The sequence below is a fragment of the Salvelinus namaycush genome, chromosome 40 (genome assembly GCF_016432855.1).
Source record: "Salvelinus namaycush isolate Seneca chromosome 40, SaNama_1.0, whole genome shotgun sequence".
Taxonomy (NCBI): Eukaryota; Metazoa; Chordata; class Actinopteri; order Salmoniformes; family Salmonidae; genus Salvelinus; species Salvelinus namaycush.
Window position 1 is genome coordinate 18995470 of NC_052346.1, and position 71561 is coordinate 19067030.

At 45.1% G+C, this 71561-nt stretch overlaps 2 protein-coding genes across 2 annotated transcripts; both read left to right on the plus strand.

The window, feature by feature from the left end:
• Positions 1–210: 210 nt before the first annotated feature.
• LOC120033705 (tetraspanin-7-like) lies at positions 211–30781 on the plus strand. Its single transcript, XM_038980137.1, has 8 exons — positions 211–291; positions 25200–25388; positions 26776–26850; positions 27100–27195; positions 27388–27543; positions 27620–27703; positions 28821–28902; positions 30489–30781. The coding sequence occupies exons 1-7, from the start codon at positions 211–213 to the stop codon at positions 28887–28889; spliced, it is 750 nt and encodes a 249-aa protein (XP_038836065.1). The 3' UTR covers positions 28890–28902; positions 30489–30781.
• A 2653-nt stretch (positions 30782–33434) lies between these two features.
• Positions 33435–35222, plus strand: LOC120033450 (mid1-interacting protein 1-B-like). Its single transcript, XM_038979810.1, has 2 exons — positions 33435–33613; positions 33817–35222. The coding sequence occupies exon 2, from the start codon at positions 34152–34154 to the stop codon at positions 34623–34625; it is 474 nt and encodes a 157-aa protein (XP_038835738.1). The 5' UTR covers positions 33435–33613; positions 33817–34151; the 3' UTR covers positions 34626–35222.
• Positions 35223–71561: the final 36339 nt, after the last annotated feature.

Consider the following 71561-nt stretch of genomic DNA (forward strand, 5'->3'; position numbering starts at 1 on the left):
TTTTCACAGTAACCCGTGAACCCCACCAGACGGCGCATGGAGAGGTCTGAGGCCTGTAGAACCACCTGCAGCTCATTCATTTACGGCCAGTGAGGAGAGAGCGACTGCGCTGTGAAAGACTGCGGGTGGATCAACTGAACCAACGAAGCCCAGTGGAGAATCACAGCAACGCAGCCCCGCTGAAAACCCAGAGCCCCATTTTACTGTAGAATGGCATCAAGAAGAATGGAGACCAAACCAGTGATAACCTGCCTCAAAACGCTCCTTGTCGTCTATTCCTTCGTGTTTTGGGTAAGCAGACATGACAAAGCGATAGTTTATTGTCGTCCTAAATGTCATATGTAGGTAATAATCTAGTTTGTAAACGGTATAATTGAATAGTTTACGTTGATAAAAACGGATGTTGTGCCGTGCGCACAGGCTGCTGCCTTGGAACAAGTGCATGTTTATTAGTGGGCGCGCTGTGTGGACCGTTATCTTTATTATAGGATATCATTATTATAACGTTTGAGGGTATTTTTTCTTCTATAGGCTAGGAAAAATATTTGTATCAAGTAGGCTATAAATATTGAAACAAATGTTGATTATGTGAAATGTCGTTAATATTTTTTCGCTAATGCTGACGAAGCCTTCATTTATTTTTTTATTTTTTTACATTTCATTTTCCTGTGATTTTGTAAGTGGACACTAACATTCGCATGCTATTGTAAGAATGTTAAGAATAGTCCAACAGGTAACCTAATCAACATCTGGTCACACTTTATTTGGATAGTCCGGATTTTCAGTCTGTAGATGCTCTACAGATGGTCATGCTATCAACAAACTATATGTTAAGCAACTGCTTCATAAGGTTACAGTTATGGTTATGTTTAGAATAAGGGTTAGGGGTTAGGCTTAGAATAAGGGTTAGGGGTTAGGCTTAGAATAGGGTTAGGGTTAGGATAAGGGTTAGGGCTAGGGCTAAGGTTAGGGTTAGTAGATAGTTAGTTGAAATGTTACTGATCGCCTGTAGATAATCTGTAGAGCATCTACAGATGGACTATCCAAATAATGTGATACCCAACATCCTTGCATCAAATGGTGGCAGGTTCTCAAAGTACCATGATGGACACTGTGCACATTAAAGCAAATGCGCAAACTCTCCTGTAGCACCACCCCAATTGGTTGAATTATGTGTGTGAGACAGAGTACTGTTTGGGTGTTATGCCTGTTATTTATTGAGATAGCCTATAATTGTCTCACTGTATTGGATGAATGATCTTATTGCTTTTCAGGAAGGAAAGGGGTAAGTAAGTTACCCAGGTTGTAATCAAAGGCCAGTAGTCTACAGCTATTTTAGCACAGGGCTGGGCATCCCCTCTCTCTGCATTTACATACATGGGTCCATATGGAATATATGCTTGTGACAGATGAGAGTAGGCGTGGCTCAGTCAGTCCCATAGGTTAGTGGGGCTGGAGTCCCTTACACAAGGCATAGCAGCAGTGGTGGAAAAAGTACGCAATTGTCATACTTGAGTAAAAGTAAAGATACCCTAATAGAGAATGTCTCAAGTAAAGTGAAAGTCACTCAGTAAAAATATACTTTAGTATTAAAAGTAAATGGAATTGCTCAAACTTAAGTATCAAAAGTAAAAGTATAAACCATTTCAAATTCCTTATTTTAAGTAAACCAGACTGATAGCCAGGGGCACACTCCAGCACTCAGACATAATCTACAAATTAGGCATTTGTGTTTAGTGAGTCCACCAGATCAGAGGCGGTAGGGATGACCAGGGATGTTCTCTTGATAAGTGTGTGAATTGGAGCATTTTCCTGTCAAAAGAAGTTATTTTGGGTGTCGGAAAATGTATGGAGTAAAAAGTACATTATTTTCTTTAGGAATGTAGTGAAGTAAAAGTAAAAGTTGGCAAAAATATAAATAGTAAAGTAAAGTACAGATACCCCAAAAAACGACTTAAGTAGTACTTTAAAGTATTTTTACTTAAGTACTTTACACCACTGCATAGCAGGGATGAGCTACCTCAACGAGCTCCTGAGTGGCGCAGCGGTCTTATGCACTGCATCTCAGTGCTAGAGGCGTCACTACAAACCAGGGTTTGATCCCAGGTTATATTACAACCGGCCGTGATCGGGAGTCCCACAGGGCGGCGCACAAATTTGCCCAGCATCGTCAGGGTTAGGGGAGGGTTTGGCCGGGGGGGGGCTTTACAAGTAGGCCGTTATTGTAAATAATATATATTTTTTAACTGACTTGCCTAGTTAAATAAATTCCTAGTTAAATAATGGTTAAATTTAAAAAAGGTGCTACCGTACTTATTGGAGCATCAGTAAGGCAATTAGGCAGAACCCACACCTCCCATCAGCAAACACATATTTCCAGCTCTAATCTCATCCATCCATCCATCCATCCATCCCATCTATTATGTCTGTGACCCACATACAATGTCTACACTGTATTTCTGATCAATTTTATGTTATTTTAATGGACAAAAAATGTGCTTTTATTTCAAAACAAGGACATTTCTAAGTGACCCCAAACTTTTGAACGGAAGTGAATATTCATACTTGGGTTATCACTTTTCAACAGAAAAAGATAAAAAATCACTGGAGGATGTCTTTAAGGAGTACATCGACTACAGGGCATTACCACTTAGACTGTGATTGAACAGAAAGACCCACTCCAATGAGATAAATTGCTCAGATTATATGTAGTGGACCGGTATTGTGTTCACTCTGGGATGCAACATTACAATACAAGAATGTGGAGGGAGTCGGATACAAATAAAATTGGCTCGTTCATCATGACACAATAGGACCAGTAATCGTAGTTCTGATCACATTTTCTCCCCATTCAATTTTGACATGTTATTCTCTGTGTTTATTGGCTTCTTGAAGTTGGTTTGGGCTTTGGAGGGATGTTTGATGTTATAGGTCCTATGCACAGCGCAACAGCAACAACCTACGTTTCTTATTGAATATTATAAACCGGGTGGTTTGAGCCCTGAATGCTGATTGTCTGAAAGACTGTAAACCACGGGTATGACAAAAAAGTAAATTTTACTGTTCTAAATAACTTGGTAACCAGTTTATAATAGCAATAAGGCACCTCTGGGGTTTGTGGTATATGGCCAATATACCACGGCTAACGGCTGTATCCAGAACAGCCCTTACCCGTGGTATAATAGCCATATAACACACCCCGTTGTGCCTTATTGCTTAAACAGCCAAACCAGACCCACCGACCTTGACCCATCCACCCAGCCAGCCACCCTGACTCATCCGCCCTGACCCATCCACCCTGACCCACCCACCCACCCACCTTGACCCACCCTGACCCACCCGCCCTGACCGATCCGCCCTGACCCACCTGCCCTGATCCATCCGCCCTGACCCATTCGCCCTGATCCACCCACCCTGACCCATCCACCCTGGCCCGCCCACCCTGACACGCACCCACTCACCCACCCTGACCCATCCACCCAGCCAGCCAGCCAGCCACCCGCTGCAGCTATACTTGTATTAAAATGGACCCATTCCTTCTCCAACAAGCAGACTCCATTGATGTTGACCAGAGGGCCACTTAGACAAAGAAAGCCATATGGCCTGCTTAACTAAACATATTAGAGGCTGTTTTCCTCCCTAGCCAGACAGACAGATGTACCAGGATGGACTGCAGAGAGAGATAGATAAACAGAGACAGGAGGAGACAGGATGAGACAGAGTGCCACTGCTCTGCTGTCTTACTTGTTTTGAGAGCTTGGCAGGGGGAGGTTGTTTGAGAGCTTGGCAGGGGGAGGTTGTTTGAGAGCTTACCAGGGGGAGGTTGTTTGAGAGCTTGGCAGGGGGAGGTTGTTTGAGAGCTTGGCAGGGGGAGGTTGTTTGAGGCCAGCTCAGCTGTCATTCTGCTCTGGGTGCCTACTCTTTTTGTCTCTAACTTCTATGCCAAGAGCTCCAACCCCAACAATGGCTACACTCTTAGAAAAAAAGTGTTCCAAAGGCGTTATGTGGCTGTCCCCATCTGAGAACCCTTTTTGGTTCCAGGTAGAACCCATTTTGGTTCCAGGTAGAACTATTTTGGGTTCCATGTAGAACCCTCTGTGGAAAGGGTTCTACATGGAAACTACAATTGTTCTACCTGGAACCAAAAGGGGTTCATCAAAAGGTTCTACTATGGGGACAACCGAATAACCTTTTAGGTTATAGATAGCACATTTATTTCTTAGAGTGTACCTAGAGCCTGGCTATCAATCTGTTATTTACTGCTGTTGCCTGGACCAGTACCAGAAAGGTTCTTTGCATGATTACTGTGAGAGTATCTGACAAATTTGGCATAATTACTCAGCACTTCTCACTCCGTTTGTCACATTGTAGTAAACCAAGGGCTTAGCATTGTGTAACGTATATGCCGGGAGTCAGCAAAATAGTGAAGAAGGTGATTTTAATAAAGAACCGAAGCAAATGAACAATCATGACACAATAGGACCAGTAATCGTAGTTCTGATCACATTTTCTCCCCATTCAATTTTGACATGTTATTCTCTGTGTTTATTGGCTTCTTGAAGTACATAACGTGAGAGAAAACAATAACACCTAGTGACTGAAGACAACTGAGGGATAAATAAAGGGGGAGTAATCAAGGAGAAAACTATCAGCAGGTGTGCGCAATGTGGGTTGCCAGGACCGGTGGTTAGTAGACCAGCGACGTCGAGCGCCGGAGGGAGGGCGTGACACATTGTTAGATTTACTACTGTTATTTTGGAGAAATATCGTTTTGGGTACAAGACTGTCAGTGTCAAGACAACAACAAACTTTTATTTTGAAATGCTGTTTTGCATTTCCGTCTAATTAACCTGATAATAACGTGTAACTCTGCTCTCTAACATGGTAGCTGGTAGGGTCAGGCTGTTAAAGGCTTAATTTAGTGTCAGGCTGCCTGTCATTTCCTCAATTAAGATTTCTGCAGGGACTGAAGATTGACCTAGTTGTCGTTAGGTTTGAGTTGTAAATGTACACCGTCACCATTGGCCAGACTTATTTTTATGGGTTGGTTTTCAACTTGTACACTCTTAGAAGTACAAGGTGCTATCTAGAACCAAAATGGGTTCTTCGGCTGTCCCCATAAGAGAACCCTTGGAAGAACTCATTTTGGTTCCAGGTAGAACCCTTTTGGGTTCCATGTAGAACTATTTCCACAGAGGGTTCTACATGGAACCAAAAAGAGTTCTCCCTGGATCCAAAAAGGGTTCTCCTCTGGGGACAGCCGCAAAGCCCGTATGGAACCTTTCTTTCCAAGAGTGTAAGATGGTCTGATTTTATGGATAACATTTACGTTTTCAAGTCCACTCACCCTTTATTTTTATTCATTTTTTTACATTTTCTCCCCTTTTCTCCCCAATTTTCGTGGTATCCAATCGCTAGTAATCACTATCTTGTCTCATCGCTACAACTCCCGTACGGGCTCGGGAGAGACGAAGGTCGAAAGCCATGCGTCCTCCGAAACACAACCCAACCAAGCCGCATTGCTTCTTAACACAGCGCGCCTCCAACCCGGAAGCCAGCCGCACCAATGTGTCGGAGGAAACACCGTGCACCTGGCCCCCTTGGTTAGCGCGCACTGTGCCTGACCCGCCACAGGAGTCGCTGGAGCGCGATGAGACAAGGATATCCCTACCGGCCAAACCCTCCCTAACCCGGACGATGCTAGGCCAATTGTGCGTCGCCCCACGGACTTCCCGGTCGCGGCCGGCTGCGACAGAGCCTGGGCGTGAACCCAGAGACTCTGGTGGCGCAGCTAGCACTGCGATGCAGTGCCCTAGACCACTGCGCCACCCGGGAGGCCCTGGCCATACCCTTTTGCAGAGTTTCTCACCTTCATATACACGTTTTCTATGAACTGTAGTTTGAAGGTAGCTTGAAGACTGTGCGTATATTTGCTGAAACAAGCCTACAGATGCAGTATATTGATAGACAATCCCATAGCCTCTTGGTATTAGGCTTCTCTGTGTAGTAGGAACGGCATCTTGTTCAGTAGGCTAAGAACAGACAGACTCCCTAAGACTTGGCCTAATTCATGCTGTGGAGGCATATTATTAATGCCCAGATGGGAATAAGAAGCATAATGTATTGTGTGTTTTGTGTTCCCTCTGTACCAGGCTTTTGTTGGGGCTTATTCCTCTGAGAATGTGATTGTGCCTCTTATTGTACAGCATTTAAATGGCTGTGCTCAGCTAAAGTTATTTCTACATATTCATAGGAAATTGGCTAGGCTGCCAACTGAGCAAAGACATCAGATCAATATTCAATTTTGGCTCATATATCATTGTCAACAAACGTAAATTAAACTTCAAATAAATACTTTTTTTTTTTTTTTTTTTAAACCTAATGTTGATTCTGTGTTAAAATATGGGTTAAAATGTCATCAAGAGAAGTTGAAATAATAAGGAGTTAAAACCTTTACCCATCTACTTCAGCCAGCTAGAAGGATGGTTAACAGAGACAAACAGTTGTACTGCACCAGCCCAGCACACATCTCCCAGGCAACCATATCAGTAGTCGCCCCCTTGTCCACTCTGTTAGCGCTGTTTATACAGATGTGGGATCTTCATTTGAGCCAGTTTGCTACAGCAGGAAAATAATCCTGCAGCAACAGGAAATGTGAATTATTATGTGGATTATAATTCATGGAAATTCTTGTAGGGGTTAATAAATTTTTTCGTAAGGCAAAAGTGGAAATTACAAACTTCAGAAGCCTTTTTAAACCTGAAATTCACTACAAGAAAGATGTCCTGCAACAGGTTGATCAAATTAAGATCCTACATGTATCTGTTTCTCAGTATTCATTAAAAATCCCCCTCAACACTATCATCATCTCCACCGTCTGGTGGACTCCCTCCTCAGACCGACATTAGCCTAGCTAGCTCACCTCTGTCTGAATCCCATTACTGAAGGCCTCAAGAGGAAGAGGAAGCAACCTCTGGTCTCCAGGCTGAAAGCTAGGCTGTAGAAGCTCCAGCTAAAGCTTACAATGTGTAAGGCTTAGCCGTGGCTGTGTTAGCGAATGGGTAATGCATTTAAATCTGCCTGATAGGAGCTGCCTGGATCTGATCTGGATCTGGCCTGTCACCGCTTAGTTACATTGGTTGCTTGGCGACAGCATTTACACTGGTCCAAAGGTCACTTATTTTCTTCTCAGAAAGGGAAAACAACGTAAATGGGGCAATCTGCAGTTGCAACATTCATTTTTTTAACTCATAAATTAATGATATGTACCCATTGATTCGTGAAGAATATAACTTATAAAAGCCTCATGAGGTTCGTTCAACTGTCGTATCCCATCATAACCCACAATATAACCTTGTTTTACTCCAATGTTTGTAAACAAAGTAAATGTAAACAAACATTGTAAAGCCTCAAAACATGGTTAAAATTATACTTTTGATATGAGTTATTTTGCATACATAGCTCTGTCTATTAATTTGAGAGTGGTTACATTTCTCCAGCACCACCCCCAGCTTTTTACCGAAACAGTGGCGGGGAACACACTTTGTTATTGTTTCAACTGTGGATTGCCCCTTTAAAGGGTAAAACACAAGGAGAGTGAAGGTTACAGGGGAATTGAATGAATAAGACCTCGCCTCCCTTGCAGAAGAGATGATTAATATAAGAACCTAAGGACTACAGTAACACTACACAAGAGACTGAAGAAAGTAAGGGATTTAGAGTGATGAACTTCTGGTCTCGGTGCATATAGATCTCTCCGGGCAGCCGGGAAACTGCCCATCACTGAGGCAGCTAGAAAATATCTCATTAAGAACTTCCCTTCAGACTTCCAACCGAGTGGGGTTCAAAGGTGAAATAGCCACAGAGGTCATCCAGTGCCGGCCATCCAACCAATTAGTCTGTGATTGAGGAATTCCAAGGTGTCTGAAAATTCCAGTAATTGTGTGGTGTGTTAGATTTAGAACCAATAGATGTTGAACAAACAGTGTCTCTCTCTTAGTCAGGGCTTTACATGTTGTCGGTAATGAAATATGGCCTAAAAGTAGCCTGCAGCCAGGGAGGAGGTGCTGAATGCTTTGGATTTACTTTGATCGCTCTCCATAATTCCCTATGTGTGAGTGAACACAGTAGAGTGAGTAGGCAGCTGTTAGCATCTCAGCTATGTTCAGCATGTGGTGATTTGGACGCTCACCCAACAAACGCATTCTCAATGGCTAGGTCATTTGACTCTTTCACAGCACTACCGATTGTCATTATGGGAAATGTACAGTAGTTTAACAGTTCGCTTGTCACAAATCAACACTCTGGATGAGCATTATATTGTAGACTAGTGATCACCTGTATAGATTCAGCTGTAGACTTACTGACAATATGCACTGCAGTGTTGTTATAGCATATGTCCTTCAATGTTGACGATTTAAAGCCATATATCCAAATCTGTATTGCTTTGAAAGCAGACCTTTAAACCTCTTGCACCTGGCATTTAATCCTTTGTTTTGCCTCTTTATCTTATAAAACATGATGTGTTCCTTGTAGTAGATACACTATATTTGCATGAATTTAGATCCATTTCAGAGATTGGGTTGTTTTTTGTCATACTCAACCAACTCCCAGAACTAGCCTCTAAGGCAACCTCAGAAGGCCGTAGCTAGTGTATGGCTGTGTGAGGTTAGGCAAGTGGCCGGCCAGGGGCAAGGCTAGCTATGGCTGGGGGTTGCTTGATCCCCCAATAAGTGATGTGGCATTCATAGGGGATCTTGCTATTCCCTGGTCTAGTAGGAAGGCTATATCCGACAGGAAGACATTAAACATGAGTCATTGTTGACCCGTGGACCAATGACAGTGAGCCGCTGGATCAGGGGGAATATTAAGTGCAGTGATGTCTGTTTGCCTGTCTGATGGCGTGAGAGTGTTACCGTGCTTCACGTCTTTAACATGCATGTAGTGCTCAGCTCACACATTAAGTTTGGCTTTCCTGCAAAGCCATCAGGTGACTGTAATATGTCATATGTAATATACCGTATGACTAATAATAATTGCAACAAATTAATCAATAAAGACTATAAGATGAATCACTATGGTGCCCTTCAAAAGACCTTTAAACAAGACGATATCCTCCTTCAGATAGGCCTACTGTCTTTTCAATGTTCTCGCCCGGTTCCTGAAGGCAAGAACCTCAGAAATGTCCAACATGCTGTTTATAAACTGCTAGTACAAGTCTAGATATTTCACTTCGGTCCCTGAAAGTGAGACCCTCCAAAATGTCCAGTATGTTTGTAAACACATAGGCCTGCAGAACCCAGAATGTGCTTCTGAGACCCTGTGTCAGCAAGGCCATTGTGGTATGGTGTGCCAATAAAATGTCTCAGGGCCAACCATTTGTTTGGGGGTCACACTGACAGCCACCTGACTCAGCAGGTGGAGGGGAACAGGCTCCTCACTGGCTGGCTTGTCACCTGTTGTGAAACATTTGTGTCGTGTTTGTACTAGCTAGCGACTCACAAGGCCTAATGTCACGCTGGACTCCAGGTCAATAAAAACAGGCTTATTTCCAGACACCATACCTCCACTGGAGATATGTAAACAATATGAAGTATATCTTATCTATCCCATACCAGGAAGTCTCACAGGGCACGGGCAGAGGAGAAAATGGATGCTGCTAATCCCTCAGTGGGACTGGAGAGCCAGGCAGTGCAAAACCCAAACAATGCTGCTGCCTGTTATTACACCTATCCAATGACAACACTGCTGCCTACCAGGCTGCCTGTTATTACACCTATCCAATGACAACACTGCTGCCTACCAGGCTGCCTGTTATTACACCTATCCAATGACAACACTGCTGCCTACCAGGCTGCCTGTTATTACACCTATCCAATGACAACACTGCTGCCTGCCAGGCTGCCTGTTATTACACCTATCCAATAACAACACTGCTGCGTGCCAGGCTGCCTGTTATTACACCTATCCAATAACAACACTGCTGCCTGCCAGGCTGCCTGTTGTTACACCTATCCAATAACAACACTGTTGCCTGCCAGGCTGCCTGTTATTACACCTATCCAATAACAACACTGCTGACTACCAGGCTGCCTGTTATTACACCTATCTAATAACAACGCTGTTGCCTGCCAGGCTGCCTGTTATTACACATATCCAATAACAACACTGTTGCCTGCCAGGCTGCCTGTTATTACACCTATCTAATAACAACGCTGTTGCCTGCCTGGCTGCCTGTTATTACACATATCCAATGACAACACTGCTGCCTGCCAGGCTGCCTGTTATTACACCTATCCAATAACAACACTGCTGCCTGCCAGGCTGCCTGTTATTACACATATCCAATAACAACACTGTTGCCTGCCAGGCTGCCTGTTATTACACATATCCAATAACAACACTGTTGCCTGCCAGGCTGCCTGTTGTTACACATATCCATTGACAACACTGCTGCCTGCTAGGCTGCCTGTTATTACACCTATCCATTAACAACACTGCTGCCTGCTAGGCTGCCTGTTATTACACCTATCCAATAACAACACTGCTGCCTGCCAGGCTGCCTGTTGTTTCACCTATCCAATAACAACACTGCTGCCTGCCAGGCTGCCTGTTATTACACCTATCCAATAACAACACTGCTGCCTGCCAGGCTGCCTGTTATTACACCTATCTAATAACAACACTGCTGCCTGCCAGGCTGCCTGTTATTACACCTATCCAATAATAACACTGTTGCCTACCAGGCTGCCTGTTATTACACCTATCCAATAACAACACTGTTGCCTGCCAGGCTGCCTGTTATTACACCTATCCAATAACAACACTGCTGACTACCAGGCTGCCTGTTATTACACCTATCTAATAACAACGCTGTTGCCTGCCAGGCTGCCTGTTATTACACATATCCAATAACAACACTGTTGCCTGCCAGGCTGCCTGTTATTACACCTATCTAATAACAACGCTGTTGCCTGCCTGGCTGCCTGTTATTACACATATCCAATGACAACACTGCTGCCTGCCAGGCTGCCTGTTATTACACCTATCCAATAACAACACTGCTGCCTGCCAGGCTGCCTGTTATTACACATATCCAATAACAACACTGTTGCCTGCCAGGCTGCCTGTTATTACACATATCCAATAACAACACTGTTGCCTGCCAGGCTGCCTGTTGTTACACATATCCATTGACAACACTGCTGCCTGCTAGGCTGCCTGTTATTACACCTATCCATTAACAACACTGCTGCCTGCTAGGCTGCCTGTTATTACACCTATCCAATAACAACACTGCTGCCTGCCAGGCTGCCTGTTGTTTCACCTATCCAATAACAACACTGCTGCCTGCCAGGCTGCCTGTTATTACACCTATCCAATAACAACACTGCTGCCTGCCAGGCTGCCTGTTATTACACCTATCTAATAACAACACTGCTGCCTGCCAGGCTGCCTGTTATTACACCTATCCAATAATAACACTGTTGCCTACCAGGCTGCCTGTTATTACACCTATCTAATAACAACACTGTTGCCTGCCAGGCTGCCTGTTATTACACATATCCAATGACAACACTGCTGCCTGCCAGGCTGCCTGTTATTACACCTATCCAATAACAACACTGCTGCCTACCAGGCTGCCTGTTATTACACCTATCTAATAACAACGCTGTTGCCTGCCAGGCTGCCTGTTATTACACATATCCAATGACAACACTGCTGCCTGCCAGGCTGCCTGTTATTACACCTATCCAATAACAACACTGCTGCCTACCAGGCTGCCTGTTATTACACCTATCTAATAACAACGCTGTTGCCTGCCAGGCTGCCTGTTATTACACATATCCAATAACAACACTGTTGCCTGCCAGGCTGCCTGTTATTACACATATCCAATAATAACACTGTTGCCTACCAGGCTGCCTGTTGTTACACATATCCATTGACAACACTGCTGCCTGCTAGGCTGCCTGTTATTACACCTATCCATTAACAACACTGTTGCCTGCCAGGCTGCCTGTTGTTTCACCTATCCAATAACAACACTGCTGCCTGCCAGGCTGCCTGTTATTACACCTATCCAATAACAACACTGTTGCCTGCCAGGCTGCCTGTTGTTTCACCTATCCAATAACAACACTGCTGCCTGCCAGGCTGCCTGTTATTACACCTATCCAAAAACAACACTGCTGCCTGCCAGGCTGCCTGTTGTTACACCTATCCAATAACAACACTGCTGCCTGCCAGGCTGCCTGTTATTACACCTATCCAATAACAACACTGCGGCCTGCCAGGCTGCCTGTTGTTACACCTATCCAATAACAACACTGTTGCCTGCCAGGCTGCCTGTTGTTACACCTATCCAATAACAACACTGTTGCCTGCCTGGCTGCCTGTTATTACACATATTCAATGACAACACTGTTGCCTGCCAGGCTGCCTGTTATTACACCTATCCATTAACAACACTGCTGCCTACCAGGCTGCCTGTTATTACACCTATCCAATAACAACACTGCTGCATGCCAGGCTGCCTGTTATTACACCTATCTAATAACAACACTGTTGCCTGCCAGGCTGCCTGTTGTTACACCTATCCAATAACAACACTGTTGCCTGCCAGGCTGCCTGTTATTACACCTATCCAATAACAACACTGCTGCCTGCCAGGCTGCCTGTTGTTACACCTATCCAATAACAACACTGCTGCCTGCCAGGCTGCCTGTTATTACACCTATCCAATAACAACACTGTTGCCTGCCAGGCTGCCTGTTGTTACACCTATCCAATAACAACACTGCTGCCTGCCAGGCTGCCTGTTATTACACCTATCCAATAACAACACTGCTGCCTGCCAGGCTGCCTGTTATTACACCTATCCAATAACAACGCTGTTGCCTGCTAGGCTGCCTGTTGTTACACCTATCCAATAACAACACTGTTGCCTCCCAGGCTGCCTGTTGTTACACCTATCCAATAACAACACTGCTGCCTGCCAGGCTGCCTGTTGTTACACCTATCCAATAACAACATGGCGCAGAAGAAAAGTATTGGGTGTGAAAACAGGGACAATGGCAGGTTATAGTGAGACCAACACAGCGCAATAGTAACTCTCATGGCCACGCAGGCGGGCTGCTGAGACTGCTGTTGCCATGGAGATGAACTCCCCCGTTGGTTCTGTGTATTGCCTGGTTCAGTTTGGTGCCTTCACTGTAGAATGGACCCACAGCTTTGCTGAGAGAGCAAGGGATCCTTGTTGAGCTTATAGTTTCATTCCCAAGCATCGTACTTTACTTGGCACCATGTTGAGCCTTTAATGAACTAATGATCAGTCCAACTCAGAAACCCTGCCAGCACCAGTGAATAATGTGAATCCCCCTCTTTCTCTCTATCCCCCTCGTTCTGCCTTCTCCGTTTGTTTCTCTTTCACATTTTCTCTGCCTCTCTTTTTGTCTCTCTCTCTCTCTTTTTCCCTCTTTCTCTCTCTCTCTTTGTCTCTCTCTCCCTCTCTCTTTGTCTCTCTCTCTCTCCTTCCCTGTCATTAATCAAAAGTGAACAGACATTTACATATAAACCATGGTTGAGAGGTACCCTTACCTTCAGTCTCTGCTAGCTGTGTCAGCTACTACTGTATAGCTCAGAGTAGTCAACTCTAATGTACAGTATAAATGCAATCATTTCCATCTTGCTTTTCCACTTCGGAAGCACAGTCAATCCCTCTGGGTTTGAAGAGTAGTGCAGAGAAGGAGGCCTGTGGTGTGCTCAGCCAAGGATGCACAATATGGCTGTCACTTTAAGGACCATTTTAGGATGTCATTATCCACCTTGACGAGCACAACACTTCCCGTCTTGTCTTCTTTGTCTGTGTTCGTTACCTCCAATGGTGTAGAGAATTCTGTCGTTGACCCCCATCAACATGCATTACAGAGTCATCTTGGAGTTCTATCAATGGTGTAGAGAATTCTGTCGTTGACCCCATCAACATGCATTACAGAGTCATCTTGGAGTTCTATCAATGGTGTAGAGAATTCTGTCGTTGACCCCCATCAACATGCATTACAGAGTCATCTTGGAGTTCTATCAATGGTGTAGAGAATTCTGTCGTTGACCCCCATCAACATGCATTACAGAGTCATCTTGGAGTTCTATCAATGATGTAGAGAAATCTGTCGTTGACCCCCATCAACATGCATTACAGAGTCATCTTGGAGTTCTATCAATGGTGTAGAGAATTCTGTCGTTGACCCCCATCAACATGCATTACAGAGTCATCTTGGAGTTCTATCAATGGTGTAGAGAATTCTGTCGTTGACCCCCATCAACATGCATTGCAGAGTCATCTTGGAGTTCTATCATTGTTGTAGTTCCAGTTGGTTACATTAGAAGCACAGATTCACTCTAGAAACACCAAAGTCCTCTGGAGTAGAATGTTTGTATTTCAGAGGTGAATGTTATTGACCACTCACTACACAGACTAAGTGAATTTAATGGTCCGCAACAAAGCAATCATTGTAATACTGTTAGGGCTGCCATCAAGCGAAATCAAACTTTCTGATCCATGCTGTCAAGCACGCACAAATTAATTACTGTAGTGATTTTGCAGACATTACTGTAGTATTTACTATAGTGTTTTTGTAGACATTGCTATAGTGTTTTTGTAGACATTGCTGTAGTATTTGCTATAGTGTTTTTGTAGACATTGCTGTAGTATTTGCTATAGTGTTTTTGTAGACATTGCTGTAGTATTTGCTATAGTGTTTTTGTAGACATTACTGTAGTATTTGCTATAGTGCTTTTGTAGATATTGCTGTAGTATTTACTATAGTGTTTTTGTAGACATTACTGTAGTGTTTTTGTAGACATTGCTGTAGTATTTACTATAGTGTTTTTGTAGACATTACTGTAGTGTTTTTGTAGACATTGCTGTAGTATTTACTATAGTGTTTTTGTAGACATTACTGTAGTGTTTTTGTAGACATTGCTGTAGTATTTACTATAGTGTTTTTGTAGACATTACTGTAGTGTTTTTGTAGACATTGCTGTAGTATTTACTATAGTGTTTTTGTAGACATTACTGTAGTGTTTTTGTAGACATTGCTGTAGTATTTACTATAGTGTTTTTGTAGACATTACTGTAGTGTTTTTGTAGACATTGCTGTAGTATTTACTATAGTGTTTTTGTAGACATTACTGTAGTGTTTTTGTAGACATTGCTGTAGTATTTACTATAGTGTTTTTGTAGACATTACTGTAGTGTTTTTGTAGACATTACTGTAGTGTTTTTGTAGACATTGCTGTAGTATTTACTATAGTGTTTTTGTAGACATTGCTATAGTGTTTTTGTAGACATTGCTGTAGTATTTGCTATAGTGTTTTTGTAGACATTGCTGTAGTATTTGCTATAGTGTTTTTGTAGACATTGCTGTAGTATTTGCTATAGTGTTTTTGTAGACATTACTGTAGTATTTGCTATAGTGCTTTTGTAGATATTGCTGTAGTATTTACTATAGTGTTTTTGTAGACATTACTGTAGTGTTTTTGTAGACATTGCTGTAGTATTTACTATAGTGTTTTTGTAGACATTACTGTAGTGTTTTTGTAGACATTGCTGTAGTATTTACTATAGTGTTTTTGTAGACATTACTGTAGTGTTTTTGTAGACATTGCTGTAGTATTTACTATAGTGTTTTTGTAGACATTACTGTAGTGTTTTTGTAGACATTGCTGTAGTATTTACTATAGTGTTTTTGTAGACATTACTGTAGTGTTTTTGTAGACATTGCTGTAGTATTTACTATAGTGTTTTTGTAGACATTACTGTAGTGTTTTTGTAGACATTGCTGTAGTATTTACTATAGTGTTTTTGTAGACATTACTGTAGTGTTTTTGTAGACATTGCTGTAGTATTTACTATAGTGTTTTTGTAGACATTACTGTAGTGTTTTTGTAGACATTGCTGTAGTATTTACTATAGTGTTTTTGTAGACATTACTGTAGTGTTTTTGTAGACATTACTGTAGTGTTTTTGTAGACATTGCTGTAGTAATTACTATAGTGTTTTTGTAGACATTGCTGTAGTATTTACTATAGTGTTTTTGTAGACATTACTGTAGTATTTACTATAGTGTTTTTGTAGACATTACTGTAGTGTTTTTGTAGACATTACTGTAGTGTTTTTGTAGACATTGCTGTAGTATTTACTATAGTGTTTTTGTAGACATTGCTGTAGTATTTACTATAGTGTTTTTGTAGACATTACTGTAGTATTTACTATAGTGTTTTTGTAGACATTGCTGTAGTATTTGCTATAGTGTTTTTGTAGATATTACTGTAGTATTTGCTGTAGTGTTTTTGCAGACATTACTGTAGTATTTACTATAGTGTTTTTGTAGACATTACTGTAGTGTTTTTGTAGACATTGCTGTAGTATTTACTATAGTGTTTTTGTAGACATTACTGTAGTGTTTTTGTAGACATTGCTGTAGTATTTACTATAGTGTTTTTGTTTTATTATCTTTTATTATCGTACAGGACAAATTGTAAAAGAGCTCATTCTCCATAACCTGTAGGTAGGCAGGACTGGAGTCTGAATGGATAGTTGAGACTTCAGTTCTTCTACAACACAATATGGTCTATACTGTACTTGGCATGTAGGTTTCTCACTTATGGCTGGCACAAATTGGGATATGGGGGAGGGGAATAGGCAGGTTATATGCAAATTAAATACTGTACTGTTACTATAGTTAAAAAACTGTTGTGTTTTTACGGACTGTTGTGATTTTGCTGACATTGTGTTTTTTGAGGGATAATACTGTAGTATTAACTATAGTATTCTACAGTGTGCTACACAATTCTATAGTAAGTACTACACATGATTGAGGGATACTACAGTGTGTAGTATAGTATTATACAGTATACTACAGAATTCTATAGTAAGTATTTCTTCATGTGGGCTGTCAGTTATGCAACATAACATTTCTTGAACACCACATTGGAGTTTCAATAAAACACAGTCAGATGTCAAGATTTCTGTAACAGAATTCAGATTGGGGTTTCGCTTTCACTCTGATTCTAGTCCCCCTTCAACCCCCCCATCCTAAAGTAAACAAATATATAACAAACAAAAAAACATTTTATTTGAACAAGATTCAACTATAAGAGCCTGGCTTTGAGCGCCCATAGAACAACAGTGCCTTTGATCATGTCTCTGCTAAGGGGAGAAGGAGGGGTGCGCTTCCCCTTTGAAATCTAAAGTGCTCTTTTCATTTCTACATCACCCTCCCTGCCAATTCTCCCGCTCTGCCATCCAGTGAGCGACTGTTCTGGGGACACATTGAATCCCTGTATCTCCACAGCTTCTTTTGTCTGTCTGGTTTGATTGTAGCCGTGTTGTTTTTAAAGGAAAAAAGCTGGATGAGGGTGTGAGCCAGATGAGCGGCTTGTTAAAAGGTGTCTGTTCTGTTGCTGTTGGTGGTTTCCTCCAGGCATCATTAACGTGTTTAATCTGTCAGGAAGTGGCTCAGTGTTGTTTAGCTGGCTCCTAGGGGAGGATGGAGTGTGACTGTAGTCCTGCTGTGAGTGGCTGGAATCCTATAGGGAACATAGGGGTGTGGCTCCCCCTGCTTCCCTGCTCCAGGAACATCAGGATCCAAAGAAACAGAGCAGAACCAAACAGAGCAGAGCAGAAAAGAACAGAACAAAGCACAACAGAGCTGAACATAACAGAACAGAACAGGGCTGAACAGAGCAGAACAGAGCAGAACAGAGCAAAACATAACAGAGCAGAACAGGGCTGAACAGATTAGAACAGAGCAAAACAGAACAGAGCAGAACAGAGCGGCCATTCCTGTTGATGCAACACCAAAGCAAACACAAGTGCCTTGCTTGGCTTTCAGATACAGAATAATAATGATCCAAGGGGGTCTCCTACCTAAATGCCTTGCATGTGTGTCTCTTCATCATGTTCCCCTTACTGTATTTCTACCGAAGCTAAAGCTCTATCTCAAAGGCTCTTCCTGCAGCTCACAGTGGCACAGCATAAAGGTGTGATGTCGTCTCATGTTTGCATGAGCGTCAGTGCACCTGCCAGGGCAGATGGTCAGACCATTAGTCAGGCCTCGGCCCCAGCCCTGTCATTTATACATAGAGGCACCTCCAATCACAGTCCCTGCCCAGTGGTGGTGGATGCCGTGTGTTTCCTCTTACACAATGTGAAGCGTCTAGTCTGAGCATCTGGAAAAGCTCTCTAAAGCTAATCAATTATTCATTATTGTTTGGCGACAAATCTCTTTCTGTTAGTGTTTTTCTGTGGATAGTTCCTGGTATCACGGAGCCACTCTTTTGAGGAGAGTCAGGAGAGTGCTAGAAGAGAGCAATAAGTAAGACAATCAAAACAGGTTGAACAGTTGTTGCTGTCGGCCCAATACCTCAGCTGCAGGACAGGATTCTGACACCTCTACGTATCACACTATGAGATGTGAAAGTGAAATCACACTAGAGTACATATAGTGCCACCTCAGTTCTTGGAAGTCTAGTCTTGTCTAGAAAAGTTTGGGGTGAGTTGTGGATCTTTTCAAGCTAGCTCAGCCAAATAGGCCGCTACATTACATTTCATCTACATCAAGTGTCTCTGGATATGAGCAATCCTGACATCAAAAACATTTAGAGCTCAACCGTCAGTGGCAACTCTGCTTGGAACAACGTCATGACATAACAATCCCCAACTGTTCATCCTAATCCTCTGAGTGGTGACAGTGGTGACCCCATGCTGTCCTGGCGTCTGCCTTACTCTGTTGTCACAGAAAACAACATCAATCTACCCATCAGGATTGACCTTTTTCAACGTCTGAGGAGTTGTCATGGTGCTCTTATTTCTAGTTCCTTTATTGTTCTGTATATTAACAGCCACAAATGGTTTGCTATCAACCAGATGTATTGGGACTGCATACGGGTGCTGCTATCAACCAGATGTATTGGGACTGCATACGGGTGCTGCTATCAACCAGATGTATTGGGACTGCATACGGGTGCTGCTATCAACCAGATGTATTGGGACTGCATACGGGTGCTGCTATCAACCAGATGTATTGGGACTGCATACGGGTGCTGCTATCAACCAGATGTATTGGGACTGCATACGGGTGCTGCTATCAACCAGATGTATTGGGACTGCATACGGGTGCTGCTATCAACCAGATGTATTGGGACTGCATACGGGTGCTGCTATCAACCAGATGTATTGGGACTGCATACGGGTGCTGCTATCAACCAGATGTATTGGGACTGCATACGGGTGCTGCTATCAACCAGATGTATTGGGACTGCATACGGGTGCTGCTATCAACCAGATGTATTGGGACTGCATACGGGTGCTGCTATCAACCAGATGTATTGGGACTGCATACGGGTGCTGCTATCAACCAGATGTATTGGGACTGCATACGGGTGCTGCTATCAACCAGATGTATTGGGACTGCATACGGGTGCTGCTATCAACCAGATGTATTGGGACTGCATACGGGTGCTGCTATCAACCAGATGTATTGGGACTGCATACGGGTGCTGCTATCAACCAGATGTATTGGGACTGCATACGGGTTCTGCTATCAACCAGATGTATTGGGACTGCATACGGGTGCTGCTATCAACCAGATGTATTGGGACTGCATACGGGTGCTGCTATCAACCAGATGTATTGGGACTGCATACGGGTGCTGCTATCAACCAGATGTATTGGGACTGCATACGGGTGCTGCTATCAACCAGATGTATTGGGACTGCATACGGGTGCTGCTATCAACCAGATGTATTGGGACTGCATACGGGTGCTGCTATCAACCAGATGTATTGGGACTGCATACGGGTGCTGGTAGCTTGCCAAGAAATATTACCTCGAACCCATCGTCAGTAAGAAACAGCATGTGGTTGTACCACTATCTTCACAAACCTCATTTTGTATTTCTGCGAGGCCTGCAGCTGCAGTGATAGACGGATGAGGGGAATGTCCGGAGGGAAAATTGCCATAGCTGACGAATTCCATTACCTCTGTCAGGCTGTGTGAAGACTCCAATCTGGTGTTGAAATGTGCACCATCCTGATAAAAGTGGCTCACTTTAACAAACTGGGAACTTCAGTGTTTATAGGTAAAATGGCTGACTTACCTATTCCTACTCTGAAAGCTCTAGTTCACTCAAAATCAGCATAGGCTACATACAGTACATCACAGTGTAAAGGGACTTCGTCATCTAGGATCGTGTATACATTTGTGTTTCAGATGTTGAATTTATTTTTAATGTAACCGAAACACGTGCCGTTTAACTGGCAATAAAGGGTTGAAACCCTGTGACCATGTCTCATGACTGTGGTGTAACGTCACAGCTGAGATAATATACAGTACACATAAATACTTAAACACATAGCCCTGCTGAGTTAACTGAGGCCAATATGGCCGCCGACTGCAACACACCACACAGGGTCTCTGCTTCATTTTATTCGGGGCTCTTTTTGTCAGTCCCCTCACACACACACACACACACACACACACACACACACACACACACACACACACACACACACACACACACACACACACACACACACACACACACACACACACACACACACACACACACACACACACACACACACACACACACACACACACCCTCTCCCCTTAATCCCTCCTGCCTAGGACGGTACCCCCTGCTGATGGAGCATGAAGGGGAGGGAAGCCCCTCGCTTGCTACAGCAGATGGCTCCATGAATCATTCATAGTGTCACGTTGAATAAGACATGAACACTGTAGAGGAGAGGAAACTGGGGACAGGGGAACGGTACATTACAGGGAAATGAACCTACCGCTGCTCCCAGACATTACTAGAGAAGGAACAGTGGATGGGCATGAGATGGGGACAGAGAGAACTCACTCATATGCTATCTCTCAGATGTGTTCTACAGCGCTAAGTGTCATGCTACATGTCGGGCAGTGACTCATCTCTCGCTCTCTTTAATCTCTCTCTCTTCTATCTCGCACTAAATACACTCTCTCTTCCTTCCCTTTGTCTTCCTCTCTTTCGTGCTCTGTTTCTCTCTCTCTCCATCTCCATCTCTCTCTCTCTCTCTCTCTCTTTCTCTCTCTCTATCTGTGAGAGTGTTGCTGTTCCTTCTCATGCTGTGTTCTTGGGTAATCAGGCAGGCAGACAGGGATGGAGACAGACAGACAGGGAGGGAGGGAGGGAGGCAGGCAGGGAGGCAGGCAAGTAGACAGGGAGGGAGGGAGCCAGGGAGGGAGGGAGAATGGCAGACAGGGAGGGGGCAGGGAGGGAGGCAGGCAGACAGTGAGGGGGCGGGCAGGCTGCTCTGTATGTGTCAGCGGGCCTCTGACGCACGGCCAACGCTAGACATGCTCAGAATCACAACAACATTTCCCAACGCATGGTGGCTACAGGGAGGTGACACTTCCCAAATGGCACCCTATTCCCTATATAGAGCACTACTTTTGACCAGAGCCCTATGGGAAGTGCACTATGTAGGGAATAGGGTGCCATTTTGGGATGCAACCGCTGTGCCACTGCTCGAGGTAGATGTTGCCCTTTACCACAGATCTAGGATCAGATCTCTCTAACTCCTATCCTAAACTTAACCGTCAGGGGAATGACAAAATATCTGACCCTGTATCAGTGGTTAGGTAACCTTTTTCCATGTGCTTCCTCTCTGCCGTGTTCGTTGTCATGTTAACCATGAGGCATAGCAATGATAAGGGAATTTCTTAGCTGTGCCACTACTACCATGCACTCCTTCCTGGTCTGAAACTGTGGTGATGCAGTTATTTCTGTGCCTCAGCAGCATGCAGCTCTGGTATCTGTGTCACACAGTCATTAGCATGGCCATGAGACACACCGATCTGGGGGGGGGGGGGGGGGGGGGGGCTTTTTTCTGGTTCATGTCCAGTCAATGAACTAAGCAGACCAGACCCAGCTGCTAATGCATTGGGGCCTATGGAAGAGCCACCCCTTAAGCAGACCAGAACTGCGACCATTTCTTTCAATGGTAAACGGCTTGAGTGGGACCTCTTTATTTATCCACCATCTTTGATATAGATCTCTCCGATAAAGTCTTCCTCTGCTGCTGTTCTGTGTGGGTTAGACACATATTGGTTTGGGGCGGCAGGTAGCCTAATGGTTAGAGTGTTGGACTAGTAACCGAAAGGTTGCTAGATCAAATCCCTGAGCTCACAAGGTAAAAATCTGTCGTTCTGCCCCTGAACAAGGCAGTTAACCCACTGTTCCTAGGCTGTCATTGTAAATAATAATTTGTTCTTAACTGACTTGCCTGGTTAAATTGAATAGGCTGATATTTATGGCAGAGCACTGGTGGGCAAAGAGTCTTATGATACTGCGTTCACATCTCACACCAGCTGAGCCAACGCCTTCTGGCTTGTGTAAGGAAGGAGTGAGCTTCTACCAGAGGCTACAAGCTATGAGGTGAGATAAGATAAGCATATTTAGTTATGGTTGAGGGCAGGGGTGATAGTTTCTTCAGTGACATCATTGCTATGCTAGTAAGGGACGACTAGCCACCTTACCTATGAAGAAAACCTTGACCCAACCCTGTAAACTGCTAACTGGTTTTACAAAGAAAGGAACTCCAGTTATTGTCATTTTAGATGTAATCCTGATTCCTGATCTTCCCTACCACACAGATGCTGTTAATTAATGACTTAAATATGCATATATTAATAATAATGGAGAGATATAGAGAGGAACTCCATGGAGAACCCAGTCCTTGAGTGGAACCCCGGCTTTGAACAAGGACCCCAAATCCCCAAAGTGAATACATTAACCCACTTTTCACTCCACATGAATTTAATGATATGGAGGAGGAGATTCATATCGGTCATGTTTTTTGTGTATGTGTATATGTGGGGCTCCCGAGTGGCGCAGCCGTCTAAGGCACTGCAGCTCAGTGCTAGAGGTGTCACTACAGACCCTGGTTCAATTCCAGACTGTATCACCATGGGCTGTGATTGGGAGTCCCATAGGATGGTGCACAATTGGCCCAGCGTCGTCCGGGTTAGAGTTTGGCCGGGGTAGGCCGTCATTGTAAATAAGAATTTGTTCTTAACTGACTTGCCAAGTTAAATAAAGGTTAAAGAAAAATAATAATTTACCAGGTACATGTTGAGGTTGGATAGTACCAGTAGTAGCCAACCTTTCTAGACCCACAATCTCACACTGTTCAGAACAGTTTTTATGATTTTTTTCCTCATCAAAGGGAATGGCATCTTCTCCTCTGGACAGGTGGACGTGCCACTGCTGTATTCCTTGAGCTGTTCTTGTCTAATGATGTTCTGTATTGTGTCATTGTGTATTATGTTTCATGTTTTGTGTGAACCCCAGGAAGAGTAGCTGCTGCTTTTGCAACAGCTAATGGGGATCCTAATAAAATACCAAATACCAAATTCCAGTCTTTACCAATAACCACAGCACCATCTGCTGGTTCAAGAACACACTACTAGAGGGCTCTACACAGAATAGTCTGGTGCACACAATTATGTATTTATACACTAGATGGCTGATGGGGGGGGCGCTGTGTTGGCACTCCCTTACTGTTGTAAAACATATTTTGAAGCAATAGAAATGCATGTATTAATGTGTACATTTGTTTTTGCCTCGTTTATTCTGTTACAGACACATTAATGCATACTATTATATTATGTGAGCTAAACATAATATAACAATATATGAAAACATTTTCCTTAAAGTATAATTTGTTTTATTACTAATGTTACTGTCCCCACTTCAACAAAAAAATACTTAAATACATTGTTCTTGAAACATTTAACTGAAATAAAGTAGCATCCCATGTATTCCAATGGTGGACTGGTCCTACTGGGGAGTGCCAATATGGCCGACAGGTGGCTTCAAAGCCTCTCAATGGCCAATACATAGAATCACAATCCAGGGTTTATATACATCATTGGGTGCACATAATAAGCACTAGTAGAAACACACAAATATAACAACAACATAAAAGAATGGGAAGATGGTTTTGTATGATGCACTGACAAAATGCATCATAACCCAGGGTTAGAGCCAAGAGGGAGGTGCGTTTGCTTCAACCCAGCGTCCCCTATTAGTCATCTAGTGTATATATCATAGAGAGAGCGAAGCGTTCAGTCAACAGCGACTAATGCATGCTGGTGCTGGGTGGGCTTTTGGAAGGCCTGCATTCACTCAGTCACTCTTTTCACGCCACTATACAAAGTGATTTTCATAGTAAGTTAGGAGAGCATTTTCGCTAAACCTAACCCTAACCCATTTCCTAACCTTAACCTCAGTCTCCTAACCTGCTACATTAATTATCCTAACCTGTGGCGTAGGTTCTACTAACCTTCTACGAAAAAAATAGTTTTTCGCCTTATGAATATGGAGTTTTTCCTGGTCACGACACATGGTCAGGAACCAGTCATCATTCATGAGTAGGGCCAAAGATGGTGAAAAAATCAAGATATCCCATAAAGACTGTTTGCCATTGAAACAAATGTTCACAGTTCCCATCTACTTAATGGAATTTGTATTTGTTTCATTGACCCATTGTTGACATTGTCCCAAAATGTTTTGCTTGTCGGCACTCAAGTTTTCAAGATATGTAACTTTCAAAATACAGAAATCATCATACGGTATGATTTCTGTATTTTGAAAGTGAAATATCTTGAAAACTTGACAGCAGCTGGGTCTGGTCTACTTAGTAAGTATTGGTTATTTTAACCAGAAAAAAGGAGCCTATAAAATGTCTCGCTTTCTCATGAGCCATGCAGTGAGGATTCAGTTTCTTTCATTGGGTGGCAGCAAAGAGCTATCTCCAGTGCCACTAACAGCATTATAGTAGATCGGCAGTGTATCATTTACAGTGTAATCAATGGTTTATTACACAATTGACTGATTTTATTACACAATTGACTGAGAAATTGACTGATTTTATGGACGACTGCTTAAACAGACCCCTGGCATTTCATATCATATGTAACGTGTCATTTAGCATGAAGCTGTGATGGTTGTGTTACAGTTGTGCTACCTATCATCTCTATGGGTCTGAAACCTCCAGTGAGGCCCTTGATGACTTTTTAGTGACAGGGCTCTAATGCTGTCTTTCACCTTCTCTCGCCCCCCCCCCTCTCTCTCTCTCTCTCTGTCCAGATCACGGGGGCAATCCTCTTAGCTGTGGGACTATGGGGAAAGTTTATGCTGGGTGCGTACATATCTATCATCGCTGACAGCTCCACCAACGCTCCTTATGTTCTCATTGGCACCGGAACCTGCATCATCGTGTTCGGACTGTTTGGATGCTTCGCTACCTGCCGCGGGAGCCCATGGATGCTCAAGCTGGTGAGAGCTAGGAGAAGTTGGCGAGAGCTAGGAGAAGTTGGTGAGAGCTAGGAGAAGTTGGTGAGAGCTAGGAGAACTTGGCGAGAGCTAGGAGAAGTTGGCGAGAGCTAGGAGAAGTTGGTGAGAGCTAGGAGAAGTTGGTGAGAGCTAGGAGAAGTTGGCGAGAGCTAGGAGAAGTTGGCGAGAGCTAGGAGAAGTTGGCGAGAGCTAGGAGAAGTTGGCGAGAGCTAGGAGAAGCTGGCGAGAGCTAGGAGAAGTTGGTGAGAGCTAGGAGAAGTTGGTGAGAGCTAGGAGAAGTTGGTGAGAGCTAGGAGAAGTTGATGAGAGCTATGAGAAGTTGGAGAAGTTGATGAGAGCTAGGAGAATATGATGAGAGCTAGGAGAAGTTGGTGAGAGCTAGGAGAAGTTGATGAGAGCTAGGAGAAGTTGATGAGATCTAGGAGAAGTTGGTGAGAGCTAGGAGAAGTTGATGAGAGCTAGGAGAAGTTGGTGAGAGCTAGGAGAAGTTGATGAGAGCTAGGAGAATATGATGAGAGCTAGGAGAATATGATGAGAGCTAGGAGAAGTTGGTGAGAGCTAGGAGAAGTTGATGAGAGCTAGGAGAAGTTGATGAGAGCTAGGAGAATATGATGAGAGCTAGGAGAAGTTGGTGAGAGCTAGGAGAAGTTGATGAGAGCTAGGAGAAGTTGATGAGAGCTAGGAGAAGTTGATGAGAGCTAGGAGAAGTTGGTGAGAGCTAGGAGAAGTTGGTGAGAGCTAGGAGAAGTTGGTGAGAGCTAGGAGAAGTTGGTGAGAGCTAGGAGAATATGGTGAGAGCTAGGAGAAGTTGGTGAGAGCTAGGAGAAGTTGGCGAGAGCTAGGAGAAGTTGATGAGAGCTAGGAGAAGTTGATGAGAGCTAGGAGAAGTTGGCGAGAGCTAGGAGAAGTTGGTGAGAGCTAGGAGAAGTTGGTGAGAGCTAGGAGAAGTTGGTGAGAGCTAGGAGAAGTTGGTGAGAGCTAGGAGAAGTTGGTGAGAGCTAGAGGAGTTGATGAGAGCTAGGAGAAGTTGTCATCCGAGTAACTCAAATGTGTCTATTTCTTCCCACTGGGGAAGAAACAGAATTCAACATCTGTTCCACATTGGTTCAATGTAATATCATTGAAATGACGTGGAAACAACGTTAATTCAACCAGTGTGTGCCCAGTGGGTTTGTTTCTGTCCTTGTTTCTGTCTTTGTTTCGTTTTTGATTTCTTTCCTTCTAAAAAGGTCTTCCTTTCCTACTGTCATTCAACGTTCCTTGCAGTGTTTCGAGGATCTTATTGTGAGCAAATGGTGAGAAAGTCTGCAAAATATACACAGTAACTCAGTGGCCGTTTTGTGGCGCCCTGTGTGCCCTCTCTCTGCAGTACGCCATGTTCCTGTCCCTGATCTTCCTGGCAGAGCTTGTGGCTGGCATCTCCGGCTTTGTCTTTCGTCATGAGGTAGGTGGCCCTGCCATACCTGCCTCTGGCACTCACCCACAGGATCATGAGTACCCACCCACTGGGCACAGATGTCAATTCAACGTCTATTCCACGTTAGTTCAACGTAATTTTGTTGAACTGACGTGGAAACAATGTTGATTCAACCAGTGTGTGCCCAGTGGGCAGAATTCATCAGTCAGAGTGTCCATCTGTTTCACAACAGGAGAAGCTATGAACACAACAAGAACTTTGTGTTTGTGTTCCCAGATAAAGGGAACCTTCCAGAGGACCTTCAGTGAGGCAGTGAAGAACTACAATTCCCAGGACGAGAGGAGCCTGGCTGTGGACAATGTGCAGCGCAGTGTGAGTGACGGTCATTTTGACAGCCAAATTAGGGTTGTGATAAAAAACGGATTGTGATAAATCCCTCTCTCTCCAACCCCCCTCTCTCTCTATCTCTCTTGCTCTCTCCATCCCTCTCTCTCTCTCTCTCCCCCCTCCCTCTCCATCCCTCTCTCCCTCTCCATCGCTCTCCATCCCCCTCTCTCCCTCCAGTTGAAATGCTGTGGTGTGTTGAACTACACCAGCTGGTTGTCCAGTATCTGGTTCCCTAACAACGGCATCCCACCCAGCTGCTGTGCCAGCATCTCTGACTGTAACGCTTCTGACCTGCGCAATGTCACCATAGCCCCCAGCAAGGTCCACCAGCAGGTCAGACACACACACCGACAGACAGACACACACCGTACACACTGACAAACACACTCACTTGTCTTGTCTTCTACAGGGCTGTTATGAGCTGGTGACTGACTTCATTGAGACTAACATGGGGATCATTGCTGGAGTGACATTTGGAATAGCTGTCTCACAAGTAAGTAACAGTATGGGCCAGCTGTTCTTCCACTCTCCTTCTGTGTGTGTGTGAGCGTGCGCCCAGTGCAGGTTATTAATGATTACACACGGCTGGGGCGATGTTCACCGCTGCTCCTTCAGACCCAATCAGCGAGTCCGCCACTCAGAGCCTGTTCCATCACACACATGCCATTCAGGCGCACCTCGGGAACTATTATACAGACCAGAGTACAAGAGCACACACACACGCTCTCCATCCCTCTCGCTTTTCCACATACTCATACAGACACACACACACTCTCTCTCTCCCCTACCTCCTTCCTTCTCCAGCTCCCTCTCTCTCCATTCCTCTTCTCTCTGCATTTCTCCTCTCTCTCCCTCTCTCCTCATTTCTCCTCTCCCTCCTTCGCTCTCTCCTCATTTCTCATCTCCCTCCTTCGCTCTCTCCTCATTTCTCCTCTCCCTCCTTCACTCTCTCCTCATTTCTCTCCTCTCTCTCTCTTTCTCTCTCTCTACTCTGCGCGAGTGTGGTCGTTACCTCCTGCTCGGGCTGACATGCTCGATTAGCCCCACAGCGCCGCTCGTCGTCACAGCGACCCCCTCCATTACCCTTAATGGGCCTGGGGGAGGTAGGTAGAGAGAGTGAGAGTGTGTGTGTGTCTCCGTGGACGCTGTGACCTGCGACGGCCTGCTCTTCTGCAGTCCCGAGCCCATTAATTGCACCGTAAACGTTATGGAGGGAAGCGGCGAGGGGAGAAGGAGGGGTGGCAGAGAGAGATCAATGACACCTCTTAGAGGAGCAGCCACCCCTTTAATGCATCTTATCCCTATCCCTCCTCTCTTCCTTCCCTGATCCCTCCTCTCCTCCTTCCCTGATCCCTCCTTGGCCCTCCATCCCCCGGCAATGAGGATGGAGGGAAGAGGGGGAGGGTGGAGGGAAGAGGGGAAGGGTGGAGGGAAGAGGGGGGAGGATGGAGGGAAGATTGAGGACCTCTAAGAGAGATGATTTGTGTGCTGTTGGAACTGACTCATTTTCATCACCCCCCCTCTCTCTTTCTCTCCCTCTCTATTTTTCTCTCTCTCCCACTCTCTCTCTCTTTCTGCCACTCTCTTTTTCACTCTCTCTTTCCCTCCAGTCAATTGGTATGCTGTTGGCATGCTGTCTGTCGCGGCTTATCACTGCCAACCAATATGAGATGGTGTAGCAGTGAGGTGCAGGTGAGTCTGAAACACACACAAATACTTTATTTGAATACACCAATCAATTTTACAAAAAAAGGATCCAAACATTTCAAAGGTCCCTGTGTGCATGGCACTCAAGGGTACAGAAAGCACATCCTTCTCCAAACAGCTAGGCTGCCCACGACAGCTGAAACAGAGCAGTACCTAGCCAATTGCTTTGCCCTAGTTTTTGTCAGGCCCGCAATCTGGAGGCCACGCACTGCAAGCCTGTGTATGTGGCCGAGACTGACAAATATCAGCCCCACCAGCTTGCACCTCCACCCCAGGCTGTCCCAGCATGCCACAAGGGGCTGGTATTTAAGCAGCTTCTCAGCAAAGGCCTGCTCCATGTAGCCGTCCAATGAGCAGCCCACTTCCAAAACGAACACCTCCCCCTGGCCTCCCCCCACAACAACAACATCTGGCACACCGGAAAACCCATCGTCATCAATATCAAACGAGCTTCCATCACACAAGAATGTTTATGCATGCGTGCTGTTGGTGAGACCACTTGTTCCACCTCGCTGGCTATCAGGTCAACAAGGCGGTCATGTCTAGCAATGTATATATCTTTGTATGATCAGCAGCCATTCACAACATGGGCAATGGACTCCATTTCATTTGAGTCGTGTAGAATACAAAATAGGTCATTATCTGCAGGGTACCAGAGTGCTACACACACACACACACACACTTGTGTAGTGCTATTTGTCTCTGTGACTAAGTGCAATGCATCCAGTGTAATAAGGGGTTGTGTCACAGACCTCCATGGCTGGAACCCCTACAGCCCCCTGCAAGTCGTAGTCAAACACACACACACACACAAACGTGATCTCACTATGCAAGGTGGTTATCGCTAGCTCACACCTTCCCAGCAGGCCCCTCTAATTGGCCGTCCCCGACTGTGCTGCTGTGGATTATAAATAAAGCTGTTTGGCTCGCAATTAAAGACTCTGATTTATACCGTGTTGGCAGGGCTGTGTGGCGTGATTATGCCTTAAAGAGTTAGAATCCCCCACTTCTCCCCCCTATGACACACTGGCTTAACCTCATAGGGTTTAGCCTGATAGTGTTTAGCCTGCTAGCGGTTAGCATGGCCGAGCTTCACCAGAGCGTCATTGTCAATTCGAAGCTTGCAGAAACTGTTACTGGCTCCTATCCACCAGACACTGGTTGGCTGTTTTGTCACTTCAGAAGCCTCAGGGCTCTAAATAGACCTGAAGCCTGGCACGGGAGGCTCCGGGAGGGTTAACCGACAGACTGTGTTCCACAGGTGCAGAGAGAGAGTGGCATTTAGGCTTCTTACACACATCACAGTCCAAAGGCTCCGCTCATTACAGCAGACAAATGGCTATCCCTCTGGCTGTGTGGCGGCCCTGCAGAGACTTCTCAGGGAGATCTGTCTTCCAAAAGCTTCAGGTGACAAGTTCCAAAAGAGAGGATCCCCTCGTTGTCACTGATTATGGGTGGTGGTGATGGTGTTTTCAGGGAATGTAGACACATGCGCAGACACACACGTACACACACAATCATGTTGAGTCTCTCTGTGATTGTCGGCACCTTTGTTATTTGTTTCCTTCCAGGGAGACCAGGAGGAGAGAGTACACGTCACCTTGGAAACTGGGGAAGAACACACCCAAACGCTGGCACACTCCATTCTTACTTTTCCACTCCTTATCTTCCTTACTTTATCGCTCTCTTTTTCTCTCTTTCATCTGTTTGAACACATTCCTTAATATGCCATCATGCCATGATTAAAAATGTTTCCTTTCAAGACCTTAATTCTTCTAAAAATGAATGGTTGTCGATTAGCACCTGCCTCAGCCATATGCTCTGATCCAGGCATGCCATGCCTAATTCAAACAGTACCAATCTCTACTTACACAAGTTGACAATATTCCTAAGAAATTGCCTTGATGCAACATAGCTCCTCGTTCGACGGCTATCTTCCCCAGTCTAAATTTCCTGGAAATAATTTGAGAGATGCCATCAGAATTTCCTATATGAGGTCTTTGAAAGAAACTTGAGCCCACTCAGAAGGGACTGAGTTTCTCTAACTGACACAGACACACACACACACTCTCTGACACACACACACACACACACACACACACACACACAGCGTCTGCTTTTTGCTGCTACATGGACTACAGTAAACCTACATCCTGCTTCTAATGACTATCAGTCTAAATGAGCTTGTGCAAGTTGCTCTCTGTGGATGTGTATTTGTTATGCGTTTAGCTCCTCTGTATTCAGTAGAGTCCTGTACTTGGTGATCTCTGCCACTCCCTCCCCTTTGCCTTCTGTCTGTCAGTCAGTTAGTCATAATGTTGTTTTGTTGTTGTAATATTTTATTTCATTTTAAAAGTCTTAACTAGTCATGTGTGTTTCTATAACAGTAGACTGAGACACAGACATTTTTCTGGTTTTAACCCCAGTTTTGGTGTTCAAATGTTTTTACACATTCACCTTCTGCTTGAGATCCCACTCTATTTTACTATCCTTGTCCGTTCTCCAGCACATCCAGCTCTCTCTCTCTCTCTCTCCGCCGCCACACCCCAGTACATTCGGTTCTCTCTCTCTCTCTCTCTCTCTCTCTCCGCCGCCACACCCCAGTACATTCGGTTCTCTCTCTCTCTCTCTCTCTCTCTCCGCCGCCACACCCCAGTACATTCGGTTCCAACTCCCTCCCCCCTGACGAGAGAGAGAGAACTGGATGTGCTGGAGAACGGACAAGGATAGTAAAACAGAGTGGGATCGCTGCACAAACTAGAGTTTCATTGAGTCAGCACTGCTTTCTGATGATGAGAGAAGACTATTCTACTTCCGGTCTTTTGTTGTTGCCGTTTGCTTCTCACTATATGGGATTGGTAGACAGAGAGAGAGCCCACTGGGCACACACTGGCAGAATCAACGTTGTTTCCACGTCATTTCAATTAAATGACGTGGAATAGACGATGAATTGATGTCTGTGTCCAGTGAGAGAAAGAGAGAGTAAGAGAGAGATAGAGAGAGTCATTCTCAGTGGTAGGACTTGAGGTGTTCGAGCTCGATTCGGTCTGTCATTGCTCTGGCTTGGAACAATCAAATGAAATACCACTTTCTGAAGATTTGCCACTTTTGTGTATTACTTAAATGTAGAATCAGTAATATGACAGCAACCTCTTAGGTGGTAATGACTGTAGGTATACTAAGCTTTAGTGGGCGCCTGGGGGTAGAATGGAGTGGGGCAGACCACCGAGGTCACTGACACTGTTACTGGTTTAATTCAACTGGTATGTGAGTACAGCAAGCTGGTTCCAAGATTCTATTTCTGTAATTACTACGATTCTTTTAGGTTTTTGTTTTGTTTTGGGGTTTTGACGCATTCTGAAGTTGCTCTGTGTTTTCGTTGGATCAGTATAAAACCAATGTACATGATCAATTAATCTCTCAATCCAAAATTGGACAGATGAAATAAGACTTTGTATAAAAAAAAATAACGTTTTAAAATGCATCACCAGCTAGCATGCCAACAAATGTATGTTGATATTGTGAACAATTGTGATCTTGAATATATTAATAAAATGGTCATTACATCGTTTCAGTTGTGAGCTTCTGTTGTGAGATATTTACTCTCTCTTTTGTTTCTAGAACCGAGTATTTTTTGTTGTTGATATAAGGTGGGTAGTTAATCATCATTCATTAATTCTGCCCCTGATAGATCCAATATAATTTACAGGTAGCAATAATATTTTTTACCCCACGGTGTCACTATCACATCTATGAAAAACGTATTCGCGATCCCGTCTAGAAAGGGTGTTCGTGAGGCAGGCTTGACCATAGAATTAGCAATTAGAGTAATTTAATAGGATCTTTTTGGGCTTGACTGTAAAAAAAATTACGAACAAGAACAACATCCAATGAAATCCTTACCGTTTGTTACAATGTAACTATTCACAATGGACATCCGTATTCGTGATCATTAATCTGTTACAGCATCAGAAACTATACTATGTTGATACAGCAAAAAAAACGAACTACTTTGTTGATAGTGTATACATTGTTAAAATTGTCACTAGTACACATACTACTTAAAGTGTTTTTGTGGGCAGGAATGACGCAGCCCCAGCCTGAATTAAACTCCTGCTTCAACACGTCGCTAGTTTCCTCAGATGAGCCTGCTCTATTCCACCACTCAAATTGCATAATTATGATTCCTTCCTCGCCTCCGTATTTCTTTGAAAGGATGTCATTTGAGACCCTCAAATTCAAATGTACACGAGCCCTGGTTTTACTAAAACTGTGAAAGCAAGTTTTTCACACTACACATTTAAGTTATCAGTATTGAAGTGACATTATGTTATTTTCTTCATAATCTCTCCAAAAGAGGAAGTATGGAAGGAAGGTAAAAATAGGTGTTTTTGTTTTTTTGAAGGAAGTAAACATGTTCTAACGGGAGTTGACTTGGCAGAAAATCAGCAGGGTTGGTGAGAGACCGGCTAAAATCTGATTGGCTGAAAACGGAGTTACGGCTTGTGGGCTGATGCAAGTACGCCACTCCTGCATATCACCGTCCTCCTGCTGGTGCTGAGGATTTATTAAGCTAGCAAGCCGCTATCGGTCGCTTTGCTCACAACAAGCTGTCAAATTAAGACTTTATGCCTTCCACAGAAGTTTAACAAGTGAAGTGGTTATTCGGAAAAATACCAGGGACAATAACATCACGGTGAGTTTGTACTGCTTGAGCTACATTTATTCTCCAAATATGGCTAGCTAGCTAATGCTAGCTGTTAATTCAGTTAGTTGAGAACGGAAGCATCTATTGGCTAGTGTAAGGATTTCTTAATTTTTGGTAGGCCTACTATGCAACTAATGATACTGAAATAACGTTACTTGAAGTAACTAACCGTATGGTGTCTCTTATTTCAGGTCGTTCATCCTGTTACTTTGGCCTGAGGGGGAAACATTCGACTGAGACAGATCCGGGAACGCCCTTAGAAAAAAGCCACTTGTTAGTCAATTAGTGAGTAACGTTAGGTAGTACAGTTCTCACAAGGCAGGCAAGACGTTTGAGAAGTCTGGACGTTTCCTCGGACTGCGTAAGCTTTTGCAGCAGCTAAATTTGTAATTGTAATCCGATAAAGAGCATTAACTAGTTATCTTGTTAAGGTTTGTTTCAGACCGTGACAGAATAGTAAAACTGCATTATCATCGGTGACGCGAGGTAACTAGATTGTCTGCACGCGGTCAGGTTTCTCGCAAAAATGATGCAAATTTCGGATTCGTACAATCAAAAGAATTCATTGTTCAATGCAATGAACCGATTTATTGGTGCTGTAAATAACATGGATCAGACGGTGATGGTTCCTAGTCTGCTAAGAGACGTGCCTCTAGACGAGGAAGAAGAGGTGAAAACGATATCACCGATTAGGACCGCCAGCAATGGGTCAACCACCTATTTCCAGGACGGGGACATGTACAATTACTATGTGCTATTAAAATCGATCAGGAATGACATCGAATGGGGGGTCCTACAAGCCGACGACAGGCGGAAAGAAAAAATGGGGGTGACCGCGTTGGACATATCCAGAATAGAATCCGATGATGATGACTTGGAGAAACAATTTCATTATCATTTGACCGGACTACACACGGTTCTGTCCAAGCTTACCCGGAAAGCAAACACCCTCACGAACAGGTACAATCAGGAGATTGTAATAAGGGGCTGTGGACTGTGACCACTAGAAAGTTGAGTGTGTCAGACGATAACATAAAAAGTCATTGGTGAACAGTGGAATGGGGGGGATGTCCTAGTGATATCGTTTGTATTTATTCCCACAGTGGGGAAATAAATTCCCACAAATAAATGTAACCTACTAGACGTGTTTCATATGCATTGTTAAACATTTTCCATCTACTGTTTGAATGATTGTTTGCACTAAGTCTTGTGTATTAATGGCTTGTTGTATGGATGGTCTATCCACGTTAAGATTTTTTGTTTGGGCAACATTGCATAATGCCTACTGACAGTGATTTCATATGTTATGGTAGCAGTGAGTCATTGCCATACCATTGACTAAATCATATGCTTGATAATCTATGAACTGGAATCAAATGATAATTATTTTGAATTTGAGAGATTCCAAGAGATTAACACCAACTGTAAACCTTATTTAAGCACCATTTTATTTTTCTATAGAATTGACGGCTCAGCGATTAAACATCTGCTTATTGTTATGTTGTGATCAGTTTATTTGACACAGTCACTGGTTTATTGAGAGGTACACAACTTTGGCATGATAGTTTTGTGACTTGATTAAACTGTAAGATTGTGATTAGTCTGTGAACTGATGCCTACAGTGGGTATAGAAAGTCCCCCTTTCAAAATGTTCACCTTTTGTTGCCTTACAGCCTGAAATGAAAACATACATTTAGACTTTTTTCAGCTTTATTTATGGTGTGTAACCCACAATATCCAAGGGAATTTTTGTCTTCAAAAGTAAAACAGTAAAATACCCTATTTGGATAAGTGAACACCCCCCTTAGAATTGCAAACTTGCTGAGGTATAACCAACCACCTTCCAGAGCACAAATCAAGCTAATTGTCTTCCATCTGTGATCCATTTTAGGACTTTGATTAGTTCAGAATAAAAGCAGTTGGTTATAGAGGACTCCACTGCTCAATAGTGCAATTCAAAGCAAAGAATCCACTATGGTAGGAAAGGTACTGTCAAAAGATCTACGAGATAAAGTTGTGAAAAGGCACAAGTCGGGATGGATATAAAAATATTTCAAAGGCTTTGTCCCTCGGAGCACAGTTAAGACCATTATTAACAAGTGGTTAAGGCGTATGGCACCACCCAGACCCCGCATAGATCAGGCCGTCCCTCCAAACTGGATGACCGGGCAAGGAGGAGAGTGATCAGAGAGGCTACCAAGAAGCCATTGGTGACTTTGAAGGAGTTTCAGGCCTTTATGGCAAAGACTGGTCAATGTGTGCATGTGCCCACTATCACAAGTGCTCCACAAATCTGGCCTCTATGGGAGGGTGGCAAGAAAGAAAAAAAAACACATCAAGTCTCGTTTGAGCTTTGCCAAAAAGCACATTGTAGATTCCGAGACCAAGTGGCAAAAGATGCTGTGGTCAGATGACACCAAAATTGAACTTTTTGGTCTGAATGCAAAACGATATGTCTGGAGAAAACCCAATACATCTTTCCACCCAAAGAACACCATGTCTACAATAAAACACACCATGTCTACAATAAAGAACACCATGCCTACAGTAAAGAACACCATGTCTACAGTAAAACACACCATGCCTACAGTAAAACACACCATGCCTACAGTAAAGAACACCATGCCTACAGTAAAACACACCATGCCTACAGTAAAACACCATGTCTACAGTAAAACACCATGTCTACAGTAAAGAACACCATGTCTACAGTAAAACACCATGTCTACAGTAAAGAACACCATGTCTACAGTAAAGAACACCATGTCTACAGTAAAACACCATGTCTACAGTAAAGAACACCATGTCTACAGTAAAACACCATGCCTACAGTAAAACACACCATGCCTACAGTAAAACACACCATGCCTACAATAAAGAACACCATGCCTACAGTAAAGAACACCATGTCTACAGTAAAACACACCATGCCTACAGTAAAACACACCATGCCTACAGTAAAGAACACCATGTCTACAGTAAAACACGGTGGTGGCAGTATCCTATTGTGGAGGTGTTTCTCTTCAGCAGGGTCAGGATAGAAGGGAAAATGGACAGTGCAAAATACCGACAGATTCTTGAGAACCGGCTGCCCTCTGCCAGGAAGTTGAAAATGGGAAGATGGTTCACTTTTCAACATGACAATGACCCAAAGCACACTGCCAAAGCAACCGTACAGTGGCTGAAGGACAAGAAGGTGAATGTTCTTGAGTGCCTAGTCAGAGCCCCGACCTAAATCCCATTGAGAATCTGTGGAATGACTTGCAGTCCATAAGCGGTCACCATGCAATTTGACTGAGCTTCAACAATTCTGCAAGGAAGAATGGGCAAATATTGCACAGTCTAGGTGTGCAAAGTTATTACAGACGTATTCAAAGAGACTCATGACTGTAATTCAAGCAAAAGTTGGTTCAACCAACTCAGGGGGGTGTTCACTTATCCGAATAGGGTATTTTGCTGTTTTAATTTGAACACATTTTTTGTAAGATTAAAAAAAAAAAAAAAAAAATTTACTTGGATATTCTGGGTTACTGTGTGTAAATATAGCAGAAAAAAAGTTATTTAATGTGTTTTCATTTCAGGCTGTAACAACATGCCCAAACCGGGACGCGTGCGTGTGTCCGCGTGCGCCATCGTGCGCAAATTGAGTTTGTCCCCCCACACCAAACGCGATCACAACACGCAGGTTGAAATATCAAAACAAACTCAGAAGCAATTATTATCTTAATTTGGGGACAGGTCAAAAAGCATTAAACATTTATGGCAATTTAGCTACCTAGCTTGCAGTTGCTAGCTAATTTGTCCTATTTAGCTATCTTGCTGTTGATAGCTAATTTGTCCTGGGATATAAATATTGGTTTGTTATTTTACCTGAAATGCACAAGGTCCTCTACTCCTACAATTAATCCACACATAAAACGGTCAACCGAGTCATTTCTAGTCATCTCTCCTCCTTCCAGGCTTTTTCTTCTTTGGACTTTATACGGCGATTGGCATCTAACTTTCATAATAAGGTGTATTACCACGACCGACTGACCTCAGTTCACGTGGGTATAACCAATGAGGAGATGGCACGTAATGCTTCTTTAAACCAATGAGGAGATGGGAGAGGCAGGACATGCACCGCGTTCACTGTCACAAATAGAACTGACTTGCAAGCAGATGCTTGTTGACGCACGTGAGCAGTGTCAGTGCAATGATTGAATAACATATATGTGTACATTTATTTTGCCATGCTCGCGCACGCGACACAAGCGACGTGGTCAGCATGTAAGGCAACAAAGGGTAAACATTTTGAAAGGGGGTGGTGACTTTCTATACCCACTGTATATTCTGGGCAAATAGGAATTTGTCAATAAGGTCATCTGAGGTCACACAAAGGTCAGGCATAATGTAATCAAACATTCACAGGAACTCAAACAGGTCCATTTCCAGTTGGCAAGAAATACCTCTTATGCAGTACTGTTGATTCCAAGATTCTTCTAGGTTGTGGGATTCCATGTATCCGGGATAAAACTATTAGACAGTCGACCTCTGAGATACAAGATCCAAATCCTTCAGATACTTGATCTTCCTTGAACCCCTTTCCCTGTTGGGCTTATTTAAAGAGTTGCCAACCACATATGGCCTGTTCTGGTGTGGTGCTGGGACGACTGTTAGGCCAGTTCAGTACTGTATGTCTGGACATGAGATTAACCTCTGGTAGTGTCCCACCTCGACAACAGCCAGTGAAAGTGCAGGGCGCCAAATTCAAAACAACAGAATTCCCATAATTAAAATTCCTCAAACATACAAGTATTATACACCATTTTAAAGATAAACTTCTTGTAAATCCAACCACAGTGTCCGATTTGAAAAAGGCTTTACTGCGAAAGCACACCATGCGATTATGTTAGGTCAGCGCCTAGTCACAGAAAACCATACAGCCATTTTCCAGCCAAGGAGAGGGCTCACAAAAGTCAGAAATAGCGATTAAATTAATCACTAACCTTTGATGATCTTCATCAGATGGCACTCATAGGACTTCATGTTACACAATACATGTATGTTTTGTTCGATAAAGTTCATATTTATATCCAAAAATCTCAGTTTACATTGGAGCGTTATGTTCAGAAATGCATTGTCTCAAACAAACATCCGGTGAAAGTGCAGAGAGCCACATCAAATAACAGAAATACTCAACATAAACATTGATAAAAGATACAAGTGTTAAACATACGAATAAAGATAAACTTCTCCTTAATGCAACTGCTGTGTCAGATTTCAAAAAGGCTTTACGGCGAAAGCACACTGTGATTATGTTAGGTCAGAGCCTAGCCACAGAAACCCGTACAGCCATTTTCCAAACAAGGAGAGGTGTCACAAAAGTCAGAAATAGCATTAAAATTAATCACTTACCTTTGATGATCTTCATCTGGTGGCACTCCCAGGTCTCCATGTTAGACAATAAATGTTTGTTTTGTTCGATAAAGTTCATCTTTATGACCAAAAACCTTCTTTTTGTTCGCGCGTTTTGTCCAGTAATCCGAATGCACAAGTCCAGACGAAAAGTTTTTAAAAAGTACAATAAAAGTTAGTAGAAACATGCCAAACGATGTTTAAAATCAATCCTCCGGTTGTTTTTGTCATAAATAATCAATAATATTTCAACCGGACAAAAGCTTCGTCAATAGGTAAGGAGAAACAAGAAAGGTGCGTTCCCGATTAGGCGCATGGCTGATGTCTGGAAATTTCCACTGTCCACTGATTGAAAGTGCTGTATCTCCCTCATTTTTCAGAGTAAAAGCCTGAAACAATGCCTAAAGACTGGCCACATGTAGAGGAAGCCACAGAGCTCGTGAACTGGGTCCTAAGTCTTTGTATGGTGGATATGCTTTCAATGGAAAAACAGCCTTTCAAAAGAATAGTACTTCCTGGTTGGACTTTCCTCGGGTTTTCGCCTGCCATATCAGTTCTGTTATACCCACAGACATTATTTTAACAGTTTTGGAAACTTTAGAGTGTTTTCTATCCAAATCTACTAATTATATGCATATCCTAGCTTCTGGGCCTGAGTAGCAGGTAGTTTAATTTGGGCACGCTTTTCATCCAAAATTCCGAATGCTGCCCCCTACCCTAGGGAAGTTAAAGTCACTGTGGCCAGATTTGGACCTGGCTGTAATTGAGGCTGTGACACAACCTTTCTACTTGACTGTCTGCTAGACCCGTTGCCATTCACAGCCAGCTCCCAGATATCTCACCACCCTCTCATCTCCATCCACGTCAATCGTAAAAAAAGAAAATAAATTAACACGGATTCTACACTGTTTAGGTCTAATACAGCTGTATTACGGTCAGTAGGCCTTTAGTATTGTCATTTAGTAGGGGATTATTTTGATTCACTAGGCCTTTGGATTGCTGTGTGTCCTGTGCTTAAAGTTATGGTACGCGTTATGGTTAGCATTCTAAACCAAAGTCATGAGACGGCAGTTTCATAACTCCTAGAGTTAATTGCATCATCTACCTCTCAACTCCAGTGGATGCAGCAACTCTGAAATAGACAAATTCCTTTGAGATGGAAAAGTGTTCCAACACCTATCCACTTATTCTCTCATTTCAAAGGTTGCCTTGACAACGGCCAAACCCCTTGACCCTCTCTGACAGCACAGATTATTCTGTATATCTAGTCAGACAGGTACAGTAGGTGACCTTCACCCTCAAAGGGAGAGATGTCACACCTGATAATCTTATATGAGGTGGCATTGTGCTGGCAAAGCATCTCTGCCAGTCAACAGGGATGACTGTCTGTTTCTGTGGAGATATAGAATCTAGGCAGTACTTTGCCATCTATTGTAGTCAATCACAACATGTCTGACTTTATTTTCAGTTATTTTTTCCACATACAATACTGTCACCTCAGTTCACCCAAGTCTTGTTTGATCATATTACCCCAGTGTACCACAGTTCAACCCGTTTGTTTGATTGTCTCAGGCGTGACCACAGATAATGCAGTAGTGGCCAACTGTGTTAAGTAGCAACGGAAAGGATGAAATGTTCACTGTTAATATAATAATAACCCATGTCATTTAGCAGACGCTTTCATGCGTGCATTCTTTTTAAGTACGGGTGGTCCCGGGAATCAAACCCAATATCCTGGTGTTGCAATCGCCGTGCTTTACCAACTGAGAAGCCTTTAGATAAAGGTCTTTGTCTTAAACATACATACAGTGGGTTTCTATACGGAAGGATCTGTTCAGGAGAGCAGCGCTACAGTACATGAGGAATACAATGCTAGCATTGAGCTACATCCTCAGGTCAGTTTGGCTCACGTTCCAGACTGTATCAACTGACGTTGTTTTTGTGAGCAAACATCTGAAGGGATGTAAAAAGGATAATTCACCCAAATTGCAAAATTATGTATTGGTTTCCTTGTATGCAGTCTATGGACAAGGTATGACAGCAGACAGCGATTCATGCTTTGGTTTAGCTTCCCTGGCACTGTTTCCATGCGCAAAAAATACTAATATCAGTACCATGACTTGAATGCGATTTATGCCACAAATGCTAAAACGTTAACATTTAGAAGCTGTGCCAGGGAAATAAAACCAAAGCATGAATTGCTGTCATACCTTTTCCGTAGACTGCTTATAGGGTAAGGAAACCAATGTGTCATTTAGTAATCTGGGTGAACTATACAATTAAGACGTAATGTCCCTTGGATATAGTTATAGGATTGTGGTGAGATGCATCACTGTAGTCTTAACACCCACATGAGAGAAAAAGATCATGTGTATGGAGTATGGAAGTCTATAGTGAAACTGTGTAAAGGGAAGTTGATGAAGCTCATGATTTGTAGCTAGCATGACTTGTACTGTACCTTTAAATGCCTGAGTTGACACGCAGGATGCTAAATTGGGCATGACAAATAAGAGTGTGATTAGACTCAGTCATAGAACGACAGACTGCCAGTCTGTAATTAAGTATACTGCTTTTTGGCACGTTCCTAACTTCCTCTTGAATTAGAAATCATTATAGGCCCTTTCCCATTTCAGCACATTAGCAATATTTCTGTGTCTGCCTTCATTAAGGAAAGTGGAGCAGTAAGCAGTGGATGTAAGATATGTCATTAAGCTGATATTATCTCTTTCCCTCTCTCTCTCCCTTTCCCCCTCTCTCTTTCTCTCCCCTTCTCTCTCCCTTTCCCTCTCCCTTTCCCCCACTCTCTCTTTCTCTCCCCTTCTCTCTCCCTTTCCCCCTCTCTCTCTCTCTCTCTCTCTCTCTCTCCCTTTCCCTCTCTCCATTCCCCCCCTCTCTTCTCAGGCACGATTTCCTGCTCTCTGAAATATACATAAGTTGTTCATGGTTACGATGCATTTTCCCTTTGAATGTGGCTAATTTGCATGATTTTTAAAAGAGCTGGTGAGTTAGAGAGCTGTGTGGGGAGCGCAGGAAACGATAGAGCAAGGAGAATATGGATATTAAAAGAAGGGAGTAGGGTGAAGTGGGGGAGTGTATTGGTGTTTATCAAGCCTCATAATTGGTAATGTGTCTCTCCCATTGGATGCAGATAGTGCAAGTCTCTATCCAATTGGAAAATGGTGTTCGGCACAGCGGAAATGGAGACGCTGGCCTTTATTTTCTACCTAATTAGCTTTTAATTAACCCTTTACCTCTGGGGCTAGACTGGGTGGGTGGGGATCCTCTCCAGTGTCCCCTTGAGAGGCCCCCTCACACACACACAAATACACTCAGTCACATCACATACACCTCGGCCAGCAGCTCGATCATGTCTATGAATGTTCATGTTTCCCAGTGCAGACAGCATTGATTTGTATTGACGCCATAATGACAGGACTATTAGCTGTGTTCTTCCTGAGAGGCTGAGGGTATTGGTGTGTGTGTGTGTGTGTGTGTGTTTGTGTGTGTGTGTGTTAACAGAGTTGTGAAGGCCAGAGGACTGCAGTACAGTGTGATTGGGCCTTCTATCTCTCCAGGGGACACCACACTGGTCTGCTTGGCTCCAGAAGATGAGCGATGGCAGCGATAACTCCACCGCCCTTGAGGCTCCGTGCTACAAGAGCGCAATCACTGGCCCTGTGTGTATCTGACAGTCTGGGTACATACCACCCTAGTCCTTAAACGAAAGAGGAAACAAGGTCTTTGAGGTTTCTGCTAGCTATGTGGGCTAATGCAGTCCATTCCTGCCACTGCAGACCTGGCATTCAAACCACTGGCTCTCTGAACAGAAAGGACTGCTGATGGGCTGCGGCTACTGAGCACTGCGTTTCTGTCCAATCAAAGCTGACCAGCTGACTCAGAACCTCCACAACACTGGAGGGATGTCTCAGTTGGGTTATACAGAGTTGTCAGCATCCTATTTTGATTCACCCCTCCTCCCCTCCCTCTTGCCCCTGACACACTCCAACCCTCCCCCTCCCCCCTCTTGCCCCTGACACACTCCAACCCTCCCACCTTCCCCCTCCCTCTTGCCCTTGACACACTCCATCCCTCCTCTCTCCCTCTTGCCCCTGACACACTACAACCCTCCCACCTTCCCCCTCCCTCTTGCCCCTGACACACACTCCAACCCTCCAACTCCCTCTTGCCCCTGACATACACTCCATCCCTCCCCCTCGTATCATTTCTCATCCCACAAGCCTGTCTCTGGGGGTGGGTGTTGCTTTGAATCAAAGTCCTACTAATCAATTCTGCCCATCGCCGCTCTCTCTCTTCCCCTTTCTCGCTCTCTGTCTCTGTGTTGGTGCGGTGTGGCGTAATGATTATCTACAGTCCTTCATCAGCCAGCCAGCCAGGCCGATTGCCAGGACAGAAGTGGCTAATTCAATTAGTGCCGACCTTCTTTCCCGCGCCGGTTGCTCATGCGCACGGAAAGACACGCACGTAGCGGGCTTGAGAACATGACTCACACCGAGAGAGAAGTAGGGGATTGAACTGTGAGTCGCCATGACTACACACACACACACCAGTGGAGGCTGCTGAGGGGAGGGCAGCTCATAATAATGTCTGGAACGGAGCACATGGAATGGCATCAAACACCTGGAAACTATGTGTTGATGTATTTCATACCATTCCACTGATTCTGCTCCAGCCGTTACCACGAGACCGTCCTCCCCAATTAAGGTGCCACCAACCTCCTGTGACACAAACTGTTGTCAGACTCCTGCTGATGATAACTTCTCCTATAGGGATTATCATGTGTATTAATGCTGGAGGAACAAACTGAACAACATGTTTTACTGTGAGGGAGGTGTGAATGTACTGATGGCTTGTATAACATCTAGACAGAGAGAGAGAGAGACAAAGGGAGAGAGGGGAGTGTGGTTTAATTGGTGTTGTTCAGTGAAAAAGATAATGGCTGTATACCTGTGTGTTTGTGTGTATGTGTGTGTGGATGCATGCGTGTGTGTGTGCGCATGTGTATATTGTTATACCAGTCTTTTAGCATTGGCACCAGGGTTGGGTTGTGATTTGAAATTCAACTTATCAACTACAAAACTCCAGGTTGGGAAATAAGGGACCCTTTTCATCTCTTGAATTGGAATTCCAATTATTCCCAGTAATGGACAGCATCTGAATGGAACTGACCCCAACCCTGGAGGGCATTGGTTTTATATTCCACTTGACCACATGGTCAGAAGTGACATTTATCAGTGGCTGACAATCTGTGCCAAAAATCAATACATGGAACCTAAAGATGTTACAATGTCATTTAGAGTGCAATCCATGGTGGGTCAAGCCTTTTGACCTCTCTTGACCCCAACTGATTGTTATTGGACATACAGTACCTCTACGTGTATGGCTCCTTATTGGATGATTTCAACATCCATTAGGTGATAATTAGATCTGGTAAACATTTAAGATTCAGCTGTGATGTGTGTGCAGAGGAGGCCATGTACGGTATGTTAGCAGTCTGTGGATCGGCCTCTCTCTCTCTCTCTCTCTCTCACTCCATCGCTGTCTGACACCTGACAAGCTCTCTGCTCTCTGCCCCAACCACTCTACTGTGTCTGAGTGACCGACAGCAGAGAGAGAGGGAAAGCAGACCAGAGGAGAGTTGGGGAGCAGACCAGGGGAGAGAGAGGGAGAGTGGGGGAGCAGACCAGGGGAGAGAGAGGGAGAGAGATATTTTCTCCATCCCTTTAAGCCTATCCCCTCTGAAGTTATTTCCCTTGAGAGGGGACTGAGCATAAAAGCGAGGTTATATCTGAGCTAGCCGGTGTGAGAGGAGCACAAAGGGTTAAGTCTGAGTACCTCTCCCAGGGGAGGGAGGGAGAGAGAGGGATTGTCCCAGCTCCACCTCTCCTTCACCTCTCCTCCCTCGCTTTGTCCTCTGGCAGTTTGCTGGGAGGGTTGCTAAGTAACCACCAAACCTACTGTTAGAGAGAGAGAGACTGGTAGAGAAAGAGAGAGAGAGAGCGAGACTGGTAGAGAGAGAGAGAGAGAGAGAGCGAGACGGAGACAGATAAAGAGAGATAGAGAAGCGAGAGAGGAGGGGAAAAGCAATTAGAAAGTTGTTGGTTTCAGATGGTTCATTTCTATGTTAGTGAGAACATATTGGCTCTTTAGACAAAGTTACGCTGAAGCTTTTATATAAACATGTGGAGCCATTGTCCTATTGTTTAGAGAACTGATGAGAGAACTCTTCTGGTAACACACTAGGTGTTTGTCAGTGGAGGCTGGTGGGAGGAGCTATAGAAGGACGGACTCATTGTAATGGCTGGAATGGAATTAACCTCTACGGGATCGGTGTCTCCCCGCGGGACGGTTGAGCTAATGTGATTAGCATGAGGTTGTAAGTAACAAGAACATTTCCCAGGACATAGACATATCTGATATGGGCAGAAAGCTTACATTCTTGTTAATCTAACTGCACTGTCCAATTCACAGTAGCTATTACAGTGAACAAATACCATGCTATTGTTTGAGGAGAGTCCACAGTTATGAATTTAAAATGTATCAATAAACCAATTAGGTACATTTGGGCTTGATACAACATTTTGAACAGAAATGCAGTGGTTCATTGGATCAGTCTAAAACTTTGCACATACACTGCTGCCAAGTTCTAAATTGCACCTAACCTGGAAAAATACATGATGGCCTTTATTTTGCATTTCAAAGATGATAAAAAAATAAAAAGCATGTTTTTTCTCTTTGTATTATCTTTTACCAGATCTAATGTGTTATATTCTCCTACATGAATTGCTTCAGGTCCTGAGCTACAGGCATTTAGATTTGGGTATGTCATTTTAGGCGAAAATTGAAAAAAGGGTCAAATTCTTAAGAGGATTTATTAGTGGAACAGAGTCAAAACAGTTATTCCATTCCAGCCATTACAATGAGCCCGTCCTCCTATAGCTCCTCCCACCAGCCTCCACTGGGGTTTGTGTTGATAAGGACGCCATGTCATTGTGATTTATAAGGTTGTTTTCATCATGCCTCGTAAAGCCATGTCAATGAAATATATATGCTAGTTATTTGCCTACCCTGTGTGTTTGTCCTGCCTTGCATTGGGTCAGTCATTGTGGAACACAATGTGTCTAGCAGTGTTGCACAATAATCTGAAGGCTGGTGCATGGTGGGGGTGTGGGGCACAGTAGGTAGCATGGCAGTATGCTCATGTCTGTCACGTACCCTCACCTCTACATAACCCTCTGAGCAATATCAGCTACTGACACCGTGACCTGAATGCTTTTGTCTTGATTTGGGGTGCTGGGAGGGGGGTGGGGGTTAAAAATCTATGTAAAAAAAATCCCCTTTTTAATAAAGCCTCTATAATCACATTTGTGTAGTGGCACACAGTTGAGCAAGATTTCCACATAGGATTTTTTGTTGTTGCAGGGTTCTGGAAAAGGGTTTTGCCTTTATGAATGCATTTCATGTAATTCTACGTCATTTACATGATAGAAGACATTAGCAGAATCTTTTGTAATACCACAAAATGAGTGGCTACTCTCACAGTGACAAACTGATAGCAATGAAAACAATGGCCCAGGCCAATGAAGAGACACACTGATTGTACAATATTAGGAGGAATATACTGTGTCTATATATACTGTATAGTGGAGGCTATATATATACAGTACCAGTCAAAAGTTTGGACACACCTACTCATTCAAGGGTTTTCTTTATTTTTACTATTTTCAAAATTGTAGAATAATAGTGAAGACATCACAACTATGAAATAACACACAAATATATTTTTGATTTTAGATTCTTCAAAGTAGCCACCCAGGTGACAGCTTTGCACAATCTTGGCATTCTCTCAACCAGCTTCATGAGGTATTCACCTGGAATGCTTTTCCAACAGTCTTGAAGGAGTTCCCACATATGCTGAGGCCAGGTCCATCACTGGAGGCCAGGTCCATCACTCTCTTTCTTGGTCAAATAGCCCTTACACAGCCTGGAGGTGTGTTTTAGTCCCAATAAGAGCAAACCAGAAGGGATGGCGTATCGCTGCAGAATGCTGTGGTAGCCATGCTGGTTAAGTGTACCTTGAATTCTAAATAAATCACAGACAGTGTCACCAGCAAAGCACCCCCACACCATCACATCTCCTCCTCCATGCTTCACGGTGGGAACCACACATGCAGAGATCATCCGTTCACCTACTCTGCGTCTCACAAAGAGACGGAAGTTGGAACCAAAAATCTCAAATTTGGACTCATCAGACCAAAGAACAGATTTCCACCGGTCTAATGTCCATTGCTCGTGTTTCTTGGCCCAAGCAAGTCTCTTCTTGTTTTTGGTGTCCTTTAGTAGTAGTTTCTTTGCAGCAGTTTGACCATAAAGGCCTAATTCACGCAGTCTCCTCTGAACAGTTGATGTTGAGATGTGTCTGTTACTTGAACTCTGTGAAGCGTTTATTTGGGCTGCAATCTGAGGTGCAGTTAATTGCCGATTTCTGAGGTGCAGTTAACTCTAATGAACTTATCCTCTGCAGCAGAGGTAACTTTGGGTCTTCCTTTCCTGTGGCAGTCCTCATGAGAGACAGTTTCATCATAGCGCTTGATGGTTTTTGCGACTGCACTTGAAGAAACTTTAAAAGTTCTTCAAATTTTCTGGATTGACTGACCTTCATGTTTTAAAGTAATGATGGACTGTTGTTTCTCTTTGCTTATTTGAGCTGTTCTTGCCATAATATAGAATTGGTCTTTTACCAAATAGGGCTGTCTTCTGTATACCAACCCTACCTTGTCAAAACACAACTGATTGGTTCAAACGCATTAAGAAGGAAAGAAATTCTACAAATTCTACAAATTAACTTTTAACAAGGCACACCTGTTAACTGAAATGAACTCCAGGTGACTACCTCATGAAGCTGGTTGAGAGAATCCCAAGAGTGTGCAAAGCTGTCATCAAGGCAAAGGGTGGCTACTTTGAAGAATCTCAAATATAAAATATATTTTGATTTATTTTACACTTTTTTGGTTACTACATGATTCCATATGTGTTATTTCATACTTTTGATGTCTTCACTATTATTCCACAATGTAGAAAATAGTAAAAATAAAGCAAAGCCTTTGAATGAGTATGCGTGTCCAAACTTTTGACTGGTACTATATACTATAGGCTACAGTTGGCTACTAAATACACTTTACAGTTTGCCTGTGCAAAATTCTAAGTAGAATTGTGAAAAAAAATACAGTTTGTAAAGCAAATGCCTACTATTGAAAAGATGACACAAATCTGTCTGTAGAAGCTAACAATTTCTTTCTCAATGACTTTATAGCAATTCTGAGCGAACAGCACTGTTTTTCAGAGTAGGTTATCTTGAGATTGGCTGTTGGAACGAGCGCATCGGCCATCACCGGTGAATAGCCCACGCTTCATCTTCATCATCGGCCATCACCGGTGAATAGCCCACGCTTCATCTTCATCATCGGCCATCACCGGTGAATAGCCCACGCTTTATCTTCATCATCGGCCATCACCGGTGAGTAGCCCACGCTTCATCTTCATCATCGGCCATCACCGGTGAGTAGCCCACGCTTCATCTTCATCATCGGCCATCACCGGTGAGTAGCCCACGCTTCATCTTCATCATCGGCCATCACCGGTGAGTAGCCCATGCTTCATCTTCATCATCGGCCATCACCGGTGAGTAGCCCACGCTTCATCTTCATCATCGGCCATCACCGGTGAGTAGCCCACGCTTCATCTTCATCATCGGCCATCACCGGTGAATAGCCCACGCCCCATCTTCATCATCGGCCATCACCGGTGAGTAGCTCACGCTTCATCTTCATCATCGGCCATCACCGGTGAGTAGCCCACGCTTCATCTTCATCATCGGCCATCACCGGTGAATAGCCCACGCTTCATCTTCATCATCGGCCATCCCCGGTGAGTAGCCCACGCTTCATCTTCATCATCGGCCATCCCCGGTGAGTAGCCCAGGCTTCATCTTCATCATCGGCCATCACCGGTGAATAGCCCACGCTTCATCTTCATCATCGGCCATCACCGGTGAATAGCCCACGCTTCATCTTCATCATCGGCCATCACCGGTGAGTAGCCCACGCTTCATCTTCATCATCGGCCATCACCGGTGAGTAGCCCACGCTTCATCTTCATCATCGGCCATCACCGGTGAGTAGTTCACGCTTCTTCTTCATCATCGGCCATCACCGGTGAGTAGCTCACGCTTCATCTTCATCATCGGCCATCACCGGTGAGTAGCCCACGCTTCATCTTCATCATCGGCCATCACCGGTGAATAGCCCACGCTTCATCTTCATCATCGGCCATCACCGGTGAGTAGCTCACGCTTCATCTTCATCATCGGCCATCACCGGTGAGTAGCCCACGCTTCATCTTCATCATCGGCCATCACCGGTGAATAGCCCACGCTTCATCTTCATCATCGGCCATCCCCGGTGAGTAGCCCACGCTTCATCTTCATCATCGGCCATCACCGGTGAATAGCCCACGCTTCATCTTCATCATCGGCCATCACCGGTGAATAGCTCACGCTTCTTCTTCATCATCGGCCATCACCGGTGAGTAGCTCACGCTTCATCTTCATCATCGGCCATCCCCGGTGAGTAGCCCACGCTTCATCTTCATCATCGGCCATCACCGGTGAGTAGCCCACGCTTCATTTTCATCATCGGCCATCACCGGTGAATAGCCCACGCTTCATCTTCATCATCGGCCATCACCGGTGAATAGCCCACGCTTCATCTTCATCATCGGCCATCACCGGTGAATAGCCCACGCTTCATCTTCAGCATCGGCCATCACCGGTGAGTAGCCCACGCTTCATCTTCATCATCGGCCATCACCGGTGAATAGCCCACGCTTCATCTTCATCATCGGCCATCACCGGTGAATAGCCCACGCTTCATCTTCATCATCGGCCATCACCGGTGAGTAGCCCACGCTTCATCTTCATCATCGGCCATCACCGGTGAATAGCCCACGCTTCATCTTCATCATCGGCCATCACCGGTGAATAGCCCACGCTTCATCTTCATCATCGGCCATCACCGGTGAATAGCCCACGCTTCATCTTCATCATCGGCCATCACCGGTGAGTAGCTCACGCTTCATCTTCATCATCGGCCATCACCGGTGAATAGCCCACGCTTCCTATTCATCATCGGCCATCACCGGTGAGTAGCCCACGCTTCATCTTCATCATCGGCCATCACCGGTGAATAGCCCACGCTTCATCTTCATCATCGGCCATCACCGGTGAATAGCCCACGCTTCATCTTCATCATCGGCCATCACCGGTGAATAGCCCACGCTTCATCTTCATCATCGGCCATCACCGGTGAATAGCCCACGCTTCATCTTCATCATCGGCCATCACCGGTGAGTAGCCCACGCTTCATCTTCATCATCGGCCATCACCGGTGAGTAGCCCACGCTTCATCTTCATCATCGCCCATCACCGGTGAGTAGCCCACGCTTCATCTTCATCATCGGCCATCACCGGTGAGTAGCTCATGCTTCATCTTCATCATCGGCCATCACCGGTGAATAGCCCACGCTTCATCTTCATCATCGGCCATCACCGGTGAGTAGCCCGCGCTTCATCTTCATCATGGGCCATCACCGGTGAGTAGCCCACGCTTCATCTTCATCATTGAGACAGTGACTCTAGAAAGTTTATTTAGAAGCCTATCCCAAACCTTAACCAGTTGGAATTAATGCATAAACTTAACTTTTGCAATTTGACGTTTATCCCTCCTGGACAAACGTTGAATACTGAAGAGGTCTGGTTGGTTAAATAGGATGTAAATATATTTTAGTCAAAGCCAAGAGGAAGGATAAGATACTCTTGTACGAAACAAGTGAGACAGTGTTTATTTTATTATTAAGGAGCCTATCAACAAACATATAGGCCAGCGACCGACAGTAACAGCTGTGCCCAGCTACCTCTGCCTTTTATCTGGCGCTGAAAGAGAGAGAGAGAGAGATTCAAGGACAACACAGGACAAAGAGAGTTGGCTGATAAATGAATAAAGGAATAAAGGTCTGGAATTAGATTTTCTGTGGCCAGGGTATCGATCCCAAATGATCCTCAGATGCAGGATAACACTGTGTGCTGTGTGTGTATGTTCTCTCTCTCTCTCTCTCTCTCTCTCTCTCTCTCTCTCTCTCTCTCTCTCTCTCTCTCTCTCTCTCTCTCTCTCTCTCTCTCTAAACAAAAAAAACTCACATACTGGGGGAGGGGTGGGGCAGAAGAGAGGCACTAGGACCTTTCTGTTTGCTCAGGGAACAGACGAGACAAGCCTTCTAGGATTCCTAGGAAATGGGGCTGAAAATATTCTCATTCTCCATGACACTCCTTCACTCCCTCTCTCCTTCTCGCCCTCCTCTGATAGAGGGAGTGGGAAGGGGGGGCATTCTATTTCTGCCAGTCCCCTCCTGACATCAGCATGGTTGTTTTCCAAAACAGGGTAGTGTGAAGACTTGTTTTATTAGCGTATCCACAACTAACTAATGACGGGGGGGGGGGGGGGGGGGAATCGATAGTTACATATTGCAATTATTATTTTGGACAATATTATATCGATACTTTGAATCCAAGAATCGATTTCCAAAAAATAATATTGATATATGTATTTTTTGTTGTTGTTGCTCTTTAGCATTAGCTAGAGCTAATCGGCTGTACCTGCGGCAAAACTCTGCTATTTTCCATCCAATAGCTTGTTTTTTTTAGCTCCTTTTTAAATGGTGCGCCAACATGGTTTCAACACTTTTATTTCCATGACTGATAAAAAAACAAAAATAAACATATTCTCTCTTGTCTCTTTGTAGCAGTCATGTAGAGAGCAATATGTTTCGAACATCAAATCACAATAAAATCGCAGTATCGAATCACGATACATATAGAATCGTGAGAATCAAGTGAATTGCAACACATATCGTATTAGCACCTAAGTAGCATTATATAATCGTATTGTGAGGTCCCTGTCAATTCCCAGCCCTACAGCTGACAGTATTGAGTGCATATCCTTCTCCTTGACTGAGGCAGACCTGAACCACTAACTGTTCCTGGCTGAGGCAGACCTAAACCACTAGCTGTTCCTGGCTGAGGCAGACCTAAACCACTAACTGTTCCTGGCTGAGGCAGACCTAAACCACTAACTGTTCCTGGCTGAGGCAGACCTAAACCACTAGCTGTTCCTGGCTGAGGCAGACCTAAACCACTAACTGTTCCTGGCTGAGGCAGACCTAAACCACTAACTGTTCCTGGCTGAGGCAGACCTAAACCACTAGCTGTTCCTGGCTGAGGCAGACCTAAACCACTAGCTGTTCCTGGCTGAGGCAGACCTGAACCACTAACTGTTCCTGGCTGAGGCAGACCTAAACCACTAACTGTTCCTGGCTGAGGCAGACCTAAACCACTAGCTGTTCCTGGCTGAGGCAGACCTAAACCACTAGCTGTTCCTGGCTGAGGCAGATCTAAACCACTAGCTGTTCCTGGCTGAGGCAGATCTAAACCACTAACTGTTCCTGGCTGAGGCAGATCTGAACCACTAACTGTTCCTGGCTGAGGCAGATCTAAACCACTAGCTGTTCTTGGCTGAGGCAGACCTAAACCACTAGCTGTTCCCTGAACCACTAACTGTTCCTGGCTGAGGCAGACCTAAACCACTAGCTGTTCCTGGCTGAGGCAGACCTGAACCACTAACTGTTCCTGGCTGAGGCAGATCTAAACCACTAACTGTTCCTGGCTGAGGCAGACCTGAACCACTAGCTGTTCCTGGCTGAGGCAGACCTAAACCACTAGCTGTTCCTGGCTGAGGCAGACCTGAACCACTAACTGTTCCTGGCTGAGGCAGACCTAAACCACTAGCTGTTCCTGGCTGAGGCAGACCTGAACCACTAACTGTTCCTGGCTGAGGCAGACCTGAACCACTAACTGTTCCTGGCTGAGGCAGACCTAAACCACTAACTGTTCCTGGTTGAGGCAGACCTGAACCACTAACTGTTCCTGGCTGAGGCAGACCTAAACCACTAGCTGTTCTTGGCTGAGGCAGACCTGAACCACTAGCTGTTCCTGGCTGAGGCAGACCTAAACCACTAACTGTTCCTGGCTGAGGCAGACCTGAACCACTAGCTGTTCCTGGCTGAGGCAGACCTAAACCACTAGCTGTTCCTGGTTGAGGCAGACCTGAACCACTAACTGTTCCTGGCTGAGGCAGATCTAAACCACTAGCTGTTCCTGGCTGAGGCAGATCTAAACCACTAGTTGTTCCTGGCTGAGGCAGACCTGAACCACTAACTGTTCCTGGCTGAGGCAGACCTAAACCACTAGCTGTTCCTGGCTGAGGCAGATCTAAACCACTAGCTGTTCCTGGCTGAGGCAGACCTGAACCACTAACTGTTCCTGGCTGAGGCAGATCTAAACCACTAACAGTTCCTGGCTAAGGCAGACCTAAACCACTAACTGTTCCTGGCTGAGGCAGATCTAAACCCCTAACGGTTCCTGGCTGAGGCAGACCTAAACCACTAGCTGTTCCTGGCTGAGGCAGACCTAAACCACTAGCTGTTCCTGGCTGAGGCAGACCTAAGGCACTAGCTGTTCCTCATCACTACAGGGGAATCTATATTGAAGTATTGTATGGTATCTGGGCTCCTAGTCCACCAGTAATTCCACAGGCAGTTCTGATGTTTTTGTTGAACAACGTGACTGTGTATGTATGCACACAAGCCATTTTCTTATCAAACGTGCCAACCTGTTACGCAAAGACAAAGGTGTTTTTGGCCTGCCTCGTGTGTGTGTGTGTGTGTGTGTGTGTGTGTGTGTGTGTGTGTGTGTGTGTGTGTGTGTGTGTGTGTGTGTGTGTGTGTGTGTGTGTGTGTGTGTGTGTGTGTGTGTGTGTGTGTGTGTGTGTGTGTGTGTGTGTGTGTGTGTGTGTGTGTGCATGCAGTAGATGGCTTCATAAATCACGTAGACAGCTATTCTGTTCAGCTGAGAACATTTCAATGGGACCGCTGTCAAAGATCTACTGCCGGCGCTGCTGCTATACTCTGACTCAGAGCTTCACCACACTATAGACGACAGAAAATAAATAGCACACTTTGACATGAAGGACTTTCTCTCTTTCTCTTTCCGTCTCTCACTCTCTCTCTCTTGCCACACACGGTCACACACAAACGCACAAGGCCAAACATTCCTGCACGGTGTATGCGTGTGTGTGTGTGTGTCTGTGTGTGTGCGCACCCGTGCCTGCAGTTATGTGTGTGACCGCCCCAGTCTATTGAGCACACACAGTAACATGTGGCTCTCCCTAACTGAACATAATCAACAACAACCCGTCTCTGCCGTCACCACTCTGAGGAAATGATTCTATTAGAGAATGGATTAGGCCTGGGAGCTGGAAATCCCCATGAATCCACATGGCACTGGAGCTCCAAGCCTCATTTACCGGCTCCGCTATTGGACAGCACCGTAACCCTCCCCTCCTTCTCATTCCACAACCCTCCCACTCCCCCACTTGTCAATATCATCATACCGGCCCCCAGTCATCGAGCTAAAGTCTGACTCAGTCGATGGAAACAGGAAGTGGGGAAGGTGGGGACTTTTTCATAATTAGTCATCCCAGGTCTGTTGTTTGCTTAATATAGCTGCTACATAGTGTGTGTGCATTAGACAGTGCTCAGTTCAAAGCACTGATATGGAGTGGTATGGGGTGTCAGCCAACACAAAATAACCCAGGCCTATGAATAGATTCCATGTAAACAAAACATGGCAGACCACGACAAGAGAGCGTGGCTCAAGTGTGTACTGTGTGTGGTGTGTGTGTGTGTGTGGTGTGTTTGTGTGTGTGAGTGCCTGCCTGCCTGCTTTTGTGTGTGTGTGTGTGTGTGTGTGTGTGGCGAGAACAAGCTGCTTTTACCCAGCTTGGTGCCGTTGATAAGCTGTCGTTTTATTGTCTGTGTGATATATCACTTTTTTTTAATTTTATATATTTATTTATTTTAATCCAGTTTTTCTCCCCAATTTTGTGGTATCCAATTGGTAGTTACAGTCTTGTCCCATCGCTGCAACTCCCGTATGGACTCCGGAGAGGGAAGGTTGAGAACCGTGCAACCTCCCGAAACACAACCCAACCAAGCCGCACTGCTTCTTGACACAATGCCCACTTAACCCGGAAGCCAGCCACACCAAATGTGTCGTCGGAAACACTGTGCACCTGGCTACTGTGTCAAAATCTCTAGTGGCACAGCTAGCACTGCGATGCAGCGCTTTAGACCACTGCGCCACCCGGGAGGCGTGATATATCACTCTTGTCACTGAGACGCAGAAAAAAAACCTTTAGACAGAAACCGTCCCCATCACGTAATGTAGAGGGCTGGGAAATATCACACTACTGCTGCTACTAGCCAGTCCAACATGCTATTCATATCTTACCCTTATGGGTTATCAGCTCACCAGCTGAAACTGCATGGTGATGATAAAGAATGTACTTTTAGGAGTTAAGTTACTGTATAGTTCAGCAGTACTGGCAAACATAATGTGAAAATCTTCATGTTTGAGAACCTGTTGCAGTGAAAGCAAATAACTGTAAAAATCGACTGTTGTTTACAGGATAGTACAGTGTACTAATGCTACATGCTACAGTACAGTACAGCATTATACCACACCACTCTTATCTCTCTGGTTAGATATTAGACAGAAATAGAGAGAGCTCACAGTGAAAACACTAAGGGGCCTCTGGTATATGAGCCATTACCCTCGGGCCCCTGGATACACAATGCTGAGGGATCGACTGTATTGATGCAGCTCCTGTCTCTGTGTACACTAGCTAACCAGCTCAGACCACTCTCACCCCACCTATGGGAGAAAGGCAGGTTGCTGACACAGACCATACAGAAGCCGAGACATGTCACAATGTCCTCCAGCTGATCTACCACGAGTTGCACTCTGGGCCGCTGCATGGCTTTGAGGGACTAGGTCAATGTTTTGGACGTGATCAACTTGTTCTCTCTGTCCAGAAGTCCTATCTAGGGTCAGGTTAAGAAGGAAGTTAGATTACTAGATGTACTAAGCTACTCTTTTAGAAGAAAGTTACTTTCTCTATTACCTCAACCTTTTACCTTATTTGGGGGTTTTGTTTACTCATGCTGCAGTAAAATGGGCCCAAGACAGACGTCATGGATTTTGCATCAAACCATATATTCTTTACACTAACTACCATACCAATATGATTACAGTGTACTGGAGTGGTTCCCAACCTTGTCTGGTTACTGGACCACCAACTGAATGTTGCCCTGCCTGAAGTACCCCCTCATGTGCATTTTACCAGTAACCTTATGGTCTCATGAGTCTTCTCAAGTACCCCCTGTGTATAGGCAAAGTACCCCCAGGGAACCTAGTACCCCTGGTTAGGAACCACTGGTGTACTGGATAGGGTTGCAGCGATACTGGTAATTGGCCAAAGTTAATGGAATCTGCAGTCATTTTGGTAATTAACAGAATATCTATGGCAATCTATCGTCACTTTGGTAATTTATACTTGAATAACTTTAAAAAGAATAATATTGGTATAGTATTTATTTTTTATATCTGTCCATATTGTCCATGAGTTTCTAGTAGATAGACCATATGGTTCAAGAGAAAATAGCCCAATTAATGTAAAAAGCATCTAATCTCACAATGTCATTATTTTCAATTACCTCTGCAACTGGTCAACTATTGACTTCTTTTCACAACTGCCTCCAGTTTGACGGCAAAACATTTACAACAAAGACGTATTGACATAGTAAAATAAAAATGCTAAGGATATTTCATGCTGAATCCTTCATATTAAACACCAATGGTATTCACTAAAATGTTTGTTTTTATTTAGGATAATGTTTTACAGCTTTGTCATTCCATTTCTTATTTTAAAATCATCTTATTTCATATATTTTACATTTGATAAAGCCACACGGAGGGCCAGAGATTATTAGACACCTGATAATCTGAATTACCCAAAATAGCCGCTAATTGTTTTGTGATAGAAAAAAAACATGAAATCCTTCAAAGACAAGAATTCTGGTAGTTTACTGGTCAACTTTGAAAGTTTCCAGTAATATACCCTCCCTTGGCAACCCTAGTACTGAACCCACAAGGTTATCTTCCAGGAAGTGTCTACATTTTATGTGTTCCCCTAGCCTGTGTATTATCAGAGTCAGGCCTCCAGTGTGGGTGGTAGGTGTTCCCCTAGCCTGTGTATTATCAGAGTCAGGCCTCCAGTGTGGGTGGTGTGTGTTCCCCTAGCCTGTGTATTATCAGAGTCAGGCCTCCAGTGTGGGTGGTAGGTGTTTGGTGGTGTGTGTTCCCCTAGCCTGTGTATTATCAGAGTCAGGCCTCCAGTGTGGGTAGTGTGTGTTCCCCTAGCCTGTGTATTATCAGAGTCAGGCCTCCAGTGTGGGTAGTGTGTGTTCCCCTAGCCTGTGTATTATCAGAGTCAGGCCTCCAGTGTGGGTGGTAGGTGTTTGGTGGTGTACTGGGTGCCAATGTGAGTAGAGGGGGCGTGTGTTGTAACATGACTCCTGTTTAGTCTGACAGGCCAGGAGGCGTGTGTTGTAACATGACTCCTGTTTAGTCTGACAGGCCAGGAGGGGTGTGTTGTAACATGACTCCTGTTTAGTCTGACAGGCCAGGAGGGGTGTGTTGTAACATGACTCCTGTTTAGTCTGACAGGCCAGGAGGGGTGTGTTGTAACATGACTCCTGTTTAGTCTGACAGGCCAGGAGGGGTGTGTTGTAACATGACTCCTGTTTAGTCTGACAGGCCAGGAGGGGTGTGTTGTAACATGACTCCTGTTTAGTCTGACAGGCCAGGAGGGGTGTGTTGTAACATGACTCCTGTTTAGTCTGACAGGCCAGGAGGGGTGTGTTGTAACATGACTCCTGTTTAGTCTGACAGGCCAGGAGGGGTGTGTTGTAACATGACTCCTGTTTAGTCTGACAGGCCAGGAGGGGTGTGTTGTCAGAATGTGCTGCCTGCTCCCTGACAGCCAGCCTCAGCAGTGATAGATAACCACCCCTCTCTCTTCCTACTCCCTCCTTCCCCTCCCTCACTCCACATCCTCACACGCTCAGAGGAAAGGATGGAGAGAATGAGAGCGAGAGAATGAGAGCGAGAGAGAGAGCAAGAGAGAGAGCGAGAACACTCCCACACATCTGGAGTTTGTCCTTGACACAGGGTGAATTCATTCCTCTGCTCACGCCTCCACACAACTCACCATCCCTCCATCATAGGACAGAGAGAGAACGATAGAGAGATCCCTGCCCGCCCCCTTTCCTCCCTCCTTCTCAACCCCTTAATCTTCTGTTAGGCTGTCAAACTATTTCTGCTTGGAAGAAAAGTTACTGAGAGAGAGAAAGAGAGGAAGAAGTGGAGTTGCCAGGTTTATTTGTTTCCCTCTCTCCTCTCAGTGTTGCGCTCTCTGTTGTCAGCAGCCTCTCAGGCTTCATTAAGTTGTTAAGGAGCCTGCTTTGCTGCCAGAATCACAAGGCTTCAACCCAAATGGCATCCTAGTCCCTATTTAGTAAACGACAGCCCTGGTCAGAGGTAGTGCACTAAATATGGAATAGTGTGCCATTTGGGACACACGCGAGGGTTCTTTAAAAGCACTCAGGAGGAGATGGAATAGGATGTTGAGGTACACTTCACTTCAGTGGTCATTTTCATTTTCCACCAGGTGTTTGTTTTGCTTCCATTTGTGTGAAAGGGGGAGACCATGTTCACGGAGGAACTGAGACAGTTTGTGCTTTCAGCTACTGTACAACAACACTGTCTCACTACCGGTTACTGTACAACAACACTGTCTCACTCACAGTTACTGTACAACAACACTGTCTCACTCCCGGTTACTGTACAACAACACTGTCTCACTCACAGTTACTGTACAACAACACTGTCTCACTACCGGTTACTGTACAACAACACTGTCTCACTCACAGTTACTGTACAACAACACTGTCTCACTACCGGTTACTGTACAACAACACTGTCTCACTACCGGTTACTGTAAAACAACACTGTTTCACTACCGGTTACTGTACAACAACACTGTTTCACTCCCGGTTACTGTACAACAACACTGTCTCACTACCAGTTACTGTACAACAACACTGTCTCACTCACAGTTACTGTACAACAACACTGTCTCACTACCGGTTACTGTACAACAACACTGTCTCACTCACAGTTACTGTACAACAACACTGTCTCACTACCGGTTACTGTACAACAACACTGTCTCACTACCGGTTACTGTACAACAACACTGTCTCACTACCAGTTACTGTACAACAACACTGTCTCACTACCGGTTACTGTACAACAACACTGTCTCACTCACAGTTACTGTACAACAACACTGTCTCACTACCAGTTACTGTACAACAACACTGTCTCACTACCAGTTACTGTACAACAACACTGTCTCACTACCAGTTACTGTACAACAACACTGTCTCACTCCCAGTTACTGTACAACAACACTGTCTCACTACCGGTTACTGTACAACAACACTGTCTCACTACCGGTTACTGTACAACAACACTGTCTCACTACCGGTTACTGTACAACAACACTGTCTCACTACCGGTTGCTGTACAACAACACTGTCTCACTACCAGTTACTGTACAACAACACTGTCTCACTACCGGTTACTGTACAACAACACTGGCTCACTCCCGGTTACTGTACAACAACACTGTCTCACTACCGGTTACTGTACAACAACACTGGCTCACTCCCGGTTACTGTACAACAACACTGTCTCACTCACAGTTACTGTACAACAACACTGTCTCACTACCGGTTACTGTACAACAACACTGTCTCACTACCGGTTACTGTAAAACAACACTGTTTCACTACCGGTTACTGTACAACAACACTGTTTCACTCCCGGTTACTGTACAACAACACTGTCTCACTACCAGTTACTGTACAACAACACTGTCTCACTCACAGTTACTGTACAACAACACTGTCTCACTCACAGTTACTGTACAACAACACTGTCTCACTCACAGTTACTGTACAACAACACTGTCTCACTACCGGTTACTGTACAACAACACTGTCTCACTACCGGTTACTGTACAACAACACTGTCTCACTACCAGTTACTGTACAACAACACTGTCTCACTACCGGTTACTGTACAACAACACTGTCTCACTCACAGTTACTGTACAACAACACTGTCTCACTACCAGTTACTGTACAACAACACTGTCTCACTACCAGTTACTGTACAACAACACTGTCTCACTACCAGTTACTGTACAACAACACTGTCTCACTACCGGTTACTGTACAACAACACTGTCTCACTCCCAGTTACTGTACAACAACACTGTCTCACTACCGGTTACTGTACAACAACACTGTCTCACTACCGGTTACTGTACAACAACACTGTCTCACTACCGGTTACTGTACAACAACACTGTCTCACTACCGGTTGCTGTACAACAACACTGTCTCACTCACAGTTACTGTACAACAACACTGTCTCACTACCAGTTACTGTACAACAACACTGTCTCACTACCGGTTACTGTACAACAACACTGTCTCACTACCGGTTACTGTACAACAACACTGTCTCACTACCGGTTACTGTACAACAACACTGTCTCACTCCCAGTTACTGTACAACAACACTGTCTCACTCCCAGTTACTGTACAACAACACTGTCTCACTACCAGTTACTGTACAACAACACTGTCTCACTACCGGTTACTGTACAACAACACTGTCTCACTACCGGTTACTGTACAACAACACTGTCTCACTACCGGTTACTGTACAACAACACTGTCTCACTCCCAGTTACTGTACAACAACACTGTCTCACTACCAGTTACTGTACAACAACACTGTCTCACTACCGGTTACTGTACAACAACACTGTCTCACTCCCAGTTACTGTACAACAACACTGTCTCACTCCCAGTTACTGTACAACAACACTGTCTCACTCCCAGTTACTGTACAACAACACTGTCTCACTACCGGTTACTGTACAACAACACTGTCTCACTACCAGTTACTGTACAACAACACTGTCTCACTACCGGTTACTGTACAACAACACTGTCTCACTCCCGGTTACTGTACAACAACACTGTCTCACTACCAGTTACTGTACAACAACACTGTCTCACTACCAGTTACTGTACAACAACACTGTCTCACTACCGGTTACTGTACAACAACACTGTCTCACTACCGGTTACTGTACAACAACACTGTCTCACTACCGGTTACTGTACAACAACACTGTTTCACTCCCGGTTACTGTAAAACAACAGTGTCTCACTACCGGTTACTGTAAAACAACAGTGTCTCACTACCGGTTACTGTAAAACAACAGTGTCTCACTACCGGTTACTGTAAAACAACAGTGTCTCACTACTGGTAGTTGTGAAGGAGTTGTTGTAGTTTCTAATGTTTGGTCATGTATGTACACTAGTTGGTGGGTGACGTGTTCTCTTGGAATTGGTCCAATTCCATTTCATCTCAAGTCAATGAAAACATTTCTATTGTATGTATGAAGCGTCCATCTTGTTCGTATTTCCATTAACTTCCACAGTGGATCTGTTTCATCTTCTCCCTGTGTTCTGTTCCGAGCCCTCTGATGACCTGCTCTTTCACTGTGTAGGACTGGCCTTTCAGACAACACGCAAAGGGATGTCGGAGAGTTGTGTATACCTGTGTGTGTGTGTGTCGCTCTTTCTGACTGACTGTGTGTATGTCCGTATTTGTTTCAGTCAGTCTCTGTCTGGGTGTTGGTTTGTGTGTGGTTGGTCTTACCTGTGTGCTGAGCTCTCCTCTCCCTCCTGTGTGTGTGTGTGTGTGTGTTCAGGTGCCGCTCGGCATCGGCGCGGCGGATTAGGCAGGCTGTTATCTTGACACTTGCAGGCACTGAGCGAGAGGTAGACCGCACCGCTCCCGTTTACACACCTCCTCGACTGTGTCTGCCGCTCTCCCCCCTCCTCCCTCATCCCCCCCTCTGTCGCCACGGTAATTGAAAGCAGAAAGAGAGCGAGCACGTGGAGAGACATACCCTGTGTGGATAACACACACTCAGACACGTACGGTACACACACACACACACACACACACACACACACACACACACACACACACACAGACTGTGTACAGTCTTCACAACAGCTCAACAGTACTGCTACTTTGTTTTAAAAGCAGCCCTCTCTACTTATTTTCTTCCAGTGATGCCAGGATGTAAACACACAGCTGCTGCTCCTCTGGTTGCATACTATAGTATATGCGTGTTTTGTCCGTCCGCCTGTCTGTTGGTCTCTCTGTCTGTCTGTTAGTCTGTATATCTGGCCGTCTGTCTGTCCGTCTGTTAGTCTGTGCGTATGTCCGTTGGTCTGGCCGCCTGTCTGTTAGTCTGTCGGTCTGTTAGATTAACAGACTAATAGATTGTCTGTTAGTCTGTCGGTCTGTCTGTCGTTCTGTTGGCTTGTTAGCCTATCTGTCTGCAAAGTTGGACTCTGTGGATACTCTGTGTTGTCTATATGCCCATTGGTTGAGACTGTGTGAGTGTGAGTGTGAGTGTGAGTGTGAGTGTGAGTGAGTGAGTGAGTGAGTGAGTGAGTGAGTGAGTGCGTGCGTGCGTGCGTGCGTGCGTGCGTGCGTGCGTGCGTGCGTGCGTGAGTGAGTGAGTGAGTGTGTGAGTGAGTGAGTGAGTGAGTGAGTGAGTGAGTGAGTGAGTGAGTGAGTGAGTGTGAGAGTGAGTGAGTGAGTGAGTGAGTGAGTGAGTGAGTGAGTGAGTGAGTGAGTGAGTGAGTGAGTGAGTGAGTGAGTGAGTGAGTGAGTGAGTGAGTGAGTGAGTGAGTGAGTGAGTGAGTGAGTGAGTGAGTGAGTGAGTGCGTGCGTGCGTGCGTGCGTGCGTGCGTGCGTGCGTGCGTGCGTGCGTGTAAATGATGAGGTCCCTGTGGCTTTAAGCTGGGTGACTTTACACCCTGAGCAGCATTACTCCAAACTCCAACAAAGGAAGCCCTGGCTGTGTGTCAATTACGCAATAAGGCCCGATGGGGTGTGGTATATGGCCAATATACCACGGCTCAGGGCTGTTCTTGCACGACGCGATGCGGAGTGCCTGGATACAGCCCTTAGCCATGGTATGTTGGCCATATACCACAAACCCCCGAGGTGCCTTATTGCTATTATAAACTGGTTACCAACGTAATTAGAGCAGTAAAAATACATTGTTTTGTCATACCCGTGGTATACTACGACTGTCAGCCAATCAGCATTCAGGGCTCAAACCACCCAATTTATAATGAAGGATATACAGCACCATGAAGCATTCACCCCCCCCCCTGATTCAAATGCTGCTGTGTTGGTTTGATCCTCTGCCTGTGATCTGTACCTGGTCCTGTGGGGTTCTGTAGATGCATTTCAGCCTTTAAGATCAGCCGGTTTTAAACTGTCCAAGGCGAGATAGAATGCCCCATAGATTGGTTAAATGGACTTACAAGCTGCCGTTGAAGAAAATTATTATTTCAGCAATCGTGGCTCCCACTGAAATTTATTCAGGATCTCTATGGTGGCCCCTTCCCACTACTGCAGATATGGTAATTAGGTGATTATATTGGAGCAGACTGGACTATGTCCTCCTGAACACTGATAGGTTTGTCTGAGTTTGACTGGTTGCTGACATTTGCTCTGCCTCTGCTTGACACCCACTCACTCAGTGTGAACAGTGCCAAGCTCTCAGCGCCCGCTGTGTGTGTGTCAGTCTCTCTCTCTCTCTCTCTCTCTCTCTCTCTCTCTCTCTCTCTCTCTCTCTCTTGGTTTCTGTATGTGTGTGCGTTTCTGTTTTCTGTGTCTGTCAGGGTCTTTGTAGGACCTGGCAGGCCTCCAACACAGTGCCTGAACAGAAAGCTGTGACAGAGAGAGAGAGTGTGACAGAGAGAGGAACAGTGTCCGAGCCAGGGGTGAGAGGAGGGGAGAGTGAACCTGGTGATGGGAGCACCGGGTTCATCCATTGTTTGGGCTGGGTCGGATGGAGGCTTACAATGTGACTGCTTTGTGTTTGTGTCTATGTGTGTATGAAGTAGCCCAAGGACAGGGGGGTCCACTGTCTGTACCATGAGCCTCCCTCCATCTCTATGACTGAGAGACTGGCATTGATCAAAAGCCCCTTAATGATTCAGTCTGCATGTGAAACAGGGCTGAGCTCAGATCCTTAAGCAGCCATGGTGACGATGAATGACAATGGTTTTATTTATTTAACTAGGCAAGTCTTTTAAGAATACATTCTTATTTACAATGATGGCGTATTTGTAAAGCGCCCCCCTCCCCCGGCCAAACCCTCTTCCATAACCCGGACGGCGCTGGGCCAATTGTGCGCTCCCGATCACGGCCGGTTGTGATACAGCCAGGGATCGAACCCGGGTCTGTAGTGAAGCCTCTAGCACTGCAAAGACCGCTGTGCCACTCGGGAGGCCAAATGCCACACAGGGTTTAAAACCATTTCATGCACCGGCCTTTTTGTGAGGTGTATGTGTGCATGTACCCTGGTGCATGTATGGTGGTTGACGGGGTTTTTACACAGAGAGATATAGGGAAAGTATCGGTGTTCTTAGGTAGGCGATTAAAGTGTGTGTGTGTGTGTGTGTTTCGACTGCTGCTGTGTGTATTGTGACATGGTTTGCGGTCTCCTCTCTCCGCTGTAGCCGTCACACTCTGCAAACAGCTGGTTTCCCCTGGAGACATATGAGACCGCCAGCTTTCTGGCACCACATGCTCACATCACACGGTGCCACGACACACTGCACCACACAAACAGGAAACACATCATCGCCACTCGCCTCCTTCTGACATAACCAACCGCCTCAAACACACACAAACAAACTCTTCCCTCTATTGTTTGGGTTAAGTCAGGACAGCCTCTTTGGGTTGCCATGGGTTACAATGCTTGTTCAGCTCCACAGAAGCTCTTTGTAGAGGATGGCGGTACATTGTGTGTGTCTTTTCATGCTAAAACTCTCCTAGCATTGAAGGGAGGCAGTAGTTCTTCTCAGTCAGCTGTCTTGAATGGCTTGAAGCAGCCCAAAGTAAAGTTTTCCTTCACTTATTTCTTCAATTGAATCAATACTTGTATAAATGAAAACCGGGGGGGATTTTTAGAATTCATGACAAGAACAGAGAGAGAGAGATAGATTGAGAGAGAAATAGCTGGCGCAGAATGGAGCAGAGAGAAAACGAGTGAGAATTTCCGTGTTCGGCAGCGAGTCAGGGTCTAGTCATTACAGGCAGGGGGAGCTGCTGTAACGCTGAGCTCCGTACCTCTGAGCTCCGTACCTCTGAGCTCCATACCGCTCTCCTCTCATCTCTCAGCTCCGCTGTTCACAGACACACACTCCCATCCTCCACTCCGCTCCCATCAGCGCAGGAGCCTCTCCCTCCCTTTCTCTATCGCTCTATAGCTTTGTCTCTCTGTCTCTCTCTCCTTCTGTCTGTCATCTTCAGCGGCACTAGAGCAAGGGAGCGTGACACTATCAGACGTGTGTGTGTGTGTGTGTGTGTGTGTGTGTGTGTGTGTGTGTGTGTGTGTGTGTGTGTGTGTGTGTGTGTGTGTGTGTGTGTGTGTGTGTGTGTGTGTGTGTGTGTGTGTGTCTGGCTCTCTGTTGAGCAGCGGAGCGGATGCCTGGCAGCTTTGTCTGGCCTTGTGTGTGTACAGGTGCACAGTGTGTGTGTGTGTCTTTCTCTGAGTGCACACTTGTCCGTGTGTGTGTGTGTGTCTCCGTAGTGAGTGTTGGATGCCCGGCAGCTAAGTGTGCTCTCAGCAGGGGGGCTTCAGTGCAGCATGGCAGGGGGCACAGCGCAGAGTCTGTGTGTGTCTGTGTGTGTGGCGAGCAGCATATCCCCTCTGGCTCAGCGGAGAATGGCAGAGGCCATCCCAGTTCACTGACAAAGACCCATCTTTTCTCTGTTCCTTCTTTTCCTGTTTTCTCTCTTTATCCTCTCTCTCTCGCCTCTGCTCTTTCCCCTCTTTTCATTATCCTCTCTCTCGCCTTTCTTCTTTCTCTCCTCTACTCTCCCCCTTTCACTCTCTCTCCTCCTCTCTCTCATCTCTCTCCTTCCCTCTCTCCTCTTCACGGATCAATAAAATCATGATGAGAGGAAAGTGGAGCAGTGGAGTAGAAATGAGATGTCCTTAGCCTTCCTTCCCCTCTCTCCTTTACCTCTGTCTTCACTGTCTCTCCATTCTACATCCCAGGAACGGAAACAGCATCCCAACACTGTTCTTGCCAATGCTGTAGAGTAGACAGGCTTTAGGTTCCTGGAGGTTAGGCTGTGCAGACACCTGATCGATGCTCTTCAGAGCGGGAGAGAACAGTCAGCCCATCCATATCGACTTCCTCTCGGCCAAGTATTGATGCATGCTGAGAGGCCCGCAGTTTAACGCACACACACAGAAACACACACACTGACGCGCACGCAGCCACACAGGCGTGCAGGCAGGAAGGAAGGCACGGACGCACCAACACTCCTTGTCTCTCTTCACTATTTCTCTCTCTACCACTTTTTCTTAGTCTCTTTCGCTCTCTCACTCTCCCACGTGTTTTCTCTTTCTTATCTCTCTGCCTCGGTCTGTGTCATGTCCATGGAGAATAGGAAAATAGGCATATAGGAGAGATTACTTACCCTAACCTTAATTCAACCCTAACCCTACCTTCATGTCCAAATCCTGGTTCCACCCTAACCCTAGCTTCATGTCCACATCCTGGTTCCACCCTAACCCTAGCTTCACATCCTGGTTCAACCCTAACCCTACCTTCATGTCCACATCCAGGTTCAACCTTAACCATAGCATCATGTCAACATTCTGGTTCAACCCAAACCATAGCTTCATGTCCACATTCTGGTTCAACCCTAACCATAGCTTCATGTCCACATTCTGGTTCAACCTTAACCATAGCTTCATGTCAACATCCTGGTTCAAGCCTAACCCTAGCTCCATGTCCACATCCTGGTTCCACACTAACCCTAGCTTCATGTCCACATCCTAGTTCCACATTCTGGTTCAAACCTAGCTTCATGTCCATGTCCTGGTTCAACCCTTGCTTCATGTCCACATCCTGGTTCAACCCTAATCCTAGCTTCATGTCCAAATTCTGGTTGAACCCTAACCCTAATCCTAGCTTTATGTCCACATCCTGTTTCAACTCTAACCCTAGCTCCATGTTCACATCCTGGTTCAAACCTAACCCTAGCTCCATGTTCACATCTTGCTTCAAACCTAACCCTAGCTCAATGTCAACGTCCTGGTTCAACCCTAATCCTACATTCATGTCCACATCCTGGTTCAACCCTACCTTCATGTCCACATCCTGGTTCAACCCTAACCCTAGCTTTATGTCCATGTCCTGGTTCAACCCTAACCCTAGCTTCATGTCCTCATCCTGGTTCAACCCTAATCCTAGCTTCATGTCCACATCCTGGTTCAACCATAATCCTAGCTTCTTGTCCACATTCTGGTTCAACCCTAACCCTAGCTCCATGTTCACGTCCTGGTTCAACCCTAACCCTAGCTCCATGTCCACGTCCTGGTTCAACCCTAATCCTACCTTCATGTCCACATCCTGGTTCAAGCCTAACCCTAGCTTCATGTCCACATCCTGGTTCAACCCTATCCCTAGCTCCATGTCCACATCCTGGTTCCACACTAACCCTAGCTTCATGTCCACATCCTAGTTCCACATTCTGGTTCAAACCTAGCTTCATGTCCATGTCCTGATTCAACCCTTGCTTCATGTCCACATCCTGGTTCAACCCTAATCCTAGCTTCATGTCCAAATTCTGGTTGAACCCTAACCCTAATCCTAGCTTTATGTCCACATCCTGTTTCAACTCTAACCCTAGCTCCATGTTCACATCCTGGTTCAAACCTAACCCTAGCTCCATGTTCACGTCTTGCTTCAAACCTAACCCTAGCTCAATGTCAACGTCCTGGTTCAACCCTAACCCTAGCTTTATGTCCATGTCCTGGTTCAACCCTAACCCTAGCTTCATGTCCTCATCCTGGTTCAACCCTAATCCTAGCTTCATGTCCACATCCTGGTTCAACCCTAACCCCAATGCTAGCTTTATGTCCACATCCTGGTTCAACCATAATCCTAGCTTCCTGTCCACATTCTGGTTCAACCCTAACCCTAGCTCCATGTTCACGTCCTGGTTCAACCCTAACCCTAGCTCCATGTCCACGTCCTGGTTCAACCCTAATCCTACCTTCATGTCCACATCCTGGTTCAGTCCTAACCCTAGCTTCATGTCTATATCTTGGTTCAACCCTACCTTCATGTCCACATCCTGGTTCAACCCTAACCCTAGCTTCATGTCCACATCTTGGTTCAACCCTACCTTCATGTCCACATCCTGGTTCAACCCTAACCCTAGCTTCATGTCCACATCTTGGTTCAACCCTAACCCTAGCTTCATGTCCACATCCTGGTTCCATCCTAGCTTCATGTCCACATTCTGGTTCAACCCTACCTTCATGTCCACATCCTGGTTCAACCCTAACCCTGGCTTCATGTCCACATTCTGGTTCAACCCTACCTTAATGTCCACATTCTGGTTCAACCCTAACCCTAGCTTCATGTCCACATCCTGGTTCAACCCTAACCCTAGCTTCATGTCCACATCTTGGTTCAACCCTACCTTCATGTCCACATCCTGGTTCAACCCTAACCCTACCTTCATGTCCACATCCTGGTTCAACCCTAACCCTTGCTCCATGTCCACATTGTTGTTCAATTCTAACCCTAGCTTTATGTTAACATCATGGTTCATTCATAACCGTTGCTTCATGTCCACATCCTGGTAAACCCTACCTTCCTGTCCACGTCCTGTTTCAACGCTAGCGTAATGTCCATGTCCTGGTTCAACCCTAGTGTAATGTCCATGTCCTTGTTCAAGCCTAGTGCCATGTCAACATCCTGGTTCAACCCTAACCCTAGCTTCATGTCCAAATTCTGGTTCAAGCCTACCTTCATGTCCACATCCGGGTTCCATCCTACCTTCATGTCCACATCCTGGTTCAAACCTACCTTCATGTCCACATCATGGTTCAAGCCTAACCCTAGCTTCATGCCCACATCCTTGTTCAACCCTAGCTTCATGTCCACATCCTGGTTCAACTCTACATTCCTGTCCACATCCTGGTTCAACTCTAACCCTAGCTTCATGTTACATCCTGTTTTAACCCTAGCTTCATGTCCACGCCCTGTTTCATTCCTAGCTTCATGTCCAAATCCTGGTTCAACCCTAAACCTAGCTCCATGTCCACATCCTGGTTCAACCCTACCTTCATGTCCACCTCCTAGTTCAACCCTAACCCTGGCTTCATGTCCACGTCCTGGTTCCAACCTAACCCTAGCTTCATGTCAACGTCCTGTTCAACCCTAACCCGAGCTCCATGTCCACGTCCTGGTTCAACCCTAACCCTAGCTTCATGTCCACATCCTGGTTCAACCCAAACCCTAGCTTCATGTCCACATCTTGGTTCAACCCTAACCCTAGCTTCATGTCCACATCCTGGTTCAACCCAAACCCTAGCTTCATGTCCACCTCCTGGTTCAACCCTAACCCTGGCTTCATGTCCACGTCCTGGTTCCAACCTAACCCTAGCTTCATGTCCACATTCTGGTTCAACCCTAACCCTAGCTTCATGTCCACATCCTGGTTCAGTCCTAACCCTAGCTTCATGTCTATATCTTGGTTCAACCCTACCTTCATGTCCACATCCTGGTTCAACCCTAACCCTAGCTTCATGTCCACGTCCTGTTTCATTCCTAGCTTCATGTCCAAATCCTGGTTCAACCCTAAACCTAGCTCCATGTCCAAATCCTGGTTCAACCCTAAACCTAGCTCCATGTCCACCTCCTAGTTCAACCCTAACCCTAGCTTCATGTCCACATCCTGGTTCAACCCAAACCCTAGCTTCATGTCCACATCTTGGTTCAACCCTACCTTCATGTCCACATCCTGGTTCAACCCTAACCCTAGCTTCATGTCCACATCTTGGTTCAACCCTAACCCTAGCTTCATGTCCACATCCTGGTTCCATCCTAGCTTCATGTCCACATTCTGGTTCAACCCTACCTTCATGTCCACATCCTGGTTCAACCCTAACCCTGGCTTCATGTCCACATTCTGGTTCAACCCTACCTTAATGTCCACATTCTGGTTCAACCCTAACCCTAGCTTCATGTCCACATCCTGGTTCAACCCTAACCCTAGCTTCATGTCCACATCTTGGTTCAACCCTACCTTCATGTCCACATCCTGGTTCAACCCTAACCCTACCTTCATGTCCACATCCTGGTTCAACCCTAACCCTTGCTCCATGTCCACATTGTTGTTCAATTCTAACCCTAGCTTTATGTTAACATCATGGTTCATTCATAACCGTTGCTTCATGTCCACATCCTGGTAAACCCTACCTTCCTGTCCACGTCCTGTTTCAACGCTAGCGTAATGTCCATGTCCTGGTTCAACCCTAGTGTAATGTCCATGTCCTTGTTCAAGCCTAGTGCCATGTCAACATCCTGGTTCAACCCTAACCCTAGCTTCATGTCCAAATTCTGGTTCAAGCCTACCTTCATGTCCACATCATGGTTCAAGCCTACCTTCATGTCCACATCATGGTTCAAACCTACCTTCATGTCCACATCATGGTTCAAGCCTAACCCTAGCTTCATGCCCACATCCTTGTTCAACCCTAGCTTCATGTCCACATCCTGGTTCAACTCTACATTCCTGTCCACATCCTGGTTCAACTCTAACCCTAGCTTCATGTTACATCCTGTTTTAACCCTAGCTTCATGTCCACGCCCTGTTTCATTCCTAGCTTCATGTCCAAATCCTGGTTCAACCCTAAACCTAGCTCCATGTCCACATCCTGGTTCAACCCTACCTTCATGTCCACCTCCTAGTTCAACCCTAACCCTGGCTTCATGTCCACGTCCTGGTTCCAACCTAACCCTAGCTTCATGTCAACGTCCTGGTTCAACCCTAACCGAGCTCCATGTCCACGTCCTGGTTCAACCCCTAACCCTAGCTTCATGTCCACATCCTGGTTCAACCCAAACCCTAGCTTCATGTCCACATCTTGGTTCAACCCTAACCCTAGCTTCATGTCCACATCCTGGTTCAACCCAAACCCTAGCTTCATGTCCACATCCTGGTTCAACCCCTAACCCTGGCTTCATGTCCACGTCCTGGTTTCCAACCTAACCCTAGCTTCATGTCCACATTCTGGTTCACCCTAACCCTAGCTTCATGTCCACATCCTGTTCAGTCCTAACCCTAGCTTCATGTCTATATCTTGGTTCAACCCTACCTTCATGTCCACATCCTGGGTCAACCCTAACCCTAGCTTCATGTCCACGTCCTGTTTCATTCCTAGCTTCATGT

What these genes read in the sequence shown, in the direction of transcription:
- LOC120033705 (XM_038980137.1), top strand. Translation starts at nt 211, where the DNA reads ATGGCATCAAGAAGAATGGAGACCAAACCAGTGATAACCTGCCTCAAA. An exon ending in GCCCATGGATGCTCAAGCTG is followed by an intron (nt 25,389 to 26,775) that starts GTGAGAGCTAGG and finishes CTCTCTCTGCAG; the next exon opens with TACGCCATGTTCCTGTCCCT. An exon ending in TTGGAATAGCTGTCTCACAA is followed by an intron (nt 27,704 to 28,820) that starts GTAAGTAACAGT and finishes CTTTCCCTCCAG; the next exon opens with TCAATTGGTATGCTGTTGGC.
- LOC120033450 (XM_038979810.1), top strand. Translation starts at nt 34,152, where the DNA reads ATGATGCAAATTTCGGATTCGTACAATCAAAAGAATTCATTGTTCAAT.